Here is a 72,089-nt window from a genome sequence, read left to right as displayed (position 1 = left end):
CCGGCGGGCCGGTTAATGTAACACACTGCCGGCGAAGTTTCAAATGATTCCTGAGCAAAGTCAAGTGTGTCTTGCCTATCTAAAATGTCTATCACTTGTTGAAGGGAGGGATTGACGAGTTTCAAAATCTGTTTCCGTATGCGAACATCAGAAACGTTCTGTGCAATTGCATCACGCACCATAGTATCTGAATACTGGAGTCCACAGTCACATTCAAATGCACACTCCCTAGTAAGTCCTTGCAAAAGTTGCAACCCACTCCCGATTAGTCTGACCGGCCGTACGGTTTGTACGAAAGAACGTATACCTTTTTGCAACGACATTGACTGTTTCCTTGAAACAGGCATCTAATGCAGACAAAATTTCGTCGTAGGACAGAGTTGCTACGTCGCGTCAGGGAAACAATTTCACTATCACACGGTAGGTGGACACACCTACACACGAAAGCAAAAACGGCTGCCGCTCATTACCTTGAATTCTGTAGGCGGCGAGATGAAATCCAAATTGTCGGGACCATTCTGTCCAAGACTCAACGGCTGCATCAAAGCTACGAAACGGGGGTGCAACCGCATGTTGTGGCTGCGGTAGCGATGAAGCGGCGGCGGCCGCATCGTTTTGCAGCGCACGTTGACCCTGGACGAGCTGTCCAAGGGCATCCAATAACGCCTGCGTCTGCTGATTCTGCAAGCGATAAAATTCGGACAGTACATCTGGAGAATGTGGCGAAGCCATGACACAAGCAAATTAATACAATACGAACGCTAAAGTCCCTTTTGAGACTCGTCGCCAATGTAGTGGACTGTTAAGGCAGCCAGTCCACAGTGAAGTAGCCGAAAGGGCACGCGTCAACTCACGCCGTCTGGCGTTAAGTCTGGAACAGGATTAGTAATGTATGTGATAAAGAAAAGAACGTGGCTACTAGAACACTTAACTTTTATATTGTCCTTTGGTATACAGCATTCTGGATGATACAAGTGAGACTCTATCTTGAGGTACACGCAACGTTACAAAAGGGTTAATGGCGCCTTGCTAGGTCGTAGCCATTAACTTAGCTGAAGGCTATTCTAACTGTCTCTCGGCAAATGAGAGAAAGGCTTCGTCAGTGTAGTCGCTAGCAACGTCGTCGTACAACTGGGGCGAGTGCTAGTACGTCTCTCGAGACCTGCCATGTGGTGGCGCTCGGTCTGCGGTCACACAGTGGCGACACGCGGGTCCGACATGTACTAATGGACCGCGGCCGATTTAAGCTACCACCTAGCAAGTGTCGTGTCTGGCGGTGACGCCACAGTGTGTGTGTGTTGTCTTAGGATGTTTTGAACGAATTTGTGGCACTCTACTCAGTAGTCACACGTTCCCTTCACTGTTGTAACACATCACATGGGTACTGTCAAATTTTGTAAACAAATGTATTCGAACTTAAATGTTCCGGATCACTTAAATAATTTGAATTTACTTTTTCTTGTAGGGAGCAAGTAGGAATAGCAGTTCAGACGACTGCCCGTCGCCGCTGCAATTGGCCGGTGTGGCTGTGGCAGCGGCAAGGTCGTGACGGCAGCCTATGGGTCGAGCTGAAGGTGTAAACACTCGCTGGAAGCAAATGATTCGCGAGCCACGCTTTGCCGGACCTGATCTACATAGCCGTTGTTATCATTACCAGTGCGGTTTAAATATTCTCGGCGAATCCGAGGACAGGTGACTTTCCACAAGTTTTAAGTGACTCACCGTAGGTCTTCGCCTATGTTTCGTCACTACGTCCAGTAAACAACTGGCAGGTTAGTGTTATTGCATTTATTAGTCTGTTTATTTGTACCACCAAGCGAGGCGTCGTTTGCCATTTACCAGCGTGATGTGAGATTATGAGCAGCCGCTCGACCATGAAATCCAAGTTTTCTCCCCTTCCCCATAACTGACGTAGTACTTGCAGCGGATCCTGATGCAGTTTGGAATTCCTGTGTGATGGTCTGGATAGATGTCTGCCTATTACACTTTACGACCCTCTTCAACGGGCGGCGGTCTCTATCAATCAGCAGACGAGGGCGGCCTGTACGCTTTTGTGCTGTACGTGTCCCTCCACTTTTCCATTTCACTATCACACGCGAAACATTGGACCTAGGGATGTTTAGGAGTGTGGAAATCTCGCGTACAGACGTATGACACAAGTGACACCGAATCACCGGATTGCGTTCGATGTTCGTGAGTGCCGTGGAGCACCCCATTCTGCTCCATCACGATGTCTAATTACTACTGGGTTCGCTGATATGGAGTACCTGGCAATAGGTGGCAACACAATGCGCCTAATATCAAAAACGTATGTTTTTTGGGATGTCCGGTTACCTTTAATCGTATAGTGTAAGTCAATACTACACGGTCCGATGCTCACGCCGCGGCTTTTAACGGTCCGCTGCACGTTTGAGAGCACGGTCTTTCCGGCAATGGTCGTTCACGACGTTTGGTGTGGCATGAGAGCTGCGGTCGCTAGACCGTACCTTCACAAGCAAAAGAAATAAAAGGGTACCGTACTTTCTTAAAAGCTAACTTCGACTATGCGATCTTTGTTGGATCGAAACAAAACTGCACTTTGTCCGTAGCGCGTTTCCGTTCAGCTGGATGTAGGTGGACAGACTGGTGTTATGAGGTGGCTGCATATGGGTGCGCTGCGGTCGGTCGGTTTCCAGTCAGGTAGATCTGTTCTGGATGACGTTGCCGCGCCGGTGACAGCACGGTGGCCTGTGTTTTGTTTTCGCCTGTGAACTGCGTTCCAGTGGTTTGTTTTACACTCAGGTAGGCTGGCTTACACGTGTCTATGGACACCGCGGCATCGGTAACTTTAATGCGTACAGTGACTGGCAAATACATTCGCCCCAAAATAGTGTAATGTATGTGGTACTCGGCAGGGCAACTCCAGCAATCTGCGTACTGGCTCGTTTAGGAGGAAGGCTTGATTCGAAGGTGCCGTGTAACAGGTAAACAGAAACACTCTGTTTCCAGTGACACGTTCCACTCTGTCGCATAGTCTCAGTTCGCCTCCGGAGTTCCGCAATGATATCTTGATCACAGTGTTTGTAAATCCCTCCTTGTAAACACAGAGGTTCTCCATAAACCAGCTCCTCTTGGCAGGGCTATAATTTTCGAGCTGAGGTGGCTACATAGCTATACGCCACTTGATCGGACTTTTGGAGGGACCGAAAAAAAAGTGTACGGAAAATGAAACTTTTGTTGCCAACAGGTAATCGTGACATTTTCCAAAATTTTGGCAATCTCTACATATTTGTTGAGGAGATGATCTCTATGATTTGAAAGAATCTGTTACGAAACCCGTCAATTAACTTAAATACAGTAGAATTCAAATGCACAGAGAATTGCAGAACATCCTACTCAGATATCGTCATATACTCCTACCGCCTGTTAGAGAAGAGGAATAGAGGACCTTCTCTTAAATCAAATGTATAAACGCTAAGTCAGCTGGTTGAGAAACGAAGCTGAAAGATACTCATTTGCTAGCCGGGATGGGCGAGAGGTTCAGTGCGTTACAGTCTTGAACCGCGCGACCGCTACGGTCGCAGGTTCGAATCCTGCCTCGGGCATGGATGTGTGTGATGTCCTTAGGTTAGTTAGGTTTAAGTAGTTCTGAGTTCTAGGGGACTGGTGACCTCAGAAGTTAAGTCCCATAGTGCTCAGAGCCATTTGAACCATTTTTTGAGATACTCATTTTCTTCTAAGTTAGCTAGGGATCTCAGAGCATCATATTTCAACACCACTTTAGTAAAAAGAACTCTCAGCTTAGACAAGTAATGCCACTGAAAACAGTGCATATGTCGACATTGGATTAACCTCCAAATATTGTGCTGTCTAATAATATTAATTGTATGTTGTAAATAAATATAATTTCTACCTTGACTATTGGGCATTCGAATGTATTAAATGTAATATACCTGACCTGAAACACATTAAAAATAATATGGTTTCTGAACCATATTAACTTCAGGTCATGCGACCTCGTTTACAACATTCGTAACCGTTTGAAATATTTTGAAATTCAGATTGGAGATAACCCATATGGTTTCGAAACATGGCACTACTTTCTGACGTTCGAAGCAAATTACTTGTGCTAAAAAATTTAAGTAAATTTTATTTCTGATTTTCACAATTTCATGGATTTAAGTGCTAAAAAATTTAAGTAAATTTTATTTCTGATTTTCACAATTTCATGGATTTAAGGCACTCTCGAAAATTTCTTCAGTTGGTGTTCAGCGAATCAAGAATGTATGTTGTAAGTTAGAATTATTGAGAACTTTGAAGTAATTCCATTCCTGAAGGAAAGAGAAATGTGAACCACCACTTTGCGAAATGCATTAAACTCAATGCATATTGTCTATATGAACTAACTGTTCTATTTTGAAACACGTTTTTACACCAAATTTAGAAATTCATCGTAATACGCCTAGGAAAAAACAGCAAGAGACTAAAAATATGGCTGTAGAACAATAAACTGGTAGCCAAGATCGCAGGAATTCTTTTTATTCCATGATTACCGGTTTCGGCGAAACTAAAGCCGCCATCATCGGACCTTAGGACACATACAGGTTACAACATCGAAGCAGACAATGGTGATATTAATAGTTGCCTGTAACACGCAGGCCTTACAAAATTGTCATACGTAGCACATAAGCGTCCAAGAGAGATAACATTATAAATGTTAAGTGTCTCCATCACACACAAGCGCAAACTGGCTACTGTCTACTGTCTGCTTATGTGCTACGTATGACAATTTTGTAAGGCATGCGTGTTATAGGCAACTATTAACATCACCATTGTCTGCTTCGATGTTGTAACCTGTATGTGTCCTAAGATCCGATGATGGCTGCTTTAGTTTCGCCGAAATCGGTAATCATGGAATAAAAAGAATTCCTGCGATCTTGGCTACCAGTTTATTGTTCTACAACAATCTAGATCGCCCCCACATGATCACAATGTGCTCCCTATAAAAATATGGCCTTCTAGAGGACTTCATATTACAGTAGAAAAGTGCAGAAACGAGAAACTTCTACCTTGCGATTATTACAAAAAAAAAGGAAAAGTTATCTCCACAGCGTGCACACTTTTTCTCTCAATTTCCCCTACTTACACAGTGGAGTTGCGTTTAGTGCATGCCTCGCTGCCGTTGTGAGAGATAGAAAGAAAAGCAGATCCCAGAAATTATCTTCGACAGTGATTAAACAGCGAAGAAAGCTTAAGGTGAATTTATGTGGGACATCGAACGTCATCAAATAACCCGATAGATCAAACAGAAAACATAAAATAAATAGAGATGAAATATTTTAAGAAATGGCCATAGAGCGCTCTCTGCAAGTACTATTCAGAGCAGTGGTTTCAAGTGTTGGTACTGCCAGTGATAAACGCATTTCCCTCAGGACACCGAGTCTTGAGTTCCCTTCCCTCATTTTTTCCGATTAAGTTCACATCTTGTGAAGCGAACTTCAGTTAATTGGAAGTAATTTAAGAACTTTTCGCCGGGATAAAAAGTAAAGGTCATGTTCAATTTTGCGGTTTATTATTCAATAATAATGAAGCCCCAAGTTTTTCGCCAATTCCCTGCCAGCAAGTCGCGCCGACACGTTTGATGAACTGCGATAACGTCGTTTCCTTTGCTACTTTTCCTTTCCATTCTTTCCTTTTTCTCGCCTCTTGGTGCCTTGCATAACGTGCTGTAAATTCTGGAGTACACTGGACGCAGTTTTAGATTACAAGTTAATATTTCACTTCGTAGAAGCTAGTACCACCTTTTGAAACAACTATTCATCTCTGCCGACACCAATGACAGAAGGAAACGTAATATTTAGATCAGTTAACAGAAACATAAAACTTTTGTGGCACTATAGTATTCCAAGTTTAAATATGAAGAGTATCTACTGTATTAAGAATTACATCGACGTTGTAGAATCAGTTGGGAATATTTTCAGCCGCAGATTGAGAAATAAAGTAATATCTCACGAAACTAATTAACTTGTAATGTAGCATGTGCACCACGAACATGGCGGGATAAGCGTAATAAGGTATCGCAGCCTCTTTCAGGCGTTTTATCAAACGATCAGATGCAGTGTCTATGACGCCCTGCCCCTACTGCAAACGATCAGTGTTTGAATTGTTATTCGGTCATCCCGATTTACGCTTTTCGTGATTTTTCCTGAAAGACTTCAGGTGAACTCCGAGGAGGTTTTTTCCAAATTAGGAGCAGTCAAATCCTTCGCCTCAGTGTTCTGCAAATAGGTAGATGTTCCGCGCCTCACCCCTTAATTCCGAATATATGTTACCAATTAACATAGAATCGCAGAGTGCGGCTTGTTGACAGAGACAATTGTAATGGCATCTTAGTGTTCAAATACCAGGTCCGCTACTCCGATTTTTGTTTTATGTTGCTTGCCTGACGCCTTGTAGGCGAATGTCGGTATGATTCCTTAAACAAGGCTCGGTCGGTTTTCTTCTAAAACTTATTCAATCGAAGAAACTGCGCTGGCTCTGTGATCTTGTTGTCAATAGGATGTTAAACTCTAATATCTCTTAAGACAAAAAACTAATTACAGACATTGGCTGCGTGTGGGCAGGGATTTAAATCAATGGGGAACGTTGAAAACTTATGCCGCATTGGGATTCGAACTCGTCCCTCCTGCTATGTAGGCAGATGCTCTGACCAGTAAACCACCCGGACACCGTCATCGTAACTGCACTGACTGCCCTGCACCCCTGCCGTCGGACCAAAATTCTCAGCTTATCCGCTAACTACGGTTGTAATGACCTCTGCTCACTATCCTCACTACGAGCGCTGTTTACCTGATTCCCGTAAGAGTTCTAATTTGTTGTGTATACGCACCGAAGAGATCATTGGCTATTCAAGCCTCAATTATACGTATGTGGTGTCCGCTGTTTCGAACATGTACGAAAGAACAGAGACCTCTATCAGATTTAAGAAAATACCTCTAGAACGTGAAAAATATTGCATATTTACAATACGTTCACCTAATGATTATTTATTTTCATTTTTTTTGTCATACATGTTGCCGTTACAGCTGCTGATATTTACATTTGTTGGCTCAGTGCTAGCTACGTTGGCAAGCGGGCAATATTTACCTCTTTTCGAACCTCTAGACTTAATCATTACCACAGTGTTATTTCTAGGAAACTCAACGCATTCTATCGGTCATAACGAAGTGACAAGAGATGACCTGGTTGACACCTTCAAAATTATCTTGGGATGTTATAAAAGGCATTGGAAGACATGGGGACTTGGAGGACCTATTCACCACTAAACGCCGTGTTCGATCATAGCTCCTCTTGAAACACAGATACCAGCACTTCATATTCTGTAATTAGCAAATAAACCTTAAATAAGTGGCCGGCCACTGTGGCGAGCGGTTCTAGGCGCTTCAGTCCGGAACCGCGCTGCTGCAACGGTCGGAGGTTCGAATCCTGCCTCGGGCATGGATGGGTGTGATTTCGTTGGGTTTAAGTAGTTCAAAGTCTAGGCGACTGATGACCTCAGATCTAAGGTCCCATAGTGCTTAGAATCATTTGAACCATTAGAATAAGTCACCATTCCACCTTTAAAGATATTTCATTCATAAACTTCGATGTAGCATCTACTGCAAGTCACAGTATTACTAACAGAGAAAAATCAGATTAAACAATTCTGAAAAAGTTAGATGTTTCAATACAACAGTGTAGAAACAACTCGTATAACATTGTTGTCATTTAATAAAACGAATTAGTAAACGCGATTATACTCCAGCTATAATCACGGAACTGACACATATCACTATGATAATATTAAGGTTAGGCCCATCTTAGTACAATAGTCAACCTTCGGCGGTGCTACGGTGCAGACACGTCACACTGTTTCTCAGCGAGGGGCAGCTAGACGGTGTATGTGTTCACTGCAGCCGTAACCGCATTCCGCCGTTTACCTATCAGTACACAACGGAATACAACTACTGCAAAGTGACATTGCGATTCAATTGTTGCGCCGATTTCGCTCGTCCCCTAGCGCTCCGTGTCGAACGATACCTCAGCGACGAAGCGATGATACCACCGCTGTGGCCGAGCGGTTCTAGGCGCTTCAGTCCGGAACTGCACTGCTGCTACGGTCGCAGGTTCGAATCCTGTCTCGGACATGGATGTTTGTGATGTCGTTAGGTGTAAGTAGTTCAAAGTCTAGGGGACTGATGACCTGAAGTGTTAAGTCCCATAGTGCTTAGAGCCATTTGAGCCATCTTTCCACAGTCAGTAGTACTGTCTACGTGAAAATGATTGACGACACGGAATGTGAGAAAGTTGTACTCGAGGCCCACCGTGGACTACATTTGTGTCTGACAGCAACATAGGAGCTGTCACCCTTGATCGCGCCAGTTTCGGTGTCAGAACTTCCAGCGGACATTGTGGTTAAGGCCCTTAGATCCTACCGTACAGTCATCGTTCACGTTGCCGAAAAGTGGACACACTTCAGGACGTGTCCTCTCCTGAATGGTGATAGGCAAGTTCGCATCGAACTTCGGACCCATGTACCCTTCTAGATCCGGATCGGAAGTTTCAAAGCCTTAATTTTGTAAGATGGTCAACCACGCCTATGCCCTGGTTGCGTGAAAGAGTATCATCTACGGCCAGTATGCGTTCTACGACGTGTTATGGACGTGCCTCCCCCGACTACTACAACAGTCCTGCAGGTGACGTGTGCGGCAACACTGACCGCGATGACGACAGTTCCAAGTGCGTCTCATGGCCACCTCGTCCAGCGCCATACGTCTCCCCATCATCACTCGGACGTCGTTGCGGTCACTAACAACGAGGAGTCCGCCTTACGGACGTCTTCCCCGACCTGCAACGGAAGGAGTGACTCCAACCTACGACCGCTCCACGCAGTTATCATGCCTACGGCCAGCTTCGAGTAGAGAGGTCACACCTCGTTGCCGTGCTCTGATGCGAAAGAAAACGTGCGTAAACAACAATCACCACGCTGACGCAACCGTCGCCGTCGGACAGTCACGGTGCCCGGCGATCTTCCCCTCCATGACGACGGTGATCCTGCCTGGCCGGAAGACACACGACGATGTCAGCCGACGTGGACGGCGATGGAAAGCCTTGCGCGACCTTGGCACCATCGACGGACGCGCAGGTTCAGACCACAGGCTCCTCGCAGTCGGCAAAAGACACCCCTCGCTTCAGAGAAGACTATATCGTTACAACACAGTCTTCCAACGTAGGGAAATGGGGCGACGACGTCCAGGTCGAACCGGCACCTTAATTAGGGATGTCGCCGCCATCCTGCACCGATATCGAACAAAATTTCCATCCAAAACGTGACGTCCGCTTCTGACGACGGTAGACCCGCTCCCAACACTAACACGCACGCAACGCTCAGTACTAACATTGCCAGCGACACAGCGAAGTTGAATCTCTTTCACAACATGCTCAGGATGTGTCTTGCTGCCGCTCTCTTTACGGATTCGGGTTGTTTTCCTTAGTCGAGAGTCAAGCAGGTTTGCGGAATGACCCTCTACATCCGGCGAGGTAAACCTGTCACAGATGTGGTTGTTTTCCCATCCGGACGGAGTATGCCCCTTACATTGTTTGATACATGGATTATCAATTTATACACCACGTCAGACTCTGCACAGATACGTCAACGAGCCACGATGTTACCAACTGTTGACTATATTGAAACTTCTGTGTTTTTACTTGTTTTATCATTTCACCACTGACCTACAGAATTTTCCCTGACAAATACAACTCAAACATATCCTATTTATTTATGACCTACAATATACAAACCCAACGCATTCTGATTGCAAATAATTAACACAAAAGAATGGAACTGAATTAGAAGAAATCCTAACAATAACCCATACATTTCATAAGTCACTTACCTCACAGAAAAACTTCATGACACAGACTACACCAAATACAGTAAGCATGTACCCAACTAAATAAAAAGATTCTAACTACTAATAAATAAAGCAATAGGTTAGCACAGGAAAGATTTTGTTGCAGAGCAAACAATGTATTTAGCAGATTTTAACTTAATCTTGTGACATCTAGTTCCAAAAATTTTATAATCATCAATAACTCCATTATCCTAAAATTAACAGATACATCAATCATCATTTTGCAATCCATGTCCAACCAATACCAAATCTCCATGAAGGACACACGTCCACACCGCCCGCTCGCGCTCACGCTGCTAACCTTCATCGCTACTAACTACTGACTTCCAACTGCGAGTCGCTCCAGCCACAGAGTCTCTCAGCGATGGCGTTGAGCGCTGGCAGTGATATTAATGCAGTCCATAGCGATAGCAATGCCAACATAGAAACATATAAACGAACTGCTTACAATATTACCAACTATCGAATGTGTAACTGAAACTTCTTGGCAAATTAAACTATGCTCCGGAATCGGACTCGGACCTGGGATATTTGCCTTTCAGTGATTAGTGATCTACGGATTGAGCTATCCAAGTTTCAATCAGAACTCACTCCGTTGAAGAGTGAAAATCGGTTCTGGGGTCGAATGTGTGTTTATAATATCTGTGTTCTGTTCGTATGTGTTTGTGTGTGTGTGTGTGTGTGTGTGTGTGTGTCCGTATGAGAGGTTCCTCCTTTCAATCATCCTACGAATGTGGAAATGACAGGTACTGTGATAACCGATCGCGGAATAGAAAAACAAATACCATTGCTTAGTAGTGGAAAGGCGAAAGGACCAGATTCTACAAAGATTATGCTTAAAAACTTGCTCGCCTTCTAGCAACAGTCTATCGTAGTTCACTCGAGAAATGAAGGGTATCTAGTGACTGGAAGAATGCGCAGGTCATACCCGCTTTCAAGAAGGGTCGTAGGGTAGGTTCACTTAATAATAGGCCTAAAAAATGGCTCTGAGCACTATGGGACTTAACTTCTAAGGTCATCAGTCCCGTAGAACGTAGAAATACTTAAATCTAACTAACCTAATGACATCACACACTGTAAGTAGGCTGTTTATGTTTTCTTATTGGCAACGTTACGTAGCGCTCTGTATGAAAATCACTGGCTGTGCTGTTTTATGTTTGCTTATTGGCAACGTTACGTAGCGCTCTGTATGAAAATCACTGGCTGTGCTGTGTGCAGTCTGTGGCTAGTTTGCATTGTTGTCTGCCATTGTAGTGTTGGGCAGCGGCAGCTGGATGTGAACAGCGCGTAGCGTTGCGCAGTTGGAGGTGAGCCGCCAGCAGTGTTGGATGTGGGGAGAGAGATGGCGGAGTTTGGAAATTTGTAAGACTGGATGTCATGATCTGTTATGTATATTATGATCTTTCAACACTATTAAGGTAAATACATTGTTTGTTCTCTACTAAAATCTTTCATTTCCTAACTATGCCTATCAGTAGTTAGTGCCTTCCGTAGTTTGAATCTTTTATTTAGCTGGCAGTAGTGGCGCTCGCTGTTTTGCAGTAGTTCGAGTAACGAAGATTTTTGGTGAGGTAAGTGATTTGTGAAAGGTATAGGTTAATGTTAGTCAGGGCCATTCATTTGTAGGGATTTTTTGAAAGTCAGATTGCGTTGCGCTAAAAATATTGTGTGTCAGTTTAAGCACAGTCATGTATAATTTTTCTAATGGGACGTTTCAACACATCCATGCCCGAGGCAGGATTCGAACCTGCGACCGTAGCGGTCGCTCGGTTCATTGTAGGCCTATATCGCTGACGTCAAGCTGTTGTAGAATTATGAAACATATGCTATGCTCAAGAATTAGGACGTTTTTGGAGAACGTAAATAGCATGTATAAAAATCAAAATTGATTCCGCAAGAGAGATCCTACGAAACTCAGCACGCTATGTTCCTCCGTGAGATCTATAGCGCTTTAGACAACGGCGTTATGGTTCGTACCGTATTCGTTGACTTCAAGAATGCATTTGACTTTGTCCCGCAGTGCCGTTTAGTGTAAAAAGTACTAGCTTCCTGAGTACTGGACCAGACTGACGACTGACATCAAGACTTCGTTGCAGATAGAGCTCGACACGTCTCTCTTAACGATGGACGGATGTAAACGAATTTCCGGGATACTCCAAAAAAGTGTGATAGGACCGTTACTGTTTATAGTGAAGGTCGTGTTGCGACACTTCTACGCGCTCGCGGGGGCCCTACGTGATATTAGGCAGGTGTACCAGTTTCTTTGGCTCTCCAGTGCATGCACTTAAAGAAGCGCGTCGCGCCTGATCTGCAGGGACAGTTGTGGCATCAGAATCTAGTACCTGTTCAGAATATGGACAATTCCTTAAATCAGTTTTTAAGCACGGAAACAAAATCTGAGGTGTTGTAAATATGTGGAAGGTTCACAGAGCCGACTCTCATTGTTGTGATAATCAGTTGGTATCCAGAGTAACGGCTGCGTACTGCGTGGACAGCGGAAGACACAACTGTAAGCGATGTAGCAGCGTAGGTGTAGAACTTAAGGTACGTTTCTAGTAAGCTACTGCTTTTTTTTTTTTTGCTAACTCTCTTTACATTACAGTCAATATACAGAGTGATTCTTACTAACGTTTAAAAACCCCGAAGCCACGTAGACGACGATGACACAAATTATTAGGGACACATGGGGTCGCAAATGTCGGGAAATACCCCAAAAGTGGATGACAAATGTTGAACATGTGATCTATTATGCAAATCACGGAGTGTATTTTCTAGCGCATGCGTGAACGGTTGACTGAGCGATGCGATACTTCCATTCAAGCAAACGGTGCAAATGTAGAACAGCTTTTGCAATGTGATCTGTTATAAACGTACAAGTTAAAAAATTATTCGTCTGACTGTAACCAATCAAAAAGCTGTTCTTATTTAGTGTTTCTTTCCTTTTCCCACATTTTTGTTTACAGGCATCGTATGGTCAAGCAAACGTAGGTCATTCCCTGGTAATGACGCTGCTCGGAATCATATATTCATTTGCTTGCGACGCAATACGGTAGGTTTTTGTTGTATCGCACTTCGCAATATATCTGCGTAGACTATGCGACCGGTAAACAAATTAATCTCTGTATGTAAACACATAACTGTGTCAGGCAGTGAAAGAAATACTGCGTGCTAGACGCATGACTCGAACGCCGAGCCCCACGTGATGAAATCATGCACGTAGGCGTGGAGCCACACAGACATGAATACTTGACTTGTGTTGGAATGATCATGTACAACAGACTGATAGCCTCAAGCGCTGTAAGTGCGCTGAGGTACGTCATCTGGTGACATGTTCTTGTGTTTTCTATTAAATTACTTGTCTCATCGTCATCTATGTTGCTTCGTTAATGAGAATCACCCTGTATAAAGTCCTTTGCGGCTGACGTTTTTCAGCCGGCCGCTGTGGCCGAGCGGTTCTTGGCGCGCGACCGCTACGGGCGCAGGTTCGAATCCTGCCTCGGGCATGGATGTGTGTGATGTCCTTAGGTTAGTTAGGTTTTAAGTAGTTCTAAGTTATAGGGGACTGATGACGTCCGACGTTAAGTCCCATAGTGCTCAGAGCCATTTGAACCCTTTTTTTCTTGACGTATTTCAGGCCTGTCATTAACACCAACTCCTCACAATCACTCACAGTTTCTACGGAGCAAAAGAAATGCATATTAGAGTCTGCTTATTAGGTATTACACATTCGACTTATATTCTTAGAGATACACTGCGACAGGCAGCAGGGCTAATCAGTACATGTCTTACAACAAAATGTTTCCTTGTATGTCTCTATGGTGTAAACGTGATTTGCAAGTGAGCATCACAAGCTTCTTATTAGCTTTTCCACGCATACAAGGCGAAGTATGTCATGTTTACGACTAAACGCGAATAATAAGTCATTGTAGAAACAATAACGAGTTATGACGCAGAAACGACGTCGTGACTGTGCTGAACTAATTTTGTTTTGGTGAGCGTCGAAAATCAAATGGCTCTAAGCACAATGGGAGTTAACATCTGAGGACAACAGTCCCCTAGACTTCGAACTACTTAAACCTGACTAACCTAAGGACATCACACACATGCATGCCCGTGGCAGGATTCGAACCTGCGACTGTATCTGAAAACAACACAAATTGAAAAATAAATAACTTCGTCAAAGCAACAATTGGTGCTAATAGGTGCTGTCTTTTCGCTTATAGTGATTGTCAGTCCTGAGGCCAGAACGTGTGTTAATCAGTTCACAGTTAGTGTAATTATTAACCGTTCAGTAGAACCCCAACACCTCTCGTAGGTGAAAAACAATAATTCGGTTATATTCCATGTGTAACATTCTTAGAGACCTGCTGCACAGGAACGTACATTGTATTAACTTACTCGCTTCCTGATATCATTCCTACCCTGCATGTGATAGTACTAAATTTTATCATCCGATTCAGGTCATGTCGCATAATGTGTAAACTTAATAATCAGAATAAGTTTCACCTCAGCCACTATTTTGCAGCTCGCGTCAAGATGGCAGCACGCTCTATAAGGCACATTTAAGTAAAGCACAAATCCAGGGAAAAAATGAGTGAAGACCTCCTTTTGTTAATAACCAGTTGTATTACACCTCATAAACCAGCACCCAAAATACAGTCCCATGATGACACTGACATCCATAACACTATTTACAAAATCAAGCTTTTATCGTTGTAGATACAGTCCGATGACATGCAGATAACAGATCTTGCACTTCTCGTGAATTTTGAAATGACTGAATACGGATGCAATGAGCTTAGAAATGATGCAGTACTAGTCTCCAGATAAAATTTTGCAACCTCTTCAAGCCTGCACTACAGCATGTGACTACGCGGAGCGATACCAGTGCGCGGAGTGATGCAATAGCACGACCTAACGAAACTAAAGCTCAAAGTTCAGCAATAAACAAATGGAATGATCTAACCGGTAATATTGTTGTACGTATAACAAACTAATCAAACCCCTGTCTGCCCGTCAAACACAAGTAATTTCTTCAGAAAAGCATGCTCCTTTAAACACAGCTCCTGAACTAGACACTTCTTAAGACTTCCAGGCACTGTACATGACACCCTGTGTAACCAGAAGGGCTCACTTCTTTTCGAATAAGCGAATACTTGCTATTCTCAGCAGCCAGAGCACACTACTGTCCGAGTACCAACCGCTCATCAAAGACCAAGTTACCGACGCAGTGGCTGATCAAAGAGTTTACCAAAGTGTCTGAATAGGTACATATTGAAACTGGGAAACTTAAAAACTCAGAGATAAGATCATATCTATTGAAAAAGAACAGTAAATGGCGAGGGAATGAAAGAGGCAGCAAACAGATTAATTTCAACTTACCTTCTTTATACATAAATTATGTTGAATAGAAACGAATACAAAAAGCAAATTTCAGCATTCGAACAAACTAGCAGTTATTCTGAAAATCCATCGTCACGCCTCCATTACTAGATAATGACAGTGAAAGGAAGACGATATATGAAAACATCGAAACGAAGGTCCTTGACTTCAGTAACTGAGCACAAGTTTATGAATGTAGGGAAGAGCTAGTAGCTGTAGCGATGGCGCATTCGAAATAATGTGCTACATCTGACACTTCTACAGAACAACTGAGTTAAGAGATTTTATACGACCTGACTAGGGACGGAAATCAGCTGTAATCTTTCTGTCTGCATTTTTCATAAGATCCAGCATACAATTACATGAATTACAATTACAATTACATTAATTTTTCAAGGGTCCTTGCTTCTACCTTGCAGAAGAGAATGTGTTACAGCTGTATGCTGTTTAAATTCGAATTATTTCCAACAAATGGCGTGGAATGTCGTCTTTCGCCCTGATAACGTTCGTGGTTTGACATCAAAAGACGTAGTGACATAAGTCTTGCTCCCCCCCCTCCCCCCCCCCCGCCATCCCCTCCACCCCACCACCCAAAAAAAAAAAAAAAAAACACCTTCGCACACATACAAACACACACACAATTTACGGAGATTGGTCTGAGTAGAGAGTAAACTGTGAGACCTTAGTTTCTCAGGGCGAGTACAATACTCAAATAACTTAAGCAATGCAGCCAATTGACGTCGTTGACAACCACCGAAATTTCGACAGGAGCACACCCTGCCATTTTCAAGGCAAAACTGCTGCAAGTAAGCACTGCGGAAGCGAATTTAATATCTCGGTTCTCACAGAAATTCCTTACTGATAACACACACACACACACACACACACACACACACACAACACAACAAACACACTGTAACTACTAGCACCATCCCAAAGAAAGATGACCGACTTCAGAAATGATCGATAGTGTAATTAATAATCAACGCATGGGGAAGCATAAACTTCGCCTCCAGTCATGTGTTCACTGTGTCACGTCCACCCAACAGTAATATCACAGCGGCTGAGAGGGTTGCTTTTTGTTCACTTAGAGTCGATCTACATTGTGTGACCAAATTATCCTGACACCACCAAAAACGTGTTTTTCATATTAGATGCATTGTACTGCCACCTGCTGCCAGGTACTCCATATCAACGATATCATTAGTCATTAGACACCGTGAGAGAGCAGAATGGGGCGCTCCTCGGAGTCACGGACTTCGAACATGGTCAGCTGATTGGGTGTCACTTGTGCCATACGTCTGTAAGCGAGATTTCCACACTCCCCATGAACCATGGACCTTGCCGTTGGTGGGGAGGCTTGCGTGCCTCAGCGATACAGATAGCCGTACCGTAGGTACAACCACAACGGAGTGGTATCTGTTGAGAGGCCAGACAAACGTGTGGTTCCTGAAGAGGGGCAGCAGCCTTTTCAGTAGTTGCAAGGGCAACAGTCTGGATGATTGACTGATCTGGCCTTGTAACAATAACCAAAACGGCCTTGCTGTGCTGGTACTGCGAACGGCTCAAAGCAAGGGGAAACTACGGCCGTAATTTTTCCCGAGGGCATGCAGCTTTACTGTATGATTAAATGATGATGGCGTCCTCTTGGGTAAAATATTCCGGAGGTAAAATAGTCCCCCATTCGGATCTCCGGACGGGGACTACTCAAGAGGATGTCGTTATCAGGAGAAAGAAAACTGGCGTTCTACGGATCGCAGCGTGGAATATCAGGTCCCTTAATCGGGCAGATAGGTTAGAAAATTTGAAAAGGGAAATGGATAGGTTAAAGTTAGATATGGTGGGAATTAGTGAAGTTCGGTGGCAGGAGGAACAAGACTTCTGGTCAGGTAACTACAGGGTTATAAACACAAAGTCAAATAGGGGTAATGCAGGAGTAGGTTTAATAATGAATAGGAAAATAGGAACGCGGGTAAGCTACTACAAACAGCTTAGTGAACGCATTATTGTGGCCAAGATAGATACGAAGCCCACACCTACTACAGTAGTACAAGTTTATATGCCAACTAGCTCTGCAGATGACGAAGAAATTGAAGAAATGTATAATGAAATAAAAGAAATTATTCAGATAGTGAAGGGAGACGAAAATTTAATAGTCATGGGTGACTGGAATTCGAGTGTAGGAAAAGGGAGAGAAGGAAACGTAGTAGGTTAGTATGGATTAGGGCTAAGAAATGAAAGAGGAAGCCGCCTGGTAGAATTTTGCACAGAGCACAACTTAATCATAGCTAACACTTGGTCTAAGAATCATGATAGAAGGTTGTATACATGGAAGAACCCTGGAGATACTAAAAGGTATCAGATATATTATATAATGGTAAGACATAGATTTAGGAACCAGGTTTTAAATTGTAAGACATTTCCAGGGGCAGATGTGAACTCTGACCACAATCTATTGGTTATGACCTGTAGATTAAAACTGAAGAAACTGCAAAAAGGTGGGAATTTAAGGAGATGGGACCTGGATAAACTGAAAGAACCAGAGGTTGTAGAGAGTTTCAGGGAGAGCATAAGGGAACAATTTACAGGAATGGGGGAAAGAAATACAGTAGAAGAAGAATGGGTAGCTTTGAGGGATGAAGTAGTGAAGGCAGCAGAGGATCAAGTAGGTAAAAAGACGAGGGCTAGTAGAAATCCTTGGGTAACAGAAGAAATATTGAATTTAATTGATGAAAGGAGAACATATAAAAATGCAGTAAATGAAGCAGGCAAAAAGGAATACAAACGTCTCAAAAATGAGATCGACAGGAAGTGCAAAATGGCTAAGCAGGGATGCTAGAGGACAAATGTAAGGATGTAGAGGCTTATCTCACTAGGGGTGAGATAGATACTGCCTACAGGAAAATTAAAGAGACCTTTGGAGGAAAGAGAACCACTTGTATGAACATCAAGAGCTCAGATGGAAACCCAGTTCTAAGCAAAGAAGGGAAAGCAGAAAGGTGGAAGGAGTATACAGAGGGTTTATACAAGGGCGATGTACTTGAGGACAATATTATGGAAATGGAAGAGGATGTAGATGAAGATGAAATGGGAGATACGATACTGCGTGAAGAGTTTGACAGAGCACTGAAAGACCTGAGTCGAAACAAGGCCCCCGGAGTAGACAACATTCCATTGGAACTACTGACGGCCTTGGGAGAGCCAGTCCTGACGAAACTCTACCATCTGATGAGCAAGATGTATGAAACAGGCGAAATACCCTCAGACTTCAAGAAGAATATAATAATTCCAATCCCAAAGAAAGCAGGTGTTGACAGATGTGAGAATTACCGAACAATCAGTTTAATAAGCCACAGCTGCAAAATACTAACACGAATTCTTTACAGACGAATGGAAAAACTAGTAGAAGCCGACCTCGGGGAAGATCAGTTTGGATTCCGTAGAAATACTGGAACACGCGAGGCAATACTGACCTTATGACTTATCTTCAAGAAAGCTTAAGGAAAGGCAAACCTACGTATCTAGCATTTGTAGATTTAGAGAAAGCTTTTGACAATGTTGACTGGAATACTCTCTTTCAAATTCTAAAGGTGACAGGGGTAAAATACAGGGAGCGAAAGGCTATTTACAATTTGTACAGAAACCAGATGGCAGTTATAAGAGTCGAGGAGCATGAAAGGGAAGCAGTGGTTGGGAAAGGAGTGAGACAGGGTTGTAGCCTCTCCCCGATGTTATTCAATCTATATATTGAGCAAGCAGTAAAGGAAACAAAAGAAAAATTCGGAGTAGGTATTAAAATTCATGGAGAAGAAATAAAAACCTTGAGGTTCGCCGATGACATTGTAATTCTGTCAGAGACAGCAAAGGACTTGGAAGAGCAGTTGAACGGAATGGATGGTGTCTTGAAGGGAGGATATAAGATGAACATCAACAAAAGCAAAACGAGGATAATGGAATGTAGTCAAATTAAGTCGGGTGATGTTGAGGGTATTAGATTAGGAAATGAGACACTTAAAGTAGTAAAGGAGTTTTGCTATTTGGGGAGCAACATAACTGATGATGGTAGAAGTAGAGAGGATATAAAATGTAGACTGGCAATGGCAAGGAAAGCGTTTCTGAAGAAGAGAAATTTGTTAAAATCGAATATAGATTTAAGTGTCAGGAAGTCATTTCTGAAAGTATTTGTATGGAGTGTAGCCATGTATGGAAGTGAAACATGGACGGTAAATAGTTTGGACAAGAAGAAAATAGAAGCTTTCGAAATGTGGTGCTACAGAAGAATGCTGAAGATTAGATGGGTAGATCACATAACTAATGAGGAGGTACTGAATAGGATTGGGGAGAAGAGGAGTTTGTGGCACAACTTGACCAGAAGAAGGGATCGGTTGGTAGGACATGTTCTGAGGCATCAAGGGATCACCAATTTAGTATTGGAGGGCAGCGTGGAGGGTAAAAATCGTAGGGGGAGACCAAGAGATGAATACACTAAGCAGATTCAGAAGGATGTAGGTTGCAGTAGGTACTGGGAGATGAAGAGGCTTGCACAGGATAGAGTAGCATGGAGAGCTGCATCAAACCAGGACTGAAGACCACAACAACAACAAGCACCCCTACGTCCAATGTTTCCGTTGTGATAGTGAAGTGGAAACGTGAATGTGCGCGGACAGCACGAAAGCGTACAGGCGACCTCGTCTGTTGACTGATAGAGACCGGCGACCGTTGAAGAGGATCGTAATGTGTAATAGGCAGACATCTATCCAGAACATCACACGGGAATTCCAAATTGCATCAGGACTCACTGCAAGAACAGTTAGGCGGGAGGTGAGAAAATTTTGATTTCGTGGAAGAGCGGCTGCTCATAAGCTGCACATCACGCTGATAAATGCCAAACGACACTTCGCTTGGTGTAAAGAGCTTAAACATTGGACAAATGAACAGCAGAAAAACGTTGTGTGGAGTGACGCATCACGGTACTCAATGTGGTTATCCGATGGCAGGGTGTGAGTATGGCGAATGCCCGGTGAACGTTATCTGTCAGCGTGTGTAGTACCAACAGTAAAATTCGGAGGCTGTCGTGTTATGGCGTGGTCGTGTTTTTCATGGAGGGGGCTTGCAACCCTTGTTGTTTTGCGTAGCACTATCACAGCAAAGGCCTACATTAATGTTCTGAGCACCTTCTTGCTCCCCACTGTTGAAGAGCAATTCGGGGATGGCGATTGCATATTTCAACATGATCGAGCACCTTTTCATAATGCACGTCTTGTGGTGGAGTGGTTACACGGCAATAACGTCCCTGTAATGGACTGGCCTGCACAGAGTCCTGACCTCAATCCTACAGACACTTTTGGGATGTTTTGGAGAGCCGACTTCGTGCCAGACCTCACCGACCGACATCGATACCTCTCCTCAGTGCAGCACTCCGTGAAGAGATTTGCTGTTGCCCAAGAAACCTTCCAGCACTTGACTGAACGTATGCCTGCGGGAGTGGAAGCTGTCAGCAAGGCATTACCGACGTAGGGCGCCATGGACTTGTAAGTCAATTTCAGCGAGGTGTCGGGATACTTTTGATCACGTAGTATAGACATTTTTACTTTAACAACGGACAAGGGCATTCCTATCGTTGTTCTGGACAAGGAGGATTATGTTCAGAAGCTGCAGTGTTAACTGTCTGATTCAGCGTGTCGCTGGATCGGTGCTGACCGAACAAGAAGAGATGAGAGAAAAACTAAAAGCCTCCTGTAGAAAAGTTCATGATCACAGGAGACCATCAAGAGTCTCACAGTTCTTACTGTGTCTTCCTCCCTTGGTTAAATGAGTTATTTAAGGACCACAAGGAAGGGGATCCAGTTCGTCCAATTGTGAGTGACATTGCTGGTCCGACATATCGTGCAAACAAACTCCTTCATATCCTGTTGATCCCTATAGTAGGTCGGTGTAGGCGCCGCATTAAGAGCTCGATCGATTTCTTAGTCTTTTAGAGGGAATGCGTTTGAATGACTCTGATGTTTTAGTAAGATTCAATGTGGCCTCTCTTTTCATTCCTGTTCCTATGTCTCATTCGTTTCTGTTGAGTGGGGTTAGGTTTGGTGTTGAATTTACAAACCTACTTAGACGTATGTTGACTTCCACTTACTTATTATTCATTGACCAGTACTACGAACAGGCATATGGAGTTGCGATGGTAAGCCGGTTGTCAGCTATTATTGAAACATTTGCTGTCGGAAGCTCTCGAGGAACGTGCCATGGAGTCAACGGCCTTGAAACCTGCGTGTTTTTACAGATATGTAGAAGATACTTACGTTGGTTGGCCTTATATGCATTGAGAATTTGAACGACTTTTTAGAGAATTTGAATTCAGTCCACCAGAATATTCGTTTCTCGACGAAAGTGGACGAGGATTCCTGTCCTCCCTTCCTTGATGTGCTGGTCAGGAGGAAGGTGGATGTTACATTGGGACTTGTTGTTTATGGGAATCCTACTCACATTGTATTGTATCTGCAGGCTGACAGCTATCACCATCCGTCTCAACTTGAAGGGATACTTCATATCTTCGTTCACAAGGCCAATGGCATCTCGGATTCTGAGAGTTTGTCAGCTGAGTTAGCCAATCTCGAAGTCACATTTCGTCAACATGGGTATAGTGAGAGACAGACTAGGCATGCGTTCCACTGTCTACCAACTGTGCAGCGGGTGAGTGGTGATAATATCGAGCTGGCTTGAAAGTCTATGACCTTTTTTCATTAAGCCTTTCGAACATTACTGGTCATGTTTCGCGGAAGCATGAAGCGAAGTGTGGCTTACGACCTCTATCTAAGATCAGGGTCATTTCAGGTTCCGTTAAGGATGACCCTGGTTTGTGTAAGGTGGGTTTCACCGTATTCTTTGCAGTTGTGGTATGTCGTATATTGGTGACACTACCACAACTGTGGAGGACCGGTGTACTGAGCATAAGCGGCACACACGCTTAGAACACCCGAGCAAATCCGCCATTGTAGCACATTGTCTATGCAGCAGTCATCCTATGGAATATAACAACACGGAGATTCTGGCGTTCAGTTAAACATATTGGGATAGTGTTATTAAGGAATCTGTTGAAACTGTACTAGAGAGTAACGTTATAAACAGAGATGGCGGTTTTTGTTTAAATTCTGCATCGAATTCTGCCCTCTCACTTGTCCAGAAACGGAGGGACAGAGTTTGTGCTACCTCACCCGTCGATTATTAATTTCACTATCGATAACTTTTGGCGTCGCTCATTTTTGGTTTGTGAAGACGCTAGTGTTTACAGTTTGTGCGTGTGTACTGTCTTTACGGAATTTCTGTGAGAACTGAGGAATTCAATTCGCTTCCTGCAGTTTAGCTTTGAAAATGGCAAGGTGTGCTTCAGTTGCTATATCGGCGGTTGTCGGCGACGTCAATCGGCTGCATTCCGGTCTGTTAATTGAGCAGAGAGTAAATTGCGTTGAAATCCATCCCAAGGGTGCTGATTAGGATAAGGGGTTGCTTATCACCGATGCTAACTAAGAATTTACATGTCTGTTTAGTTTTGATGGTTCTGCAGACTTATTAGTAGCATCCTCACGCTATCGCTGATAACTGTGGTCCGTGGCACTGTATTGTCAATTTGAGATACAACAACATCGCCTGGCTTGGCTATTAAAAAGATAATAATGGGTTTACAGTATATTTTTTGAGACGCATATTTCGTTATAATACTAGGAATAACTATATCCGCCCATTGGATAAATTCACAAGATCCTAAGCTGCCATGAGACGTGTGATAAATGCATATGCAAATGTTATTCTTACTTACCTTTCTACGCTTCCGTTACTCATAGTCGGTATAATTAAATACAAGGTATGTGCGCACATTAGGTTTACGGTAGCGCATTACTGAGCCTCAGGGTACTGTCGTCTTTTTCGTTATGTATGTGCGTGGGCGCAGGGGGTCACTGAAATTAGTTTTTTTTATGATGTGATAGTTTTCCTTTTCACTCCATGTTAACCATCGAGATGTTTATCGATCACGATTTTTCGTCCACTGATATCTAACTGCAATAAGCAGTCAGACTGAAACGATTTCAGTTACTATAGTTAAGTACTTTTGAGCTATGGTGATCGCTCTACTGCATCGTTGGTTAATGGTCCTGAATGACGTGAGAGTGTTTAGTTGCCAAGGATAGTGATCCGGTGAACGATATGTATATGAAATGCAATCGGTGCGGTTGAAAATACGGTTATTTTATGTATCCACAACCAGCAACTTCTGTTTCATAAAATTATAGGTTGTCCTTGAAATAAATGTAAGGAGAGATCGGCTGGGGGAACAGTGCCCACCGACTGGACAATTTTTTATGTCTCTTTGCGGTCGGGGGGAAGGCTTTTAGAATCTCGGATTGTGTCACTTGCTGCCGGACCACAGTAGGCAGAGTCGTGTTCTCCATGTGGACCATGCACTGGGTACATATCGACCTCACGAAATGAGGCTATTTACACCTGCTGAAGAGACCGGAGACCTTTGTATTAGATTAGATTTTATAATTCAATGTTTTCGGTTACACGTTATCTTATTAAAATGAGCAGACTTTACTCCTATGTGTCGCGTTAATAATGTTTAGATTTGATGATAGCTCTAAAGCCGTCACCAGATATAAATTCTACTAAAGTAATACGTGACCAGGAAGACTTTTGTGATCTAATTAGGTGTGTGCTCAGTGGAACAGTTCGTGATGTGAAGGACGACGCTCAGTGATGTCATTGCAAAGAAACTTACAAAGAAACAGAGACTATTGCTTATCAGATGTATAACGAAGCATAGTGCTATAGACAGATGCTGAATTAAACGGAAAACAATACGTGAAGCCTTCGATGACTATCGTAGCAGAATACTGTCGAAAGACGTCTCACAAAGCCCAAAGCAGTTCTGGTCGTTTGTGAAGGCTGCTAATGGCACCAAAGGTACTGTCCAGTCACTCACATGTGCGATAGTAACTGAAATTGATGGTAGGAAAGCAAACGCAAAAATCCTCAACTCCGTTTATTTACAAAGCAAAACCCAAGGTTATTTCCGCATTTTAATACTCGTACCACTGATAAGATGAAGGAAACAAATATTAGCGAAAAATTTGGAAATTTGTGGTAAAGTCTTATGGGACCAAACTGCTGAGTTCGTCGGTCCCTAGGCTTACACACTACTACCTAATCAAACTTTCACTTACGCTAAGGACAACACACACATTCATGCCATGCCATGCCATGCCCGAGGGAGGACTCGAATCTCCGACGGAAGGGGGAGGGGGGGGAGGGGGCGGTCGCGCGAACCGTGACAGGACCGAAATATCAGTGCCAGTGTCGTTTAGAGACAGTCGTAATCGCTAAAATTTAATAAATCTCCAGGGTCTCATCGAACCCCTATCATATTCCATGAGGCATTTGCGGTTGATCTAGCATTTCTTTTAATAATAAAATAATAATAATTCGCTGCCCAGTGGTTTTAAGAAAGCACAACCCACACCCGTATAGCAGGAGGAGCAGTACAACAGAAATGATCCAGAAAATTACCATCGAATGTCCTTGATGTCAGTTTTCTGCAGAATCTATATCGTGTTCTGACCTTAGACGTGATGAGGTATCTCAAACATATTGCCATACAGCATAGATTTCGAAATATCGATTGTGCGAAATTCAACAAGCGTCTTTCTTGTAAGACATCCTGAAAGCAATGGACAAAGGTAGTCAGGCAGGTACAGTATTTTTTGACTTCTCAAAAACCTTTCTCACTATTACATCCACGTTTTTTATCGAAAGTACTACCGTATGAATTGCCAAGCGAAATTTGTGACTGGATTTAAGAATCTTTAGGTTGGGAGGGCGCAGCATGGTATTTCGGATGGAGAATCAGCGACATAAGCAAAGGTAATTTCAGGTGCGCCCCAGGGAAAGTGTGTTGGAATCCTTAGTGTTCAAGTTATCTTGTAGTCAATTCCATACTATTCACCGATAATGCGGTTATCTACAACCAGTTACTGCTGTAAAAAGCTCCGCAAATGTTTAGTTAAATTGTTACTCGAAATTGTTACTACGTTAAATTGTGCTTTTCACGAAACGAGGAGACGCAGTACCCCATAAATATAATATCAGTGAGCATAATTGGAAATTGTCAATTCAGAGAAAAACCTGCGTGTAACACTTTGATGGATATGAAACGGAACGCTCACGTAGGCACAAGCGTAGGTAAATTAGATGGCAGACTTCGGTTAGTTGGTAGAATACTAGGGAAATGCAATTAGTGTACACTACCCGAAAAAATACGACACCATCAAGGTCAAGGTCATTTTATTGACTAGTGAGGTGACGGCTATCTCATCATTGTAGCAGTATGTGAAGACAAATTCAGACAAAATGAAACATATGTCACAGTAGATGCTGCCCAGATAGCGGCAATTATACAGAGTTTGTCAACCTCTGGCGGCAACACAGATCAGTATACTTCCATGCATATCATCACAAAGGTTCTGAATAGCATCCTGCGACAGATTGACCCCAAGCATCTTGCTACAGTTCCGCGATGGTTCATGCACTCCCTGGAGACGAGTAAGTTTCCGTTTCATCATGTCCCGTACTTATTCAGTTGGGAAGAGATCTGGTGATCTTGGTGGCCAGGACAATAGTTGTGCACCACGAAGTGTACGTTGCGTAACTGCAGCTGTATGTGGACGTGCATTGCCCTGATGAAAAAGTACATTCATTCCTGCGAAAGAATTAGTAGTAGAACGCGTATTGCAGCCTATGCAGTTAGCGGGCGGTGGTGACTTTACCCAGCAGAAACACCAATTGTGACAGCGAGTTGTAACTAAATGCCCGCACACCATGAAGCCTGAGACTGGACCTGTGTGTCGTTGGTGAATGCGCTTTGGAGCAGGCAGCTCACCAGGTCTACACTATACACGTGTACGTCCATCACCAGCAAACAGACAAAACTTTCATCACTGAAGACAACAGAAGTCCATTCCACTCTCCAGTCTACTCTTTCAGGATACCAAGGTAGCCATGCTTGGTGGTGTCGTCGTGTAGGCCGTTCCCTGGCTAGAGACACAAGCAATCTTAATCCTGCTGTACGAAGATGGTTACCTATTATCCATGACGGACGGGATTCGTCTCTGGATGATGTTCGGTCAGTCATCGCTGCTAGCACAATGCATCGATTTTTACTTGCGTCTTTATTCTGTGGACGCCCAGAACCTGGTCTAAGCGTGTGGAAATGTTTCACAGACCACTACTCAAAACAACGGCACACCACTGATACGTTGTGCCCAGCAGATGCAGAAGTCCATCAAAAGTTCAATGGAGCTTCCCGAACACTCACAATGCGACCTCAATCATATGGCTCTTCACCAGGAGTAAATACTTGTAATGTGGAGAATGGTTGTACCGTGAAGTGAATGTTGCAAACATTGTTTTCACCTCCAAACTCAACCCAGGTACTGCCTGGAGAGTCGAAACGTATGATGAAGGTGATGATGGTTTGTGTGGCGCTCAACATCGTGGTCATCGGCGCCCGTACAAGTTCCAATTCTTTCCATTTTCAATCTCGACACTTCCTGAATGACGATGAGATGATGAGGACCACACAAACACCCAGTCCCCGGATGGAGAGAATCCCCGACACGGCCGGGAATCGAACCCGGGACCCCAGTGATCCAGAGGCAGCAACGCTAACCACTAGCCCACGAGCTGCGAACGAGTCGAAACAGGGATAGCACAAACGGGATTCACAGTGGCAGCTGATCGTCAATGATTGTGACACCGCTACAACTCCCCAGTACATGGTTAAGTATTATATCCTTTTATGACTGCAAGCAGCCCATGAGATATTTTTTTTTTTTTTGCAGTGTACAACAGAGATTGCTTACAAAACACTGGTGCAGCACATCCTAGAATAATGCTGAAGTGTGTGCCAACCATACCAAATAGAATTAAAAGGGGATAGTGAAGGTTTGGTTGACTGTCACGAAGATGCTGAAAAACTGAACTGACAGGTTCTGAAAGATAGACGCAAAGTATTCCGAGAAAGCCTGCTTAAAGTTTCAAGGACCTACTTTAAATGATGTGTCTAGGCATTTATTACAACCTCACGTCTCGTTTTTCAGGGGTAGAGAAAAGGTGATTAGACTAATTTACAGCGCGCACTGCTACACGCCAGTATTTAGTGTCACCAGTGTATGGGATAGTGTTTGAGATTTATGAAGTAATGAGTATTTTTTCTAGAAATGAATTTTGAGCCTATATGTGACAACTGAGAAAAGACTTACAATGTGTTGTGACTTATTATTGTATTGTGAAATAACAATATGTTTCATTATTTTATAACCAATTTTCTACAAAGAACAATCATGTAACAAAAGAAAATACCACTAAAGGAATGTATTTGCATTGTATTGTCTGCGAAATTTTTCATTCTTCTGTAGTTCTCTATAATGTATGAAGAGGATGAGATCGAAGGTAAGCTGAGGTCTGTTCTTTTAAATACTTCTATCAAAAGAAAAATATAACGTACAATTTACTAAATGGAATTCTAGTGTACGGACTTTTATTTGTAACTAGTAACCAACTATGTATGTTTTAAGTTTTGTGTCCGCAGCAGTGCCGAATCTGCTTTGTCTGCCGCCATTACGTGAGCGGCGATTTCAAGATGCAGAAATAATCAGAAATTAATTTTTTCGATCGATATTACACTATTTGAACTCCAAGGTCAAGAACCCGCAGGAATTTATTATTTTTCTATTCTAACAGTGAAAATAACATGCAGTAGAACAATATTAGACTTTACGTAAATGAAATAATTTTTTATGGCTGGTGCGTAATATTAATTTTTCTCACAATAATTTATTATTGACTTTAAATAAAATATTTACGACGCCAGTGTTGTGGGTAGAGTGATATGTCAAATTTTTGGTGCGTACATTTAATGTCAAGTATTGAAATATTGAAACAGCATTTCAATATTTATTTGTAATGATATGGTATGAGAAAATAATTCATTATAGTCGGGTTCAGCAGCACATAAATAAGAATTATCAGAAATTATTTATTTCTTTCAAAAAATACTGCCATTCTTGCTGCTACATTTTCATATGTTTTACAACAACACGTACGCACCACCACAACAACTTAAAAAAACCGAAAAACCCTTTACCAGAGCCATTTAAGCAATCATTCTTCCAACGCTCCACACTTGAACGGAACAAGAAGAAGGACTAGTAACTGGCGCAATAAGAATTACCCTCTGTCATAGTATTTTTCAGAGTATGGATGTCAGTGGAGAAGTCTTCCCGAGTCTAACACAGGTGGTAACATTTGAGACACACGGCATTGCATTCACGGAAGTGTAAACAGTTGTGGTATACCAATACTGCGGTTCAGTAGTTTTGATACAGTACATAAATGATGTAATAAACTGTAGAGTTATCGGTAGTATTGGTAGGGAAAAGAACATAAGTGAACCTGCAAGACAGAAACTGGAATATTTTCGTTTCTTACACATAATTAGAACTGTACGTTATTCAGTGTTACTGCATTGTGTATTCTCTGCCCTTACAGAATACAAAATTGCATTTCATAAGTAAAAAAAATAAGTTGATCGCATAACTTATGCGCTTTTATGTAATCAAAGTAATTACATTCGATGCAAGTACAGTTTATATGCACCAACATTAAAAAATATGTTGTAGTTATCTTGTACTCAATAGAATGTTCTTCCTGACGATCAAGGGCAACAGTTTCCTGTTGTTATAGTTAAATGCGAAATATGTTTATGAATAATAGAATCATGTTTTGTGTAATTTCGACGAAGTGTTGAAGGGATGTCTGACGTATTTTTGTTTTGCGTTTTTTTTTCTTTTTTTAATTTAATATTTTTCTCGCGGTGTATGATAAATTTGTATTTTTATTTTTTTTTATTTTTACTACAACATCACACTATTTTACGCTACAAAACAACAATTTTCCAATAAATCCTAAATTTTACACTGACAGCTGCAATTTTCTGGAAATAATCTTTATTTTTAAGTAATAGAGGGGAAGATAATAATGGAAAAGAAAATGATCTGTAGGTCATGTTGCCGTTCATACATTCTCACTCAGTTTCTAGACGGTTCACCGCTTCCCATTTGTAAGGGAGCGTAGTAAGATACTAAAAAAAATGGTTCAAATGGCTCTAAGCACTATGGAACTTAACATATGAGGTCATCAGTCTGCTAAACTTAGAACTACGTAAACCTAACTAACCTAAGGACATCACACACATTCGTGCCCCAGGCAGAATTCGAACCTGCGACCGTAGTAGCCGCGGGGTTCCGGACTAAAGCACCTAGAACCGCTCGGCCACAGCGGCCGGTATAAGATACTGATCGCATACGTAAAGAAAGCTCCTATTATGATTTAACGCCCAATACGTACCCAACACATCTAACGTATGGTAACGTGTACGTGTACGTATGTGTGTGTGTGTGTGTGTGTGTGTGTGTGTGCGCGCGTGCGTGTGTCTGGAGCTCACGGGCGCTCAACGTTGAGATTATCAACGCCCATACGGTAATGCGAGCTTCTGGGAAAACTACTGTAGACTGCGCCTACTTAAGGTGGTATACCGTAGTCTAAGGTAGGCTTACAACTCCAGAAGTGACAGGATACGTTTCCTTCCAACACGGAAAATGTTCACAATTTAAGTTTTTCTCACTGCAAGCTACACTCCACTAAACCATGTTCATATCAGTTTTTCATACACACTTAAATGAGCAATTTTTTTTCCGTAGTGGTTCTGCCATTGAGAAGAAAGTGAGGCAGCGGCAAGTGAACCATTCGCAGGCGAGCCCAGCGCCAGCCCCCACCATCGCCCCTACAGGGTCGTAGGGATTCGAAGCCGGGAGCGCCGTTGCGCGGCCTCCGGGTATAAAACGTTTATTGGAGGCGCGGCTTGCGGCGGTCGTAAAAGCCGGGAATCCCCGGCTCTGTAAGATAGGGGGGGCTGTGCTGCGCTATGCCGGGCTGGGCATCCACCACCCTGCCTCGCTTCCCGCCGCCGCAACCGCTCCTCAAGTAGTCGCCTTCTGACTTCAATTAAATCTCGGCCCTGCACACAGGCATAGCTCACCAGTTACGAATGCCTGGTCCCCGCATGAGCCACCCTCTGTTGTCTGTCATTTACATAACGTCAACAGATCCCTCTCAACAACCGTGATACATTCTCCATATCGGAGGCGCAGTAGCTTCAAGACGTTAAGCAGAATCAAGAAGTAAAGTCAAACGACCTCAAGGGCATGCAGCTCACGGTTACAAACAGAACCAAACATTTTGGGACTGTTATAAGGCATTGGCAGTGATCGCTCCTATTTTTTCCACCAGTTTGCCCTTTCCTCCATTTTGTATAATTTTTGGACTGTAGCTTGGATAAATTAGAGATTCAAGTGGGACACTGAGAAAAACCCTGAAATGGAACGAGCACAGAAGATCAGTTTTAGGGAAGGCGAATGGCCGACTACAGCGTATGCGGAAAGTTCTGGGAAAGCGTAGCGCACCAGTCAGGAGACAGCGCTTAGTACGCTTGCGCGACCCATTCTTGACTACTGTTCACTTGTTTGGGAACCGCATCACGTCAGATTAAGGGAAAATACCGAAGATATTCGTGTTATACTGCATTCAACATTCATGTAGGGTACGGACTGTACGGACATCTTTTAAGCGGCGATCCTCCCCCACTCTGTCCCCACTGCTCTCAGCTGTGGACGGTAAGACACCTTTTAATTGAATGCCCCTATTTTACTCCGTTACGCGCCCGTCTACAGCTGTCACCTGATTTATCTTCCATTTTAGCAGATGACACGCGCTCGGCCGATCGCGTTCTCGAGTTTATTAGTGCCAGTGAGATGACGTCAGTCATTTGAAGCTCTTTTTGGGGACAACCAACCCCTTTCTGTAGTGGATTTTTAAGCTTTCCTTCTGCTTTTAGTTTCTCCAAGTTTCTGAGTTTCGTTCCCATTACTGCTGGTTTCCATTTTCGTTTTCTACCGTTTCCTAAGTCACAGACCGGGCGCTAATGACCATAGCAGATTTGCGCCCCAAAACCAAAACAAAACAAAAAAAAAACAAAAAAAATGTATGGACGAAGTAAGGAAGTTTAGGACTTATATTGAGACATAGAGGAAGTCGTTTCGTTCCCTCGCTCCATATGTGAGCGGATCATCAAAGGGAATGACTCGTCATGCTACAATGTACACTCACCCATGCACCGCACAGTGAATTTTAGATTCCCTGTCAGGCGTTTACGCCGACTCTCAAGTATAAAACCTATTTTATTTTTATTTCATTGTATTTTTTAAACTGAGAGCAGATGTGAACAGGTAGTTGAAATACCTGGAAAAGAACGAAAACAACAGTTCGACACCACACTGAGATCGATGTCGAACGCTAACACTCTCTGATAAGGATAACAAACAAAATTGGCACTCAGTTTCTTTAGGAAATCACTAGTCTTGAACCACTCTATTAAAAAGTACTGCCACTCATGATGTTAACCAACTGTAGACTTGAGGTCACCAACATCCTATGATCTGTCCCTAGTAGATGATGTGTGAGACCAGCTTGGACATCAGCTCAATCTCAAAGCTAGGGTCCAGAATATCAAAATCTGTTACAACAATTGTAGACTAGCTTGCCTTAGGGAACTATTCCACAGCTTTATGACTTCTTTGTCAACTGAGTGCAAGAGGGTGCAACGTCATACTGGCAAAAGGGCTAATACTGCGGAAGTCCCTGCAAATATCACTCTACTTTGTTATCACTGAGCCACGCGGGATTAGCCGAGCGGTCTACGGCGCTGCAGTCGTGGTCTGTGTGGCTGGTCCCGGCGGAGGTTCGAGTCCTCCCTCGGGCATGGGTGTGTGTGTTTGTCGTTAAGATAATTTAGGTTAAGTAGTGAGTATAGCTTAGGAACTGATGACCTTAGCAGTGAAGTCCCGTAAGATTTGACACACATTTGAACATTTTGTTTTCACTGAAATAACATCACGCCCAGCCTCAATACCTGAAGTTTCGGTCTGCTATATCCTATTTTCATGAGTGCTTCACATTTTTTTTATCCGGCAATTAATTTTAAGTGTTATACTTAGTGTTCGTTCGCCTCTGTAGTTGAGTGGTCTGTGTGGCTGACTGACGTGCGGGGGACCTACGTTCAATTCGCGGTACTGTCAAGGACTTTTCCTTGGAGCTGGAGCTGGGTGTACTCAGCCCCGTTATGCAAACTGAGGAGCTACTGAGGACAGTGGCTAACGCCATCCAGGATCACAGTGACCTCAGGCGAGTAGACAGGACAGACACTGTTCTCTCTGCAGATCTGGATCGACGGACACGCCACTTACCTTGAGTCAGTATATGGGATTGTCAACAACAAGCTAAGTGTTTACATGGTGTGTGTGACGACATATGGAGCACCACGGACAGTCAGCATGGCGGCATTCATGCAGCTTCCCTTGACGCACCAGCAGGCAGATGAATGCCGACAGTGGTGCCACTCAGTGTGAAGACTGTCATAGGAGAGCGCACCACAGCACGTTCTCAGACAAGTCCTGGTTGTGTGTACAACATAAAGTTGGATGTATCTGTGTGTGGGTGTTCTGAGTGGAACGATTATTGCCAGACTGCGTTCATCGTGCTATGGTATCGGCTGCTACGGGCTACACAATATGATTATCTATGCTTCGGAATATCGGTAATTTTAACTGCAGGCACTATATTTCTAACGAGTTAAGGCCTGTGGATATCCTTTGTTTTTCTCTGTAACATTACCTTTCGACGAGATGGACGTGTTATTAGTATGCGTATGGGGATTTCAGCCCCAGTTCAAATTTCCATTTCTAGTCAGCACTGCAGTCACAGTGGTGAAGTGATAGATGGTCGTGAATAAATAAAATGTTCAAGATGGCAGACGTCATGGAATTCAAAAATCAAAGTAAAAAATGCAAGATGGCAGAATTAAAAAAAGAAGAAAAAATGAAATCCTAAAAATCGTAAATTACAGAATTGGCCCAGATGTGCTTTATAACACCTCCCTTTAACTCTCATTTGCACTTCGCCTCCCCTCTTCTCCCTGAACTATGTAAAATGATACCATATTAAAAAAAAATACAACCAATTCCGATGTCATAATTTACTAAAAAATGTTATGTAATATATAGCATTTTCTTGTCAGTAAATTTCATCTCACGTCTGCAGTTTTCATCGGAAACTATATAGCTTCGATATGGAATATGAACATGTACTATGAAACATACTACCCATAAATAGTAGAAAACTAACGTCCGACTATGCAATGTAATTAATGAATTAGAAATATGTAGTTGCCAAAGATGAGTTTTCCTTTAACTACGACTACTATCCCTGAAAATTCAAAATTTGATACAAAAGCAACTTTACTATATGGTCCTATTGCTTGTCTCCAACCAGTAGATGTCAGCAATTGTAAAAGCTCATAGTCTGTTTACCGATCTTACAGGTTGCAAGGCAGAACAAACACTCAAATTAATTTTTCTCCACCTCTAAATTGCTGTATGGGGCGGTTCAGGTGTCGTAATATTCTTGCCATGTCTAAAGGTATGCAATCATTCGTCAGCAACACAAAATATGCAGTGTTTACATCAAGTGTCACATTCCTATATTCCATAAATACGCTGTCAAGAACTATCTCGATTCAAGAAGTATTTGCCCTGGTCAGGACCTTCTCCAGATCTCTCACTCATTGAAAACATCGTGATGTATTACCGAGAGGCAGGTACGCTTCTGCTCGCCAGCCACATAGAGTTGATGCCACACGGTAGTCTGGAAGCTCTGGTCAGTTCGATATGTATACATTTTTAAATATATTCATGAACAATTCCTGACTGTGGTATCGTTGCAATACGGTCTTCCGAATTTCGAAAATTTATCCATGGGCTTCTGTCTCAAGAAAATTACTTAGGAGGAAAGATTTAACCTTAGTAAGTATTTAGTTCTTATTTTGCAAGAGGACTAATAACCAAGCCATTTAGTCCCCTGATACCAATATCAACGTCACCACTGTCATTACAATCATCGGTATCATCATACGTGTTAGTGCCATTGATGCTGCCAGAGATGGGAGCCGTGTGTATTAAATATTGGTTCCTCTGCGATCCCAAATCACGAAGCAATTTAACTGCGTTTCCTTCCTACTATAGTGTATGCAGACAATAAGTAAAATTTCGTCATTCATTGTTCTTCTTTGTGTAGCAGTTGTAATCGCCAGTAGAGTAATATTCATCAACAACTGAAGCTAAGTACAAGGGCCGTTCAGAAAGTAACCTCCGGTTGATTTAAAAAAATACACCAAGTTAAATAAAAATATTTTAATATATACATCTTACAACTACATCTTTGCACTATTTTTCTACATAGTCTCCATAGCGATTGAGGCATCGTATCTCTTCACAAGCTTTGAAATTCCTTCTGCATAAAAATCACCCGCTTGTGCCTGGAGCCAGCCTGTGACCGCATCTTTGAGCTCTTCGTCGTCATCAAACCGCTGTGACCCGAGCCATTTCTTCAAATGCATGAAGAGGTGATAATCACTTGGCGCCAGGTCTGGGCTGTAAGGTGGATGGTTGATAACGTCCCACTTGAAGGACTCAAGAAGGGCCGTTGTTCTGCGAGCAGAGTGAGGACGGGCGTTATCGTGCAAAAAAAACGATACCGGAAGTCAGCATACCACGGCGTTTGTTCTGTATAGCCCGTCGTAACTTTTTTATTGTTTCACAGTACACGTCTTGATTAATGGTCGTACCACGTTCCATGAATTCAACCAACAACATCCCTTTGGCATCCCAAAACACCGCTGCCATCAGTTTTCTGGCAGAAAAATCTTGCGAGGCTTTTCTTGGTTTGGTAGGCGAATTTGAATGTGCCCACATCTTTGATTGTTCTTTTGTCTCAGGGTTCACGTACTTAATCCAGGTTTCGTCACCGGTCACGATTCTGTTTAACAATGGTTCTCCTTCGTCCTCATAACGTGACAGAAAGTCTAATGCAGAGGCCATTCTTTGAGTTTTGTGGTGGTCGGTAAGAATTTTGGGCACCCATCGTGCACAGAACTTACGGTAACCCAATTTTGCTGTCACTATCTCGTACAAGAGAGTCTTAGAATTCTGTGGAAAACCAGTAGACAACTCCGACATTGAGAAACGTCGATTTTCACGAACTTTTGCATCAACTGTCTGAACGAGTTCGTCAGTCACCAATGATGGTCTACCACTCCTCTCTTCATCATGAACGTTTTCTCGTCCACTTTTAAATAAACGTACCCATTCACGGACAACTCCTTCACTCATAACTCTTGGTCCGTACACGGCACAAAGCTCACGATGAATAGCTGCTGCAGAATATCCTTTGGCTGTAAAAAACCTTATGACAGCACGCACTTCACATTTGGCGGGGTTTTCTATTGCAGCACACATTTCAAACTGCCACAAAAACTAAACTAGCGCAGGTACGACGTTCACTCGACCACGGCTTGATGCCGACTGACCTGTTGAGTGCGTGAACGCACAGACGGCGTCGCTACTCCCCCCACAACCCGCACTGTGACCAATCGGAGGTTACTTTCTGAACCGCCCTCGTATAATAAAGTTTGTTTGTCGAAAAATATTATCATGCACACCACCGGTGTTCCAATGCATTATTACAAAGAATAGCTTCGTGTAGAAGTTTCGTTGTAGTCTATAATAGGTTCCCAACTTTTCTTTGCCTATCACCACCATTTATTAAAAAAAATACTCGCAGTCCCCTTTACCGAAGAAATACACCGAGACTCTTTTCCTTCAAGTAAATAAGACAATAGTTTTAAGCTTTTTCCAGTAACAGCTCACGTCTACCTGCAGTGATTCAATGGCTTTCCTCTTGGGTGGAGGATATTATACGTTTTGGAAAAGGTCAGATTTTTATAGTTTGTTAAAAGATGTTAACAGTAACTGTTTGATATTGGAAAATGATTAACAAATATATATTACAAAGAGTTAGAATGATGTTATTCTTGACGGTCCTAAGCGTGATGCAGTGACATTATTTTTTCGATATTTCACCAAATATTTGTAATCACAAATCTTCAATCGTATCGTTCCACTGTTGACAACATATTTCTTCTCTTTGTCGGTAATTTACTGACTGCCACTAAATTCTCTTTCGGTTACCTATGATGGAGAGAATGCAGTGAAAAATTTCTTTGCGGCAACACATAAAATTATATATAATATACGTAATTTTGAAGCCAAATGCTTTGAGTTTCCTTTTCCAGTATCAGCTCCAGCACTACACTTATTGAAAATTCTGTCAATTCTTCGTTAACCAATTGTCCTGGTGTTTGTGTGACTGAGAAAGGTATAATACCCACTCAACAATGATCATATTATGGACATCCTGAGATCTACATCAAAGCTCCTGTTTAAGTGCTTCCAAATGCCGGCAACGGACCACAATGTCATCATCATTTATGTGCACGTACGAAAGATTTGGATAAACGATATACCTGTCTCCAACCTGAACTTTGTTTTTACGAGGCAAGTCTTGTAATGAATTTGGGAATAGGTACTTCTCCTTTGACCAAATTCGAATCATCTCCTTTTAGCAGTAGATTCATTTCGTTAAATTTATTATATCTATCTGTTAATTAAGCGTTTTCAGCCTAAAATTTCAATACTTACCTTCATATGGTATCGTCTTTATTTTCAGAAAGCGTCATAAGTGACTGAAAGAGGTCATAAAATCCTTCAAGGCAAGTACCCTTTGATAACCAATGAACTTCTGTGGACAACGTTAAACGATTGTAATTCTCCTTATCTGATACTATCGAACCTCCAATTTTCCATGGATCAGGAACGCTTTCTTAGATCTCTTCAACATTCACCACTGCTATAGACTATCATTTCCCCTCCGTAGTATCACCTAATGCTTTCCGGCTCTGCGAGTTTGCCGCGTACTATTGGACTCTTTGCGGAAATAATAAAACTCAGCCCAGATCCAACAGATGAGAAGAATTTAGTCACAAGTTATTTCTGCGAGAGACACCAAACCAAATTACGAAACATGTGCAGACGTTTATTTTCAGTTTGTTTTCAGTCTTAAAACACCGTAAAGAGATAGTGAGGTAGTTTCCACGCAATGAGGTATTATAATTTCAAATTGTCAATTCAAGCAAAAAGCTTTGAGGGAATGGCAACATTTTATTTATAATATGAAAGACTACAATATAGTATCGTTGCACACAATCCTCTAGTTAACTAAATATCTATGAAACTCTTTAGCGTAATGTATTACCTGTGTCTATTGTTTACCAGGTACTTGTTGATGTACGATTTATACACACGCTGTCTGACAAAGACAAAGAGAGGAGGAAACGAAATGGAACTTCACGAATTGTGAAGGTGTGTGAAGTTGTTTCAATTATTATAAAATCGAGTATAATTTAGAACGAATTTCGAGTGTGAGCCCACTTGGCAGTATTATGTTACACCCCTCTGGGTTGGTACATGCAACGATTCATCAGGGGAGGGTACCATACGGCTGTTGAATCCTCTCCTGCGGCAAGCTGGCCCGTACCTGTTGTAACGCGTCCTTCATATCCTGGATACTGCTAATAGAATATATATGAAGTCCGGGTTAGACCCATTGGACCTCACATATGTTATATCGGGAACAGAGCTGGGGACCTTCCTAGCAACAGGAGTATCTCAACATCGCGCACACAGCTCATAGTCATGTATGGATGACCGCTGTCGTATTTAAGAATGGCACCACGATACAATGACATGGGAGGCAACACACGAGGATGTAGGGTGCCCGTCACGTAGCTTTCTGTTATCAGAGTTTCCTCAATCATTACCAGCCGTGGTTTGACCTTATACTTGCTGGTTCCCCACATCATTACGTTAGGAACATCATCACTGCGCCTCTCCAAAGTATAGGAAGAATACTTCTCCCGAGGTCGCCGCTATTCTTTACAACGATGCTTATCTGGAATAGTGCAAACCCGCTATCCATTGCTAAACACATTGCAAAGACATTAATTAGCAGCCAAAGCTTTCCGGTCATGGCACTACGCTACATGTAGCCATTTCTGTTGTGATGTTAACAGCAGGCTACGCATGGAACGACAATTCCCTACTCGGAATGCTCCTGCTCTCCAACCATTGGTGCGGAATTACACAGAACGTTTCAAGGACGCCATTACTCGTTCTCGGACAGTAGGCGCACATGGGAAAGAGTCATGATTCAAATGGCTCTGAGCACTATGGGACTTAACTTCTGAGGTCATCAGTCCCCTAGGGCTTAGAACTACTTAAACCTAACTAACCTAAGGACATCACACACATCCATGCCCGAGGCAGGATTCGAACCTGCGACCGTAGCGGTCTCGCGGTTCCACACTGAAGCGCCTAGAACCGCTCGGCCACTCAGGCCGCCGGAAAGAGTCATGATGTGCTTGGTGCAAAGTACGTCGATTCTCCCTTGTGATTATGAGACGTCGTCGACCGAAACCTTGACGACGAGTAGGGCTGCCCCCACACTCGCATGTTGCTCAAAACCTTTCACATAAAGGTGCTCCACATATTTGAATAATGCACGATTCGAGCATCTGGACAAATGGAAACTTCTGTCTCACACGAGTGCAGGATGTCTCTTTGTCCTTCACAGTGATTAATCAGCATCTGACGCTGTTTACGTCCCTTACATACCCTGCCAGTCATATTAGCAACACTAAACACGAAAAACAATTATCCACTTCGGAGGTCGTTTGTATGTACTGGTTGTTCAGCTGTCTCTATAAATCAGTTTCCCACATAATATTTGATGTTGTGGCGATTAGGTCAGTCGTCAGAATAGAGCGTGTGTATGTGAATCTCTGTTTCGTCTATAACCAGTCATGGCAGAAAGGTAGTTTTTCAGCGGATTATGACTGTAGGCACCTTATATGAATATACGTAGATTTTAGATTAGAGATATCTCCTGATATGCAAATTACAGAGCTTGCTTTCCGTTTTCAATAAATACATTAGTACCGTATAATAGATAAAACTATCTAACACGACACAAATATTTAACTTTGTCACAAGCAAATTTAAACACTGAACGACTAGTTATGCATGCTGGTCCATTTTTCAGATACAATTATGTACAGTTCTTTATTGCACTTCAGCAGGTGTCTGCCTCTTCAGTCTGTGACTAAGGATTTAGTTACAGTTGTGCCCTATATGCTGTAGTGGATGCCAAATTACTTATGCTAACTGTAATGATTATTAATACTTCATCAGTAACAGGGAATTGCTCCTGGGAGAGGCCGATGCCCAGTTGCACCGCAGATTGTTGACGATATTACTGTTGCTGAGAATGCTGGACTCATTGTGCAATCTTCAAGCAGTGTACAAGCTGTCTCACGACAGTTGAACACTCTACGTTCCATCTTTGTTTCGGACAGTAGTAGAGCAGTCTCTCGTGTGGTTACAGGCTGTTATGGATGAAGGTGTTCGTCGCACTGAGCAACGTTTGCAATGTGTAACGTAAATATGGTCCGCATTTAACAAATTTTACCGTCTCAAGGGGAAATTAAAATGAGTTTGTTTCGATGGTTTATTCGTCATTCTTCTTCGGCATGCCCTTACAAATGTTTCCACAAACGTTCACTGTCCTATGATCACCTATTGTTCATGGGGGAGTTGCAAGTAGCAAATTATAAAAAGATAGAGAATCAAAGAAATACACAGTAGCATAGTTTTACGCGAGAAAGAAATGCATCCCTGCAAATATGTGACTGGCTCGAAGAATATTTCATAAAGAGAACCCAGTGCGTTGTGCTGGATAGCGAATGTTTCACAGAAACTAAAGGAATTCCGGGTGTACTCCAACGAAGCATATCAGGACCTGTAATGTTCTCCATGTACTCTAAACGGTCTCCTCGCCAGGCCGTGAAGTACCAGAGGATGTTGGGGGTCGCCGTGTTATCCTCTGCCTTATAGCGTCACGCGGATGCAGTATGGAGTACAATGTGGCCAGAACATGCTCTGTCGGCCGTTTTGTAAACTTTCCAGTCTGCTCGATCAAGTAGCTTCTCAGATGGTATCGCGAAGCTGAGTATCCTCCGCACCAGCCCTCCCATCAAGCATAAACACTTGACAGGGCCGGAAATCGAACCCGGATGCTCCGACTGGCGGCCATCTACGCTGGCCACTCAGCTACAGTAACCGATACAGTGTAAACTGCCTGATAAAAAAGTGAAGCACGCACAACGTTGGCCAGATGTCAATGTAGATTCGTCCACGTGCACCCCACCGGGGAATGCGTAACCGATTAAAGATTGAGTTCTCTGTGACAGATAGAACGGCCACCACTGAGCGCTAGTGTTATTGCTGGACTAGTAAGGTATATAAGGATCGTAAACAATGTCAAGTTAGAAGGAGGCGCCTTCGTGGGACTTAACTTGGCCAGCTGATCCAATTGTGCAATATCCAGATACGTGAGATGTTTGGGTGTGGCACTGGCCCGAAATTCGACTGCATGAGAACTTGAGGGCAGCCACACTCGTCTGCATATACATATACATCTCCATCAGTACTCCGAAAACCACCAAACAGTGTGTGATGGAGGGTATTTCTGATACCACTAACTCATTCTCCCCTTCCCTGTTTCATTTGCGAATGGCCCTTTGGAAGAATGTTTGTCAGAAAGGCTCTATATTAGCTCTACTTTCTCGAATTTTCTTGTTGTGGTCATTGGGCCACATGTATGTGAGAGGAAGTAAAATGTTGTCCAACTCTTCCCGGAATGTCTCTCGAAATTTCAAAAGCAATCCTCTCTGTGATGCACAACGCCTCTTTGTGCAGCGTCTGCCAATGGAGTTTGTTGAGTATCTCTGTTCTCGCACCGACCAAACGATCCCGTGACGAAAAGCGCCGCCCTTCGCTGGACGTTCTCTATTTCTTCTACCTGTCCTATGTGGTGAGAATCCAGGACTGATGAACACTAATCAAAAATCGATCAAAGAAGCTTCCTCTTAAGCTACTTCTTTCGTGAATGAGTTACATTTCCTTTAGATTCTTCCTATGAAACTGAGTCTGGCTTCTGGTTTTCCTGTTATTTGTTTTATGTGGTCATTCCACATAATTCCGCTCTGAGTGTTTATTCCTAGGTATTTTATAGTACATATTGTTTCTAATAATTTGTCATCAACACTCGAGTTGTACAACAGTGGATTTCTTTTTCTATGTATGCGCAATATGTTACATTTATTTACGTTCAGTGTCAACTGCTACTGCCTGCACCGTTCATCAGTTCTCTGTAGGTCATCCTGCACATGGACAGGCCTCCTGTGTTCTGGCGTCGCTAGTTTCTTCTAGACTTCCACATCATCTGCGAACAATCTTAAAGAGCTTTCGATTCTTTCTGTTAAACCATTTATATACGCTGTAAACAGTAACGGTCCTGTCACACTTACTCGAATTATTCCTAAAATTATCTTTACATCTGGTTGTTTTTGTTACGTTAAGAACAACGTGTTGAGTTCCCTCTGTAAGGTACTCTTAAATTCAGTAGCAAATCTCGTCCGGTACTCTGTAAACTCGTAGTGTTTCCACTAAACAGCAGCGTAGGAATGCATCAAATGCTTTCTTGAAGTCAAAGAACAAGGGATTAATCTGAGCGTCCTTGTCTAACGCGCTATGGATCTCGTGGAGGAACAGAGGGAGCTGAATTTCACAAGATTATTTGTGGAATCCGCGTTGATTCTTACAGTGGAGGTTATCTTTCTCCAAAAACGTCATAACTCTTGAGCATAAAACCTGCATTGTAATTCTAGAACAAACTGACGACAACGATATAGGCCTATAATCATATTGAGCACAACGCACATCTAACCCCTTCTTATGTGCGTCTGCCATCCGAGAACAAGTAATAGAGTATTGGTTGAAGAGTAGTTGCATCTGGAGTACAGAATTACCGTCCCATGCGTAGGCTGCCGCTAACACCACAACGCGAAAGGCTACGTTTGGAATGGTACGTCGACCAGGAAGCGTTGACTGCTAATAAATGTTTAGCGATGAACCACAATTCTGCACGACCCATTTAGCCATCGTCGGCGAGTACAGCGGTGATCTCGAGAGAGGTTTTACTCTTCCAACATTGTAGTGCAACACAGCCGTGTTAGTCCTATGTGATGGGTTACGGCCTCAGGCAACCTCTGGCAGTGATTGAGGGAACTCTGACAGCGCAACGGTACGTCACACACGTCATGCGTCTTCAAGTATTACCTGTCATGCGATAGTATCGTGGTGCCATTTTTCAGCTGGACAGCACTATTACACACATGTACCGTCTCACTGTGCACTCTCTGCATGATGTTGAGGTACTACCGTTGTTATCAAGATCGCAGATCTGCCCCAGTAGAATATTTGTGAGACCGGCTAGGACGTCAACTCCGTTGCAGTGCCAGTATCCACGATATCAAAGATCAGTTGCAAAAGAATGGGTTTCGTAACACTGTACAAAGCATTCGATTTAGTCACGGCGCAGGTCTTATTATGGACAACCGTCAGAAAATAATGCTCAGTTTTTTTCTCTCTGGTCGCGAATCAGGAATCGAACCCGGGACCCCATGACCCAGAGGCAGCAACGCTAACCACTAGACCACGAGCTCCGGACCTAGTCTGTAGGGAAAACTCTTGTGATCAACGAGTGGTTCGAGATAATCAAAAAATGGTTCAAATGGTTCTGAGCACTATGGGACTCAACATCTGTGGTCATCAGTCCCCTAGAACTTAGAACTACTTACACCTAACTAACCTAAGGACGTCACACTCATCCATGCCTGAAGCAGGATTCGAACCTGCGACCGTAGCGGTCGCGATATAATCAATAGGACTATGATGCCATCACGTCCATTAGAGGCTGATTTGATATGCATGACGGATGTTCTTTTTTGTGCTAGCATTAACATGTTTAAGTCAGAATATTTCCTTGCTACTGCTTGTTTTCATGAAATAATCAGTAGGTCTATATTTTGTTGGCAATTCGATTGCAGTTCCCGGAACAAAGAAGCAATGGTTTAGTTCCTCAATCAAGACCTATCCTATACCAGGAACACGTAGGTCTCTATAGGCCAGGTGGTTCTTTTCTGTTGCCCGGAAATGTATAGACGTGCCTGATTTCAGCATTTTTCGTAGTTTTATTGATTCTGTTCTGTTTTTGCTTCTAGGAAATGTGATTTTGAGGAACGGGATGTAGTTTGTATAACCGGTGCGAAGGAACTGTTTAAGTCCATTCACTAGCCAAAGTGTAAGTTTCCTTCATATTTTTCCGGTCTTTTGCGGAGCATATTTGTCATATAGTCGAGAAAATTTGTCAGACTCCGTATGGCGACTACATGGAACTGACGATGGCTACAGCTAGCGCCAGCTAGTCAGTGCTCGGACTCGAGGCCTGGACGAAACAAGGTTGGACGACTGCTGTCGGAACCTGTAAGCTGACCTTTGATGTACTGAGATCACTTACGGCTGGAAACTGCAAGATTGTTTCATCGATGCTGAAGGGCATGCATGCACAGGCATGCTGTAGGTTGTCGTTTGTTACTGACTATGCTCATTGTTAGACTAGAGACTAGTGGGTTAGCTATTAAATTCATTATTATACGGCTATTTTGAACTGAGAAGGTTATGCAGCATAGCTCTGCACTGTGTCTTACTTAAGTCAGTAGCTTTTGTGTGTTATACCAGATTCTGCGCCGGCCGAAGTGGCCGAGCGGTTAAAGGCGCTGCAGCCTGGAACCGCGAGACCGCTACGGTCGCAGGTTCGAATCCTGCCTCGGGCATGGATATTTGTGATGTCCTTAGGTTAGTTAGGTTTAACTAGTTCTAAGCTCTAGGGGACTAATGACCTCAGCAGTTGAGTCCCACAGTGCTCAGAGCCATTTGAACCATTTGAACCAGATTCTGCTGCAAGACGTTTGGTGGGTGTTTAGTTTGATAAAATTAAAAGCGAGAGTTATCCTTCTATTATTAAGACAGTTAAGTTTTAATTTATTATTAAAATTCAGTGGCAAGCTAGCTTCCTGTAAAGTGAAAGCTTTGAATTGTCGAGTGATTTCCCATAATTTCTGCACTGTTGATGCAGTTTGTCATTTTTATAGCAAACTAGGTGAGTAACCAGCGTTGCCCATATTTTATCTCTGTCCTCTGTTAGTCCAACTCTCATCTCGTCGTTCTCCCTCTTTTCAGCCCCTCCTCCCCTAACACTCCTGCCCTTCTCCTGTCCATTAGCTCTTCCCCCTCTCTCTGTTCATCTGCTCCTACCCCTTCTCTATCCCATCATCTCCTTCCCGCCTCTAAGTCCATCTCCTCTTCCCCCCATCTAGGTTCATCTCTGTTCCCTTCTCTAAATTCATCTCCTCGCCCTCCTAAGACAGTTTCCTCCTCTTCGTGTTTCTGTTTATCTCCTCCTCCCACTCTTTCTGTTCATCTTCTCCTCACCCCTCTCTCGATCTGTTTCAACCTCTTCCCTTTCTCTGTCCATTTCCTCCTCCCTATCTCTCTATCCACCTCTGTGTCGATTTCGTCCTCCTTCTCTGTCCTCTCTTTCTCCCCTACCTTCTGTAACCATCACAAAGTTATCAGCCCCACCACAGTAACAGTCTGGTCGTTCTTATCCCAACAGCATTTCCTTCTAGATAGTAGGTAATACGTACACCGAGTTTGGTTGAAACTGATCCAGAGACATAGAAGGAGCTTTTTCACGCGACTCTGCTAAAGTACTCACATTTCACATACACTCCTGGAAATTGAAATAAGAACACCGTGAATTCATTGTCCCAGGAAGGGGAAACTTTATTGACACATTCCTGGGGTCAGATACATCACATGATCACACTGACAGAACCACAGGCACATAGACACAGGCAACAGAGCATGCACAATGTCGGCACTAGTACAGTGTATATCCACCTTTCGCAGCAATGCAGGCTGCTATTCTCCCATGGAGACGATCGTAGAGATGCTGGATGTAGTCCTGTGGAACGGCTTGCCATGCCATTTCCACCTGGCGCCTCAGTTGGACCAGCGTTCGTGCTGGACGTGCAGACCGCGTGAGACGACGCTTCATCCAGTCCCAAACATGCTCAATGGGGGACAGATCCGGAGATCTTGCTGGCCAGGGTAGTTGACTTACACCTTCTAGAGCACGTTGGGTGGCACGGGATACATGCGGACGTGCATTGTCCTGTTGGAACAGCAAGTTCCCTTGCCGGTCTAGGAATGTTAGAACGATGGGTTCGATGACGGTTTGGATGTACCGTGCACTATTCAGTGTCCCCTCGACGATCACCAGTGGTGTACGGCCAGTGTAGGAGATCGCTCCCCACACCATGATGCCGGGTGTTGGCCCTGTGTGCCTCGGTCGTATGCAGTCCTGATTGTGGCGCTCACCTGCACGGCGCCAAACACGCATACGATCATCATTGGCACCAAGGCAGAAGCGACTCTCATCGCTGAAGACGACACGTCTCCATTCGTCCCTCCATTCACGCCTGTCGCGACACCACTGGAGGCGGGCTGCACGATGTTGGGGCGTGAGCGGAAGATGGCCTAACGGTGTGCGGGACCGTAGCCCAGCTTCATGGAGACGGTTGCGAATGGTCCTCGCCGATACCCCAGGAGCAACAGTGTCCCTAATTTGCTGGGAAGTGGCGGTGCGGTCCCCTACGGCACTGCGTAGGATCCTACGGTCTTGGCGTGCATCCGTGCGTCGCTGCGGTCCGGTCCCAGGTCGACGGGCACGTGCACCTTCCGCCGACCACTGGCGACAACATCGATGTACTGTGGAGACCTCACGCCCCACGTGTTGAGCAATTCGGCGGTACGTCCACCCGGCCTCCCGCATGCCCACTATACGCCCTCGCTCAAAGTCCGTCAACTGCACATACGGTTCACGTCCACGCTGTCGCGGCATGCTACCAGTGTTAAAGACTGCGATGGAGCTCCGTATGCCACGGCAAACTGGCTGACACTGACGGCGGCGGTGCACAAATGCTGCGCAGCTAGCGCCATTCGACGGCCAACACCGCGGTTCCTGGTGTGTCCGCTGTGCCGTGCGTGTGATCATTGCTTGTACAGCCCTCTCGCAGTGTCCGGAGCAAGTATGGTGGGTCTGACACACCGGTGTCAATGTGTTCTTTTTTCCATTTCCAGGAGTGTATATTTAACATATATCACACGTATTTATGCACATATATCACCTGTAACCGTCGCAGATTTCGTCCTGTAGTTGCGCTTTCAAAAGCTTATTGTTTATGATGTCACATCTCCTGAACATTGCGTTGTACAATGATATAATTTGGCAGGTACATTCTGGGGTATGTTTGTGTACTGTCTGCAAAATGTGTTACGGTAGTAATAGATTTAAACGTCTTGCATGATGCAGCAGTTTATCACGTATGTCAGGGCTTATGACGTCACATGTCTTGAAGAATACATCGTACAATGATATAATTTTACAGGTGAATTCTGTGGTATTTGTGAATACTCTATGCAGAATTTGTCGTGGATGTCGTGGATAAATTTAGTAGCAAAGAAACTATTTTGTCTGATACTGCAGACTGACTGCATGAACAGCGAAAATGCAGTAAGCCATAATTTCTTTTCTCCTTTCGTCAATTTGTGGGGGTTGTCAGTGAGTAAAAGTTTCATAAAGATTTGAAATCATGTGTAAAGTTTGTTGAAAGTCACTAAGTGCCCCCATTCTGAAAGAGCGTATGAATAAAGTTTGCGAACTGGCGTGTTGTGAGTTACACTACTATCTCTTCCTCATTCATGCCACGTTGATAGGTACGTGTTTCTTGTCCCCACAATGATTTTTCTCAAAGAGTAAATGATATGCACACCAAATTTGCTTGAAATCGGTCCAGTGGCTTAGAAGGAGATGTGGAAAATACATACATATATACCAACGTACATACACCGATAGGCCAAAACATACTAACCACTGCCCACCGCGAGGTTGGATGTCGCCTGGGGCCGTTTCGGACACGTGACGCGATAACGAAAGTATGTAAGCGGAGCACTTTAGCGAATATATGAGCTGCAAATTGGGATATCCATCTAGGTAAGCGACTTTGATAAGGGACAGATTACTATAATGCTGAACCTGTGAACGAGTACCTCGAAACCGGCGAAGATGGTCGAATGTTCGAGTGCTGCTGTTGTGGTGATCCTCTGCGGAAAGAGGTAGAAGGACAGTGAAACTACCACTGGGCGCTAAGTGGTTGGGTCCACAACTCTTCACTCAAAAGAGCACAATGCCGGTGCATGCACAAGTGTTTCGGAGCACACCGTTCATCGTACGTTGTTGTACACGGAGCTCAGTAGCAGACCAACTCTACACGTACACATGTTGACCCGCATCAGTTCACATCTACATGTTCACATGTTGACCCTCAGCAATCCACCTCCACATGTTCACATGTTGACCAAAAGGAATCGTCAGTTACGATCACTGCAGGCAGAGGACCATCAGGATTCAACCGTCGGTCAATGGAAACGTGGCGGCTCTTCGGGCAAATCACATTTTTGCTACTCTAGGTCGATGATCGTCTTCACAAACGCCGTAATCGAGATGAAAGGCGGCTCAAAACATGCAGTGCTCCACGGAAGCGGGCTGGTGCGAGCAGTATTGTGCTGTGGAAGACATTCTCATGCTCTTAAAAAAATGGTTCAAATGGCTCTGAGCACTATGGGACTCAACTGCTGTGGTCATTAGTCCCCTAGAACTTAGAACCACTTAAACCTAACTAACCTAAGGACATCACAAACATCCATGCCCGAGGCAGGATTCGAACCTGCGACCGTAGCAGTCCCACGGTTCCGGACTGCGCGCCTAGAACCGCGAGACCACCGCGGCCGGCCCTCTCATGCTCTTACGTGGGGCCTATGGTAGTAATGGAAGACACGCTGACAGCTGCCAACTACCTACGTCCCTTCATGCTTGATGTCTTCCCCAATGGCAATGTCATCTTTCAGCAGTATTATTGTTCGTGTCTCGGAGCCAGAACCTTTCTATTGTGGTTTGAGGAGCAATATAGTGAACTCACGTTGATGTCTCGGCGACCAAATCTGCTTGATGTAAATCCTATGGAATCCATCTGGGTCACTATCGGGCGACATCACCGCGTACGCAGATCAGCGATACACGTTATTTACGCGAATTACATGACCTGTGCGTAGACATGTAATGCCACATTCCTCCACAAACCTACCAACTAACTGCCAGATCGATTATACGCAGAATCAGCGCTGTATTTCGTTCCAAAGGCAGACAAACAAGCTATTAAGCAGGAGGTCATAAGGTTTTGGGTCATCATTGTATACAGGGTGCAACGCAAGTATTGCAGAAATGGAAAGTGCTATTGATTTGCGGCTTTCATAGAATGGTTTGATAGTCAGCGGCTCGTATTGTTAGCCACTAAACAGATTATAGTAATACCTATAAAGCGTATTTTTTGTGCAAACATTCAAATAGAATAATGAATATTGACATTAACAAATGAAATGTAGAGTAAATTAGGATGTCAGTGGTGTTTGTTGCAGGATGCTAGTGGGAGTCGTTTCGAGATATCGTATTTTGAAAAGTTTCCTCACTGACTCACAGTCCAAGCAGTAGGGCGTGAGTGGACGATGGGATTTACCAATGCAGAAAAAGTCGACATGCTCATGGTGTATGGAGACTGTATGATGAATGAAATTCTTCTCGTACGCTATGATCCAATATATCCCAATAGGTGTCAACCACCTCGGCAATTATTTATCAATCTCTTCAACCATTTACGTGAAACTGTTAGTGTAACACTTCGACAGCGTAACAGAAGGAAACAAGTGACGACAGAAGAGGATAAAATTAAGGGTCTGGCTGCTGCTGCAGTTGATCCGCGCCATAGTGCCCGCGCAATCGCATGAGGAAATGGCACGAGTCATACCAGTATCCTATGCATTCTCCATCTTCATTGGTTTGATCGCAATCGCATCTCTCTCCATCAGAAGCTTCAGCGAAATGATTTTGAAAACCGTGTTTACTTCTGTAGATAGGCATTGAGAGACGATACTGTATCTTGCTTAGTGATGAAGTTACATTTACCGGTCATAGCATGTCAGATATCTCATACATGCACTACTAATCTATTGACAATAGCTGTTGGCTTCGTCGGGTGGAACGTCAGTGTCCATGGAGTGAAAGTGGTGTGTGATTGTCAGCTATCACCTCATAGTCCCGTTTTTCATAGACGGAACACTCAACACACACAAGTATCGCAGTCTCCTAACAGACCACCTTCCACAGCTGCTAGAAGACGGTTCTCTGCAGCCTAGGAGGAACCTCTGGTGTCAACATGATTCCTGTCTAGCCCATAGTGTACGAAGTACTACACCTTGTTTTCACGAACTGTTTCCAAATAGTTGAACTGCATGCAAAGGACCTATACCTTGGCTGGCCCATTATCGGATTTCACGACTGCAAGTTTTTTTTATCTGTAAGGAAAGGTGAAAGAAGTTGTCTGCAACGACTTACCAATCACACTCGATGGTATGCAACGACGTATTACCGCATCCTGCTCGGACATCTTCGCTGAAACTCTAGCACACGTGCACCAGTCGTCCCATACCAGAATGGAGACGTGTATTTCCGCTGCCGGTGGTCGTTTTGAACACAACCTGTGACGGTCAATTGTCTCGTTATTCGTCAGGGTCCACATAACTAGTGTATGCACTTGCGTTGTTCTTTAGTGTGTGCTACTACAGGTATTGTAGAAGAGTCGATGTGGGAACTTTCCAAAGTGAGATATCTCGCGAACAACTCTCACTAGAATCGTGCAACAAACACCACTGACATTCCATTTTACCCTAGGTTTAGTCTGTTACTATATATGACGGTAGTATCTGTTCTCGAAAGAACACATACCGTGGATGACCATGCAGCTTTGCTAGAAATGAAATGATAATTAAATAGACACCCTAGCTGCAAACAGTGAAGTATATCAACGCCTGTTTGCAGCTAGGGTGTCTATTTAATTATCATTTCATTTCTAGCAAAGCTGCATGGTCATCCACGGTATGTGTTCTTTCGAGAACAGATACTACCGTCATATGTAGTTAAAATATCGCTTCCCGGCCATTGACCTTCTTGTGTGAACGCACACGATATGCCCGAACTCGTACGGGACTTGGTAGATTAATCTGCCACGAGTAATGAGTATGATGGGCAAACATCTATTAGGCGCACTACGAATGTAGAGGTGTGGACATCTTGGGAATGTGGATCTCATGGGGAGCGTGCAAGGGATAAGTCCCTGCAGACGCACTATCCTCTGTGCCCTCGGTGGCTCAGATGGATAGAGCGTCTGCCATGTAAGCAGGAGATCCCGGGTTCGAGTCCCGGTCGGGGCACACATTTTCAACATGTCCCCAGTGAAGTATATCAACGCCTGTTTGCAGCTAGGGTGTCTATTTAATTATCATTTCTTAGTCTGTTACTGTCAATAGAAATTGTTCCATTGAAAAAAGTACATGTTTGCACAAAAAATGCGCTCTGTAAGTAGTATTAAAATCTGTCGTTTGGCTAAGGTATGAGGACGTGACTACCAATTCATTCTGTAAAAAGCACTCCGTCATCAGGCCCATAGGCACCATCCGACCGCCGTGTTATCCTCAGTTCTCCCGGTTATCTTTAATCGGAGCCGCTACCATTCGGTCGAGTAGCTCCTCAATTGGCTGAGTGCATCCCGAAAAATGGCAACAGCGCATGGCGGCCCGGATGGTCACCCGTCCAAGTGCCGGCCACGCCCGACAGCGCTTAACTTCGGTGATCTAACGTTGCCCGCCATTCTGTGAAAACCTCATATAAATAGCACTTCCCATTTCCTCAATATATGTGATGCAAATTTTAGGTGATTCACTTGTATACATACATATACACATTCTTATAATATCTATAGGTGCTGCTTGCTTTTCTTAATTATGATCAATAATCAATGAAAGCACGTGAACCCACGCAAGGCCTCCACAGTGAGACCATTGGTCTATCATTACAAGATCATACCGAAAAACCTGTAATAGAATGACATATCCGGAGACGTCATGTAATACATTTATTATATACATCAATAGACGTGTGTTAGAGGCCACCAAGGTCCTTTGTAAATAAAAGAAAGCTAAATGCGTAAAGCAAATAAACAACCAGCTTTTCATTACCACTACTGGCCATTAAAATTGCTACACCAAGAAGAAATGCAGATGATAAACGGGTATTCATTGGACAAATATATTATACTAGAACTGACGTGTGATTACATTTTCACGCAATTTGGGTGCACAGATCCTAAGAAATCAGTAACCAGAACAACCGCCTCTGGCCGTAATAACGACCTTGATACGCCTGGGCATTCAGACAAACATAGCTTGGATGGCGTGTACAGGTACAGCTGCCCATGCAGCTTCAACACGATACCAAAGTTCATCAAGAGTAGTGACTAGCGTATTGTGACGAGCTAGTTGCTCGGCCACCATTGATCAGACGTTTTCAATTGGTGAGAGATCTGGAGAATGTGCTCGACAGGGCAGCAGCCGAACATTTTCTCTTTCCAGAAAGGCCCGTACAGGGCCTGCAACATGCGGTCGTGTATTATCCTCCTGAAATATTGGGTTTCGCAGGGATCGAATGAAGGGTAGAGCTACGGGTCGTAACACATCTAAAATGTAACCTCCACTGTTCAAAGTGCCGTCAGTGTGAACAAGAGGTGACCGAGACGTGTAACCGATGGCACCCCATACCATTACGACGGCTGATACGCCAGTGTGGCGATGACGAATATACGCTTCCAATGTGCGTTCACTGCGATGTCGCCAAACACGGATGCGACCAACACGATACTGTAAACAGAACCTGGATTCATCTGAAGAAATGACGTTTTGCCATTCGTGCACCCAGGTTCGTCGTTGAGTACAGCATCGCAGGCGCTCCTGTCTGTGATGCAGCGTCAAGGGTAACCGCAGCCATGGTCTCCAAGCTGATAGTCCATGCTGCTGCAAACGTCGTCGAACTGTTCGTGCAGATGGTTGTTGTCTTGCAAACGTCCCCATCTGTTGACTCAGCTATCTAGACGTGGCTGCACGATCCGTTTCAGCCATGCGGATAACATGCCTGTCATCTCGACTGCTAGTGATACGAGGCCGTTGGGATCCAGCATGGCGTTCAGTATTACCCTGCTGAACCCACCGATTCCGTATTCTGCTAACAGTCATTGGATCTCGACCAACGCGATAGGCTACAATCCGAGCTTTATCAAAGTCGGAAACGTGATGGCACGCATTTCTTTTCCTTACACGAGGCATCACAACAACGTTTCACCAGGCAACGCCGGTCAACTCCGGTTTGTGTATGAGAGATCGGTTGGAAAGTTTCCTCATGTCAGCACGTTGTAGGTGTCGCCAGCGGCGCCAGCCTTGTGTGGATGCTCTGAAAAGCTAATCATTTGCATATAACAGCATCTTCTTCCCGTCAGTTAAATTTCGCGTCCGTAGCACGTCATCTTCGTGGTGTAGCAATTTTAATGGCCAGTAGTGTAGTTACATACACGGCTAAATCTCCAGGAAAATAATTATAATAAAATTTATAAAGTTTGTCGCTTACGCATCAATAGCTGTATTCTGATAACCCTTCTGCGACACGATCAAAAATGTATGCGTCTGTGTTTGCTATTGAGAATGGAAATTTCTTATCATGGCTCAGTACCGTGAGAACCTGAGGGAGAAAGTCGCCAGCGGCTGGGCGATAAGAAGTCTGGTTACAATAAGGTGGCGATCTGGCCTGCGCGGACGGCGCCGCTCCCAAACAATAAGAAGGGGCTGCGCCTAGTGGGGGCGGGGCGGGGGTGGATGGTCGGGGGCGGCAGACGGCCGTAATCATCGGCGGCGGCAATCTGGCCCGCGGGAGCCATCCGCCCAGATTTATCCCCGGCCGGCGCGTGCTGCCGCATCGCGTATTCATGGCGCGCGCCGCCCAGGTGCTGCGCAGGGGCCAAAAATCCCCGCCCCCCACCAGACTGCGCCCGCCCCTCTGCTTGACCTTATTCCCTCCTAGACACCTCCCGCTGCCTAGCCTTCATTGTCTATGCACCTGCACGACGATTTCTCAGCCCACGCAGCCTTCTCGTCTGAAAGGTGAAAATGCCGACCTGGAGATCAAGCCGTGGCTAGTATCAGCGCTGCCAACGCACCACCTCTGCGCGTTTACCGCTCCGCACGCACGTCCCAGGGCACTCTACGCAATTGCTTTAACAGAACCGTGCTTGCCACTTTGGCAACAGATTACAGCTCATATCTCCCGTTCCTTGTGGATTCGCTAATATGTTATGACGACCTCAAGAGGAACATTTCCTTCTTGCTATGACGAAAAAATTGGAAGGTATTGATGCTGACGCTGTAATCAAATACGGACAGTTTTCAGTGCGTTCGTGTCCATGGATGTGTAGAACGAATTCCCGGATTGCTGGAAACGCGGAGACTCGTCCTGAGTCATGGCTGAAAGTATGAAAAAGAAGTTACTGAGGTTTCAATATTTCTACTTTTTACCAAGCACTGCTCGCTGTATAAATGTTAGACCATACATAATAAATACTGATATTCACCTCTGCTCCCTCTGAATACTGATTATCTTTACGCAGTTACATACGGCTTCAGTACGAGTAGGTCACATTACACTCAGATCAGTGGCCTTCTCTTCATACATGTCTTTTGCGTAGAGTCGTAAAACTACCGTAAACTACCATAGTAGCTTTGGCCATTTACGGTCATATCCGTGTCACCCGAACGTTAACTGTATTGCATGCCTATCAGGCGTTACCTCATAACGAGCGCTTTCTTTACATCTGCGGTCAGTGTTCTACAAGATTCCCCTAAAAATCAGAACCAATGAACCATGTATAAACTGAGAAGGAACATATAAACGGCTACCTAACCTACTGAACATTTTTCTTGCACATAGTTACCCTCCTGTCTGTTACTTAAGCAGTATTTATAGTTTAATTTACGTTTTATTCGAAAATTGTTGATCTGTAACTTGAAACAGATGAATGATGTAGTAAAAATAAAGAAAACAATACAGATTTATCATATAGCGCAGAAAATGCAATTTATTAAATAAATTTAAAAGAAAAAGAAAAAACACAAAAGAAAAATATATGGAAACGCTTCCCTATGACCGTGACGAAGAACACTCTACCGAGTGCAAAGTAACAACAGTAATTATATATATTTTTTACGTTTGTCATGCAAACAGTACTATCATCAAGAGTAGTAGCTTTGACTGTACAACAGCGCAGAAGTTACGCTTTCAACTAATTTTTACTACTAGTAAAATATTGAAACTTCCTGGCAGATTAAAACTGTGTGCTGGACCGAGACTCGAACTCGGGACCTTTGCCTTTCGCGGGCAAGTGTTCTACCAACTGAGCTACCCAAACACGACTCACGCCCCGTCCTCACAGCTTTAATTCCGCCAGTACTTCGTCTCCTACCTTCCAAACTTCACAGAAGCTCTCCTGCGAACCTTGCAGTATTTCATTCTAGTAAAATATTATTTATATTCTGTAAGTATATGAAGTAATCAATGGACTAACACTGAATGATGTGCAATTCTAATTATCTGAAAAACAAAGAGAAGTCTTCGGCTCCCAGTTTCCCTCTTACACGTTCATTTATGTTTCTGTCCCTACCAGTGCTGCCAATACTATCGGCAATTCCATCGTTTACTACGTCGTTTGCGGAGTGTACCTAAACTACCGAACTCTATTGTTTGCAGAGCGCAACTCCAGCTCTGCGTAAGGAAAATTCCAGGAACGTTTCTCCACTACCGAAACATTTCTATACTGCTTACACTTTACGTTTGTTGTCACACACAAAAGCTTCTGAGCCTCATAGTGGAACAAACTACACGCAGTTATTAATTTACAGGCGGACGTTGCTTTCCAGTTTCATATGTTGATGTCCATAGTATATACACTCCTGGAAATTGAAATAAGAACACCGTGAATTCATTGTCCCAGGAAGGGGAAACTTTATTGACACATTCCTGGGGTCAGATACATCACATGATCACACTGACAGAACCACAGGCACATAGACACAGGCAACAGAGCATGCACAATGTCGGCACTAGTACAGTGTATATCCACCTTTCGCAGCAATGCAGGCTGCTATTCTCCCATGGAGACGATCGTAAAGATGCTGGATGTAGTCCTGTGGAACGGCTTGCCATGCCATTTCCACCTGGCGCCTCAGTTGGACCAGCGTTCGTGCTGGACGTGCAGACCGCGTGAGACGACGCTTCATCCAGTCCCAAACATGCTCAATGGGGGACAGATCCGGAGATCTTGCTGGCCAGGGTAGTTGACTTACACCTTCTAGAGCACGTTGGGTGGCACGGGATACATGCGGACGTGCATTGTCCTGTTGGAACAGCAAGTTCCCTTGCCGGTCTAGGAATGGTAGAACGATGGGTTCGATGACGGTTTGGATGTACCGTGCACTATTCAGTGCACGGCCAGTGTAGGAGATCGCTCCCCACACCATGATGCCGGGTGAGAGTGCAATACCAGAAGAACGCATAGATTTTTAGTTATCCCTTCGAAGTAATAGTTACATAATCAATCTTTTGTTTGTCTGTTGATACATGAATGCAGTCCTGGTGCACATGGAAGTCCAACGGTGGCAGAACCGTAACACGCTACTAGAGGATCCAAAAGAAAATAGCATGGTACAGTAGCACATGTATTGAGTGGAGGGTGGAAATGGGCTGAGCAACTTCTTCTTTTTTTTTTTTTCTGTGGCGCTGGGATTTTGACGATCACCAGGACTGCAGGCTTGTATCTTCAGAAAAAAGCAAAAAATTAATTGTGTAACCTTACTTTTTCGGAATAATAATCAAAATTTAATGACTAGCCACCTTAAAGTTCTGACCTCGCGTTGGCATACAGCCCACTTATTTTTAACTACACATATACACGTCTCATATTAACGTCCCATCCAAATGACGAATGCGTATCAACCATATTGCATATACCCAAGTGATGCCGCACTGTAAAACACTTTGTGGTGTAACTCACTACACTGTTCACTTTTTTGTTTCTTCCGTCCAAACCAATTCTGCCACGCACGGCTAAGAAGCTGCAACATTGGGCTTTGTTATTGTCATAGTACCAGTACGAAATATTGTGCCAGCCCACGTCGAAACATGCAAGTGGTGACATCCTTTCTCGCCGTCCTGTTTGTCCCGATTCTGAATTCGATCTACTGCCGAATCTTGTTGTCAGATCAATGAGCGGGACATTGAACTTTTACAGGATTTTCCACTGAACTATACGAAAATTGCAGAGGCCACAGAAGCAGGTCCTGACTTGAACATCTTGTTGCACTACACCCATATAGCTTGGACTAGTTCAGTGAAAAACATTTAGAAGTTTTTTGTGCGTCGGTATTTTGCTCTTCAGCATAGCCTCTCTGTCCAGCATGATGTGATATTATTGCGAAATGATTCTGGAAAATCACGTATGCTTATTTCTAAATTATTGTAAAAATGTGTTTTGTTCACACAAAACAGTTATCGTGTCGGCACTGTGCTTGGCCGTACATGGACTCCCACATTGTACAGATGACGTAACAGTTTCGGCCTTGTGCTGAACATCTATCGGCCATGCCGTTAACGTTTCATCTTTGCCGAGGTGTCAATCGCCGTGGCAAAGAGTGGATATTGACTTTGCTGGCCCCTTTTGGAACACTCAGTAGCTTATTGTTATGGACTCTTTTAGCAAATACCCGCTTGCAGTGCCCACGAACTGAACTACATTCCGTAGTACCCTCCAGACTTTGTCATCTATTTTCTTGCTTGGAAGGTTTTCGTGAAGTGTTGTTTACAGACAGCGGGCCACAGTTTACGGCTCAGGACTTTGAACTGTTTTGTACAGGCAACGGTATCACCCACCTTACCACTGCTTCAATCTGTCCTCAGTCGTACGGAGAAGCTGAACGATTTGTGCATACGTTCAAGCAACAGACGAACAAATTACGTGCCTCCCGGGCACGGGAGCAACCACTGGTGCTCTTCGTCGCAACAGACCGCTCCCAGCTCCGCGACGGTCTGTCGCTGGCGGAGCTTCTATGTGACTGGCGCCACGACAAGCTACTCCAGTTGCTGCACCCCACCCCAACGCACAGCACGTACCAACCTCTGCAAGTATATCTTTGCGCCTAATAGTTTTGTTCTTTTCAGAGATTTTGGTCGCAGAAGGTACTGGGAGAGAGGAAAGATTCTTTTACATTTGATTTGGGCGCTTGCATGTATTTAATTCAAGGTCCTGATGGGTTGCTGCACCCCCATCAGAACGAGGTTCGTGCTTGAGGATTGAGAGATTCTTTTGCGGATTTTCTCTCCTCGGATTCGCATCCTACTGTCGTCGTGGCGCGGCCGGGCGCTCGGTGTCGATCCTAGATGCGGCTCCGGCTCCTCGCGCCACCCTGCTTCCTGCCTCCCCCCCCCCCCCCCCCCTCCGCCACTGTCCACTATTGTCATAAGATGGCTACTTACTTGAAAACGATTCGGCAGTTTTTGGGGGAGGATTGTGCAGTCCTAAAGCATCGAGTGCACACCGACCAGCGTAGCACCACGAAACGGCATCAAGAAGGCGCTGACCTGCACGCCAGTGGAAAGAATGGGCAGTGACACACTCCAACAAGACAGAAATCAGCGCCTCCTGTCAGCGCTGACTTAACGAGACCAGTCACCAGGAGCTGGAGGACCGAGTTCGGGTGCAGAGGTTGAAAGTATCGGTACTAATAGGAAAACAATATTTAGGTTGCGTTCTGCGAGTAGTAATAATGTGTAAACTGAATTTCATGTAGGAGGCAAAGGAAGAACATCGTGCCACCACATAAGGAGAAACTGTGTCTCTTTCCTTTCTAAGCATAAAGTGTTCTAATAATCTGCATGTGTTTTGTACAGATCATATTAGATTCCTGCCACCTTATTTGTGTTGGTACTGACTCCTACAGTAGCCGACACAACACGTTGTGCTGAGAAATAACTGGTAAGAGAGAATCAATATGTAGTAGGTTGCGCTGAGAAATAATTGTTAACAGAAATTCGATATGCAGCGCTGTTTTTTTTTTCAGTTAATTAACATTGAAATGAGCCGATTACGTCGTCGGGTACAGAAATTCGAGGTTCCAGCCAGCTGAAATTAGTATCGATTGTTCTCAGAGCCTAGATGATAGCACACGAATCTGTGCAGCCTTTGGCTTGGTTTCGATCCTTCCTATCGTCACATGTCCAACTCTTGAATATCTCTCCTGTTAGGTTTTAGGAAATCAAATGAAGAACACGTTTGGCGACAAAGTCTCCCGTGGACTGTATGCATTTGCACTCACAGTGATATGCTTGGCTAACTTCAGTATTAATTACCTGAGAAATGGTACAATGTATCTAATATTTTTCTTCACAATTATTTCTCAGCACAACCTCCCATGCGACAACCTAGCAACCTTTTCATATTGTTTTTGCCCACCCTGTATTTCGCTAGTGTCCACATGAGCACTTTCTTGTCATCAAGGCATTCCTATCTCTTCCATCCACGCGTGCAGCCCTGCTCCTCATATGCCCGTTCCCCACCTTGAGCACCCCTGGCCTCCACTCAGCCCATGGCTTGCAAGTTCAGTGCCCCATCCTTCGAGCATCTATTTTATAATAATTTGACTTCCTGTGCGAAATCATTTGCGTCTAGCATGAAGCATGCCCAGCAGCAGCGATCGCCTTGAAAGAAAAGGGTTGTTGGCATGTGTTTCCTCAATTCATCACTTATTATTATGTGTGTATATCGTTACACTCAGAGCATTATTATTGTTATAAATGAGGACATGAAGGTGTAGCACACATCACAGTAGCAGCCACTCTAGGCAGGATATCATCCTGACCCAGTGTCGTTCACCTACGCAGTCGTACAGTTGCTGTTACAGCAGTAGCAATGACCGCCTGATCAAGTGCTGATCGAGGCCCCGTAGATATTTCCGCCTAAGCCAAAGCAGCAGCAGTGACTCTCCAGATGATATCTTCCCGACTTTTCGCACCAGCTGCCGTCAGTATATGCTCTAGCACAGTCACAGCTGTCTTATCCCACTGGGATCTGTTACTCACCGACACGTACAATGTGATTGCCAGTGGCTTTTAATATGTGAATGTAGGCGTGGCACCTCTCATTGACTTTGAACCAGTTGTAGCAGTAGAAAATTCTTCCAATCCATATGTGGCATACAGCAAACCAGTGCTTAACAGTATTGGTTAAAAACAGCCTTGGTTGCAATTTAGTACTTTATTTTTCAACGACGCGTTTCACCTTATTTAGGCATCTTCAGGTTATCTTTTCTAGATGGACGTGAGAGGCACCAAGATCTGCATAACGCGTTCCCGTTCACGGGAGCGAGTAACAAGAGTGAGATGGAGGCTCAGGTAGTAAGCATAATGGCTACTACTGTTACTCGCTCCTGTGAACGGGAACGCTTTATGCAGATCTTGGTGCCTCTCGCGTCGATCTAGAAAAGATAACCTGAAGATTCCTAAATAAGGCGAAACGCGTCGTTAAAAAATAAAAAACTAAATTGCAACCAACACTGTTTTTAACCAATGTAGTAGAAAATGTTCGTCATGACGCTACTGAAGTGCAGTATTCATAGTATCGGGGGGACTATCTTCGAGTGTAATGGAATATGTGGAGAGGAAAATGATATATAAGTATGGTCCGTGTCATACTCGCTCTGCCATTCACGCTTTTGGCGTGTCTCTAGTAAACATTCATGATGAGACAATGCTTGAAATAACCAGATAGGCCATGAATACATATTTAAACATCCAAGTGTTCTTAAACTGAAAGACTCGTATTCTGCATTATCAATTGCAACAGGTACATTGGTGTTGACGTCTATATGTAATAGGGACGTGTTACGAATTTATGAGTACTTGCACATGAACAGTGTGAATATAGAGCAAATGGGGCTCTGTCGAAGTGTGAATGAATTCAGCCTGTAACTCTATAAGTTGTGGAAGCTGAATTTACTGAAGAAATACCCATGTACATAGCTGCACAAATAGACCTGAATACGATTCAGGCTGAATTAAAGACAAATAGAAAACAATTATTTGGGCAATAATGTTAAACTGGGTGATTGTGAATATACAGTATATTACAAAACGATATCAACGAACTTGCAGGGGTTGTAGAGGATGTCTTAATGAACAAATTGAAAATGGGAACCTATGTCCGAAAACGTCATCCTATGATACAACAGAGTGTCGACGTTATAGACGCTGGTGCTTGTTGCTACGCCACCCCTTTTGCAGCAAACGTTGGTGAACGCCTCGCAATGTTGTTTTCATTTTTTTTCATTGATCGTGAATGATTGCCACTATGGTTAGTGGAGACAATGGAGCTAGCTACTGCATGGACAGACCTTGTCTCTTATGAATGTGATGGTCTGTTGCCTCGGTGGAGGACGATTTCGGACATGGGTTTCCATCCACAGTTTTTCGAGTTACAGGAGAAAAATAAACTGCAGTTGGAACCATTGTCCGAAACTGACATCTACCAAGGCAACAGAGCAGTGACTTCATAAGAGACAAAACCTGTCTGTACGGTAGCTAGTGACGATCGTGACACTCAGTAGCGATTGTTTAGTAACAAACAACGTCACAAAACGTTTCGCCTGTAGTCTGTCAGCGTATAAAGTCATGCGTGCTGGCAGAGGGATGGCCTAGCAGCACATGTGGGCGTCTATAATTTCGAAGCTCTCTAACGTCAGAGGATCAAATATCTAGACGTCAGTTCCTATCCTCAATTTGTTTGTTAGGACATTATCTACGAGCCTCCAAAGTTTGTCAGTACCGTTTTGTAAGAGCCTGTAAAAGTCAATGCGTAAATAAAAAATATATTTTACAAAAACAATTTTTAGAATGTGCTACAAACCTATATTAACTTTAATGGCAAAGGAATGAAACAGTAAAACAGATGTAGCAAATTAACTCATGGTTTATCATCAGTAACAATGCGTTTTATTCTTTCAAAATAACAAGATTGCAAAAATACTTCATGTTAAGCGAGGAGTAGAATGATTTTACTCATATAACATCAACCGATCAAGGGCTATGGAGGATTTCTTTAAATACAGTGTTTGCGCCATCACGCACTATATATGACCAGTTGATTTATGTTGTACTAAGAGAGGAGGAGAATTATTTTTATTTACAATATTTACACAATAACAAATGATCAGTAAGTATGGGGTGTACAGTATTAGAACACAAAGGGACTAGCAGCAGCAGGCGAAGATCCACGCATATACGCAAACACCCAAACATATATAGAAGCATACATAGTTTACAAGGAAAAATGTGTACACAATATACATAACATAATTTTAAAGCACACACATCTATGACAAATGCTCCATATATCTATTCCACACACACACACACACACACACACACACACACACACACACATATGCACACAAGGGAATAGTTTGAGAATGATAGGGTTCTGAAATCGTCTGCGCACATGAAGCATTTGTCATCATGGTGCAACAGACTGACTTTCAGTTGCAGTGCAGTATGCACTTCTAGGCCATATGGGCAAAAGACTACTTGTTGCACCACATCAGGACATTCATAATACCAAGCAGACTCTCCTAAACTTGTAGTCTTCGACTGTGAGAGCCTATGAAGCAGCACAATGCACTTCTGTAATCTATCTCTGAATGGCACCAACTTCTACATCGTGTGCATACATCTTTGATCTGAGCCCTAAAGCTCCATAATATGCGAGTTACTCGCTTTGTCTTTCATCAGCCTGATGACATTCATAGTTTGAGCTGTTACTCTGTAAGGACTATAGGCCACATATCCTGATGTGTTAGGTTCTTTGGGATTTAACCTCGTTTTTCCATATGGTTCATAGCCTTTCATCAATAGCTGAACTCATTAGTTCCATACCGATGTGTGTCTTTTCATGCATTGCATCCCATGAAAGGTTTGACATAGCATCTTGCTTCTTACGCCCAAATATTTAATCGACGTGACTCTGTCAAGCGCTACACTACTAATGGAGTACTCAAACATTACGGGATTCTTTTTCCTATTCATCTGCGTTAATTTACATTTATCTATATTTAGAGTTAGCTGTCATTCTTTACACCAATCACAAATCCTGTCCAACTCATCTTGTATCCTCCTACAGTCACTCAACGACGACACCTTCCCGTACACCACTGCATCATCAGGAAACAGCCGCACATTGCTATCCACCCTGTCCAATAGATCATTTATGTAGATAGAAAACAACAGTGGACCCACCACACTTACCTGGGGCACTCCAGGTGATACCCTCACCTCCGATGAACACTCAAAAAATGGTTCAAATGGCTCTGAGCACTATGGGACTTAACATCTATGGTCATCAGTCCCCTAGAACTTAGAACTACTTAAATCTAACTAACCTAAGGACATCACACAACACCCAGTCATCACGAGGCAGAGAATATCCCTGGCCCCGCCGGGAATCGAACCCGGGAACCCGGGCGTGGGAAGCGAGAGATGAACACTCACCATCGAGGACAACGTACTGGGTTCTATTACTTAAAGAAGTCTTAGAGCCACTCACATATTTGGGAACCAATCCGATATGCTCGTACCTTAGTTAGGAGTCTGCAGTGGGGCACCGAGTGAAACGCTTTCCGGAAGTCAAGGAATATGGCATCCGTCTGATACCCTTCATCCATGGTTCACAAGATATCATGTGAAAAAAGGACGAGTTGCGTTTCGCAGGAGCGATGCTTTCTAAAGCCGTGCTGATGGATGGACAGCAACTTCTCTGTCTCAAGGAAAGTCATTAGATTCGAACTGAGAATATGTTCGAAATCCTGCAACAAACCAATGTTAAGGATTTAGGATCCGTCCTACCCTTCTTATAAACAGGTGTCACCTGCGATTTTTTCCAGTCGCTCGGGACTTTACGTTGGTACAAAAAAATCAACAAAGACGAATAACAATTATTCTTATCTCCATGATGAACGGCACTGGGTGTTGTAATCAATATAATTTTTTTATGAAAATAGATTTAGATATTTGTGTCGCTATCTGTGATTCTTTAGAAAGGAAATAATTTAGCTCTCACTAGATGCCGAATAAAAGCCTGATAAATTACTTTTTATACAGGAAAATAAAAGAGGAAACAGTATTTGTTACACTAACACACTAACCCATGACATCATCAAATTCCCTTTAAACAAATGCATACACTCCATTGGAAACGTCCGGTGACCGTAAGCTCACTGAATTTTAAACTGTGTAAATAAAAGTATCCATTGTCACGATCGGCTGCATTTAAACAGCCGACTCGTCAACTCGAATCATTTTTCAGCAATTGTATGTACATTAACAGGTGGTCGTCATTGCAGTTTTATGCCGCCAGTGCGCGCAACAGAACGAGTTAAAACAACGCACGGCCCAATGACCTCGCGCTGTTCTGCAATTCGTTTTGGTGTTTATTTATGAATGAACGAACGGTTAACATTTTAATGTGGGGAGAACAATGACAGGTGACTGCTGTGTTGCGTTCTGTGCATAGCGTCCGAAGTATAAACGGAAAACACAGGTTATTTATTTGTGACTCTTCCGTTTGCTAGCGGAGTAGCTGGATCAATATTTCAGGGCATCTCTGGTACAGTCCCATAACTACCTCGAGTATTTCAGCTCCGTATGTCAGACTGTTTCAAATTCTGAGATATCTTGAAATAATGAAAGGTATTGTGGCCAGCGTCTAGGAGAACACATTGTCTGAAGACCTGAACAAATGGCGATATGCATTTGTGTGTGTGTGTGTGTGTGTGTGTGTGTGTGTATAGGGGAGGGAGGGAAGGTCGGGGGCTGAAGGAAGGGGCAAATAAGGATACTGACAATTATTAGGCCTTCTATTGGTGCTGAACATTTTTCTGTGGGACACTTGAATTTTTGCGTTTTATGAAATCACACTGGAGTAATACACTCCTTATCATATTTTTTTCCAGCCAACTTGAATAACAATGACCATTTGTCTGATGTGCTTTGATGATAGAAACACTGTTTTTCTCTCTGTTCGCATTTCTATTTAATCCCTTTACACTAAAGAGAATTGTTGATTTCCATAAGTCTCCACTATTTAAATGTGGATCTCTTCTCCTAATCGCATTGTCCAGTCACAGAATTATCGATAAGTGCTCCCCCAGTGGAAAACTCGTAGACATTAGCTGATGTGTTGTTGGTAAAGTTTGTTGTTCTATGTCTGCATTTACGACTCGTCGAACTGTCTCAGCAGCAATCTACAGATCCCCTTTACAAAACTGTCAGCTGTTCATCAGAAATTTAGGTGTATTATTGAGCTATCTGACTAACAAGAAGAAACAGTAGTTTGTGGAGATTTCAGTGTAGACTTCTTGAAAGACACATACAAGGAAAAAGAAATAGAATCATTAGTTGAGTGTTTCAAACTGATTTCAGTGGTTAATTTTCCAACTCATGTGCAGCAAGAAAGTAGGACCCTGGTGGATAACATTTTTATAGACAGTGCTGTAGCTGGAACAAATAATGTGTATCCTGTTGTTAATGGACTATTTGATCCTGAAGCACAATTAATGGAAATAAACAATATAAGAGCCTACAGCCCTGAGGAAGATTCATACAGAACGCTGAGGCTAATTAATGAGAATAGGATAGAGTATTTTAAGAATAAGTTAATAGGATGAAAACTGTATGGGATATTGTCAAACAGGAAACAGGACAGTCAGTCAGTTTCAAGGTACCATAAAAGATAACGTAAATGACAATATCACTGACCATCCACAAATTGTGAGTGCTTTCAACAATCATTTTATAAATGTAGGAGCAAAAATACGATTAAATGGCTCTGCTTAAGAAACAACAGAATATATTAAAATTTCATTCCATAAAACTTTAAGCAATCAGGAGTAGTACTAACATCATTTACTGAAATTAATAGCACCATAAAAATTCTGTAAACGAAAACTTGTATGGTGTTAATGCAGTTTCAAAATTGAATTCTAAATAGTTGTTCTAACTTTGTAAGTAACGTCCTTAGCGATATATGTAATGCATAACTGGCACAGCGAATTTTTCTCGATAAAGGATAGTATGCAGTTCTTAAACCTATTTATGAAAAAGATGAGATGAAAAACTTAAATAATTTTAATATATATTCTGTATAATTATTATCGTCAGCTTTCCTTAGTGATATCTTTGTCCGAAGTATTTGACAAAGTTATGCAGTCAGGAGTAGTCTAACAATGAAGTTCAAACAATTTACTTAACATTTTAGAGTTTGGATTAGAGAAGTGTTGCTTAAGTCAGAATCCTGTTTATATATTGACTCAGCATATATTCAGATGCTTAAATAATAAAATGTCATCAGTTGGTATTTTCTGTGATCTTTCCAAGGCCTTTGATTCTGTAGATGATGTTACATTAATACCATAATGTAAGTTTTATGGACTTGAAGGCTTTATACACAGCTAGTCTGAATCATACATAGCAAACAGAATGCATAAGTTACGCTGTATAATTCTCACAGTGTTTGAAGGAGATAAAATTGTGGTGGCTGGGGAGAAAAACAATTTTGCGTCATCTCCTACTTTTTATATATGACCTTCCACATAATATTCAACAGGCAGAAGTGGCACTTTGTAGAATTTGTTCTAGTACTACAATCAATCCCATTAGAGAGAAAGTAACAGAAGATTTTGTTAATTATGTTTTCAGAGAATTATTAAACGGTTATGATGAATAAAAATACCGCTGGCAGCCGGTAAAATTTGGCTTTATTTGACCATAGCACCGGTTTCATGGTTTGCAGCCGCATCTCCATATACAACAAGGTATCTGAGAAATGAATCATAAATTGTATTACAGAATTGTGCTCTATTGATGATTGATTGAAGACTTTTCTCACAAAAATTATTACATTAATCCATCATAGTTGAACCGAATTTTCTTAGTCACGGTATTGCAATTCTGAGAATACTGTCATTATTTAAAATACCAGAGAACGAAGGATAATTGGCCCATGTAATATCCTCTAAGGAGATCACCAGGTAGATTAAACTGATGTACTAGCCATTCATTGCGCAGCAAGTATCTGTAGGTAAAGGAAACAATGCTGATGACTAAAACCAATTTCGAAGGTACAGCTCAAAACACACCATATTTGACGGTGGAAACAGTGTATGACAGTAGTTACAAAGTAGAATATACTAGGCAAGCCGCTATCTTTTATGTCGATCCACATACTGAAAGTGCAGCTTGCAAAAGTAGACCCTCGCTTCTCGAGCGACCAGGAAACACTGGATGCCTAGGTAAATTATAGCTATCATATGAACTCAGTTTCGCAATGTACACAGACTATGAACACTGTGTCAGTCCCTCACATTCAAAATATACTTTCTTGTACATATTCTTTCTTGTAGATTTTCTTTCTTGTACATATTCTTTCTTGTACATATATTACTTATAGGAAGCACTTTCTTTACGTGTAAGTTTTCTTCCCAGGTTAGAAGAAATGAAATATGCAGGAACGTTGTTTTTGGGGAACCTAAATATGGTAGTCTGCTAAAAATTACCATTGCTCCCATATCTCATCGGGGACACAAAATTATTCTTTCTTATTATACTCTTTCTTATCGAATGAAGAAAATTCCGTTTTGATAAACAGTATTCTGTATCAGTGTGTATTCTTTACGTTGGGTCTCCTTTGAAAGGGGGACTTCACACATCCGATTCAGTATGGCAGTAACTGCAGCTGATGTATTGTTAAGTGTTTGGCACGAATCTTTATGACTAAACAAATCTGTCGTTGTACGTTTTGTGTAATTATCAAAACTAAAGCTGGTAACCTTTTAAAAAAAGCGTAGTTGTATGAGTAGGTCTACAAAATAAAGTGTTCACTAATCTTAACACTTAACATGCATACATATTCTTTAAACTGACTCGTTCCACATCGTTTCGATAAAAGAATGGTCCAAATAAAGCATACAACACAAACTTTGAAACACTTATCACTAGAACACATGGATTAGTGAGCAGATTTGGAAATTGAGAGAATGCATGGGCCTTTCAACTGTAGTGAGACAGTCCGCGAGTAAAATACTAAAGTTTTGAAACTAAAGCTCTCCTTTCTGTGAATATGTGTCCACTCCATTCCGTTAATACAACAGAAGCGAAGGAGTTTACAGGCAAGAATATAGTTTCAGTTCCTAGTGAATTTAAATGACGAATGAATCATCATGTAGCTACCTGACCAAAAACCTACAAAATAAGCATTTCTGTGCATTTGATACTGTCTTCGATTTCATTCCATCCGGTCTGACCTCATTTCGTCATAAGTGCTAAACTCAATGTATAGTACAACCTTTTCCAACTACCATCACGTGTCCTAATTATTTACGAATACAATAAACCCTGCTACCATTCAAACTAACCCAGGCTGTTGTAACTTGTCCATTCATTCCACACAAATTTTTCATAGAAACACGGAGCACGTCCATATCTCACCACTGACTTCTAGTATCAGCCGCACGCAGTTGACGTCAACAAGTGTATGGGCCTGAAGATGACGTTGTTACAACGTTGAAACTAGTTGCCAAAATAAAATCGACACCTTAAATACAGCTGTAGGAATTTCTTCATTTTTAATATAAATGTAGAGAGGTAGGTGGAAGGTGTACCTAATTGTTGCAAATAAAAGGTTTCTGGTTTTCACTGTGGTTTCCATTTCGCGACTGATCGGAACTTACTTTCTGAACAACCTTCGTAATTTTGCCGTAGATTATTGAGCGCTGTTTCCTCGGATCGCTGCACATCACGAGGTGGTGAGCTACTAAACGCAGTACAGGCATAGGTAACTTAAAACCAGCAATCTAGCATTTCCGATTGTGAGTTAACAAGAATTGCGCTCTCTTTTAAATATATGGCCGAAAGAGTCAGCCTACAGGAATTGTGAGACGGACCCTGTCGTCCAAGACCACGTGCCAGAAAGGGCGCAGATTCACCACGAGATGGGGAAACTCACAGGCATCTATTGTCCTTTGAGACCTAAGCTCTGTAGTGTGCGAGAACCTACGTCATAGGGAAACCCAGTAGAAGCCTTTTGTGGCCAAGGAGACGTAGCAGTGTCAAATATGGTGGACCTAAGATCGGAGATAAAGGGAAACATTTATGAAAAACTATTTAATTCTGTAGCATTGCAGGGGATCAAGCCACAGTAAATTTAATCTGCCATCCTCCATAAACTATCATGGTGATCCCAATAAAACTTGAATATCGATCATATTTATAATAGTTTAGGACTTCCTGTTAAAGTTTAGTAGCAAAGACCTGGATGCTAAAATCTGAACGCTTTGGTCGATCTTAACGTTCGACAATTCATATAGAAGCGCATCATTGAAATGACAAACATTGTAAATATGAACTCTGTAACTTTATTTGTTCAAAAGATATAGTAAAGTTAAACTATCAGTATTTTCAGTTAAGCATCAGATCATAATTTCCTCCATACAAAACACATTGAACGAAGACAGCATAACACCGTATTGAATCATTAGGTAATCGAATATTTGTTGTAAAGATTAGTGAATAATAGTTACTTTTGTTCTTTAATTATTTATCAGAAAGCACATTTGTGCAAGGCTACTGGCCGTGACATTCAAAGTTAAGAAGGAAATTGTATTGGTTTATGTAAAAGAATTTAAGGTTTATTATGTAATGGATATTATTATTACTTTATTTGGAACGTGAAAGTGGTCAAGCTTTAATTATTTAAATATGTTAAAATGTAAAGTAAAGTAGAAGAAGCTGTAGCCAATCAGATAGAGGGCTCCAGGAAAGGAAACTGCGCTAGTCATTTGAGCGAAGATGTTCGGCGGGCGGGAAACGCGGTCGGAGACGGGGATTGGCTGAAGACACCAAAGGGTGCAGTTCCGATTGAGACGCGAAAGCGGGCAGTCGGTCTTTAGCCAGCTAGGCAGGGAAACGACTTAGAAAATGTCACGTTGTGTGGTATCTCGGGACATCTGAGCGGTTCCAGATTGTAGCCCCTAGAACCGCTCGGCCACTCCGACCGGCGAAGAAGAAGAAGAAGAAGAAGAAGAAGAAGAAGAAGGTTATGCTTTAACGTCCCGCCAAAAGAAATGTTATTGTAGGTGGAGCACGGCTCGTAACATTGCAAGAATTGGGTCAGAAATCGGCCATATCTTTTCAAAGGAACCATCCGAGCGTTTGCCTGGAGCGGTTTAGAGATATTACAGAAAAATTAACCTGAATGGTCTAACGCGGAGCTGAGCCATCATTCTCCCGAATCCGACTCCAGTGTTCACGTTCTGCCATCTAGTAGCAATATGCTGCACATTCGGAACAGTTTTTCCAGCATCATCTTTTCCGTAAAGAATATACCCGGTAAACCCGTATTCCACGCAGATATTTTGGTGTTTCTTCATGGGTATTTTCTGGGCATATTGATGTAATGAAACCGTGGTGTCCTGTGTCTTGTTGCCGAGTCATAACGCAATCGTGAGTTATTCGATCTTTTAGCACACCCTGGAAAAGTAAATTCAGTACAGTGAAAATGGTTGTAATGAACGAACAGCAACTCTGGACACAGAGTAATGCGACAACCATTGTATGGAAAAAGTACCGCGGCATGGCTGCCATTGTTGCGGGAATAGCTCAACACATTGATGGCTTTGACGATTTGCCATGACGTTTAGTACGCTCTTACACGACATGAGTCCGGCCGGCCAGTCTCTGAGCAGCGAGTAGCCGCGAACCTGGTGTGAACTTTAACTTTTCTTGTAAATATCGAGGTAAAGTATTGAAGTATGAGACAGTGAATGATCGAACTGTGTCATATGGATATGAACTCGAGTGTAATAGTAATTCTAAATACGAGCACTTTCGCTATTAGTTTTCTTTCTGAATAAACATTCTAACCAAATCAGAACCGTGTGGCCTACATCATTTAGGGGTCGTTACTTTAGTTCTCGATATTACTATTACAGTTATTATATTTTATATTAACTGTGTATTTCGCAAACTTGCCATCAGGCAAACAATTTAAGCCAAGAGTCAGAAGTGTGTAATTCAGGACGTGTAATGCGACACGTGCGGCTCAACCCCTAGACCAGTTTGAACCCGAACATCTTTGGGATGTTAGCTCGCACTACATACCTCGCGAACATCACTTCCCATATTGCTCCGCATTACACAGTTAACTACAATTGTGAAGTCACCCCCTGTATTTTTGTGTCATGTAGGCAATATTGCAGCACTGTAGCGGCATGTGAAAGATGTCAACTATGGTGTTATTTCAATCGCACTGTAGTTCCGTCTGCAAAGGGACGTCTGTACAAGCTGATACTGTGCGGTGTATCTCCCACACTGCTTCGCATTACACATTAACTACAATTGTGAAGTCAAAAAATGGCTCTGAGCACTATGGGACTTAACATCTGAGGTCATCAGTCCCCTAGAACGTAGAACTACTTAAACCTAACTAACCTAAGGACATCATACACATCCACGCCCGAGGCAGGATTCGAACCTGCGACCGTAGCAGTCGCGCGGTTCCAGACTGTAGCGCCTACCTGTGAAGTCACCCCCTGTGTTTTTGTGTCAGGCAGGCAATATCGCAACACTGTATCGGCATGTGAAAGACGTCAACTATGATGTAATTTCAATCGCACTGTGGTTCCGTCTGCAAAGAGGCGTCTGCAAAGGGGCGTCTGTACAAGCTGATAATGTGCGGTGTATCCCGCATTTTCGCGGTGCTGCGTTACAGGCGGCGGCGGCTGCAGCAGGCCGGTGAGGTAGCCGTGCGCCAGTAAGGAGGTCAGTCGGTCCCGGCGGTGTCCGCGGCGCCGCCCCCGCAGTGATTGCCCCATAAATCGCGCCGGCGGGGGCGGCTCGGCGGCCCGGGGACGCTCTCTGCCGCGCTGCCGCCTTACGACCAGGCGTGCAGGAGACTCCGTTCCGTTCCGGTGGTTCTGGTAACTTACTGATTCTGACTGAAAATCTGTATTGTAACTGCAAAAAAGAGAAAGCACAAGTGCGAATTCAAACTGAACAGAGTAAGTGGGAGTTCTTTTATTATGTAACCTTTTGTCTATAGTAAATTTTCGTGTGCTGATTCCAAATTTCCTGGCAGATAAAAACTTTATAGCGAATCGTAACTCGAAACGATAACTTCCCGCTGCCAGTCGCTCTACCAACTCAAATAGCCAGCTACCACTACTTCGCTGCTGTGGTCGAGTGAGTGAACTACACTACTGGCCATTAAAATTGCTACACCAAGAAGAAATGCAGATGATAAACAGGTATTCATTGGACAAATGTATTATACTAGAACTGACATGGATTACATTTTCACGCAATTTGGGTGCATAGATCCTGAGAAATCAGTACGTCTAGGCGCTCAGTCCGGAGCCGCGCGACTGCTACGGTCGCAGGTTCGAATCCTGCCTCGGGCATGGATGTGTGTGATGTCTTTAGGTTAGTTCGGTTTAAGTA

The 72,089-nt window shown here is 43.2% G+C and overlaps 1 non-coding gene across 1 annotated transcript; it reads left to right on the top strand.

Moving 5' to 3' along the window:
* Positions 1 to 50,761: 50,761 nt before the first annotated feature.
* On the top strand, positions 50,762 to 50,836 carry Trnat-ugu (transfer RNA threonine (anticodon UGU)). The gene has a single exon. It is a non-coding gene; the product is annotated as a tRNA-Thr (tRNA).
* Positions 50,837 to 72,089: the final 21,253 nt, after the last annotated feature.

This window comes from Schistocerca nitens, chromosome 1, assembly GCF_023898315.1.
Source record: "Schistocerca nitens isolate TAMUIC-IGC-003100 chromosome 1, iqSchNite1.1, whole genome shotgun sequence".
Lineage (NCBI taxonomy): Eukaryota > Metazoa > Arthropoda > Insecta > Orthoptera > Acrididae > Schistocerca > Schistocerca nitens.
This window is presented reverse-complemented; position numbering and strand designations above follow the sequence as displayed.